General features: G+C 43.2%; 1 protein-coding gene and 1 long non-coding RNA gene across 2 annotated transcripts; one reads left to right on the forward strand and one right to left on the reverse strand.

The window, feature by feature from the left end:
• Positions 1-2,096: 2,096 nt before the first annotated feature.
• Positions 2,097-58,917, reverse strand: LOC123020578 (venom phosphodiesterase-like). Its single transcript, XM_044424488.1, has 25 exons — positions 58,772-58,917; positions 48,250-48,328; positions 44,780-44,908; positions 43,913-44,038; positions 43,518-43,578; positions 39,887-39,984; positions 38,871-38,950; positions 36,221-36,340; positions 34,661-34,770; positions 32,229-32,294; positions 29,191-29,263; positions 28,747-28,855; positions 28,519-28,647; positions 27,010-27,041; positions 25,523-25,656; positions 22,783-22,849; positions 21,121-21,208; positions 18,886-19,058; positions 18,745-18,796; positions 16,154-16,308; positions 10,926-11,064; positions 9,063-9,140; positions 7,585-7,717; positions 4,282-4,438; positions 2,097-3,542 (listed from the first exon to the last, which is right to left on the reverse strand). The coding sequence occupies exons 1-25, from the start codon at positions 58,892-58,894 to the stop codon at positions 3,369-3,371; spliced, it is 2,685 nt and encodes an 894-aa protein (XP_044280423.1). The 5' UTR covers positions 58,895-58,917; the 3' UTR covers positions 2,097-3,368.
• LOC123020584 lies at positions 22,239-31,780 on the forward strand. Its single transcript, XR_006414143.1, has 3 exons — positions 22,239-22,463; positions 27,916-28,102; positions 31,717-31,780. It is a non-coding gene; the product is annotated as an uncharacterized LOC123020584 (long non-coding RNA).
• Positions 58,918-60,948: the final 2,031 nt, after the last annotated feature.

Here is a 60,948-nt window from a genome sequence, read left to right on the forward strand (position 1 = left end):
AAAAACCATCACAGGCCCTATAAACCTCAGGGAGACCTGGCTCTCAATCCAAGTATAAATATGGCTATTTTTGAAGTGTTGCTTCACATCTCAGTTTGTTGAGAATGTCACTACTATTTGTGGCACCTTTAAAAAGTTTAATCTTTTTATTATGGCATAATTGTGCTACGGTATTTTGTGGACTACAGCCAGGTGCATGCAGTGTTATCCTATGACGACAGGTATGTCCACCTGTGGACAACCAATACATGCAGTGGTGTCAGGTGGAAGAAATTGTAAGCATTGATTAGCGGGAAATGCAAAAACGGCAAACTGAACAGAACATTAAATATTCCCACATGCTGCTGGTAACAATGTTGCTTCTTTGTTTAATTGATTTCTAGCCTGCTTTTCTGCCACTGCCACCCCAAAAAGTGGCACTCAAGGCAGCTTTCAATCATAAATATTTCACCCAGGCCACAAGTAGAATAAAAGGAATACATGGAAAAGTGAGCTGAAAAAACCATAGCAACAGAATAAAAACAGTCCCAAACCGAGCAGGTGAGCCAACATGACGATGGGCTGCTTTGACGTTAACAATGCTTCTAGCCTGCAAAACATTTTGGCTAAACGTTAGTCTTTAGAGAGCCACAACACTCTTGGTTGCTTATGAAGCTATACTTTGTGTCCACCTCCCTGGTCTTCTGAAGATGCCCTCTTATGAACCCTCCTCAGGGACATACGGCCAAGCTTCTTGGCTCTGCTCATCTGTCTCTGTATGTGAAATCCCTGGAGTCTGACACAGCCACTCCTTCATTCTAAGTAGCTGAATAGTCACCACTGATGAATCTTAAAAGCCTTTTAAACATGATTTTTATTTCCACTCTAATGTTTCCATAGTGTTTCCTTACTGCACTTTTGACTTCCATTCTAGATGAAAGGAGACAAAGCTGTAATAGCTGCATAAACAAACACAAAACTCTGGGAAGTCAGAGTCTATACCTGAGAGTAAACCCCAGGGAATTCAATAGGCCTTACTTCTAGGTAGAACCATATAGGTTTGTCACTGAAATCACACATCACTATGCCATTATGAGTCACTGCAAGTTAACTTACGTTGATACTACTGAGACATTCTGGATTATCAGGTGTTTGTGGGTAGATACTATTTGCAAAAGTAGTAATAAAAAGTATTATTTGTGAAATTAATTTTATGGCACAACATGTTTACTTCTTCAATCAAAACATACACACATGCATGTACAGACAAAATATTGGAGCCAAAGACTAGGCATATAACCCTAAGAGTTTTAAAACAGTTAAGGCCCCATCCTATACATACTTAGACAGAAAAGGACCTACATTTGCCAGCATACTGCAGCCAGCTATTCCTTTGTCAGATACAGCACCCGTGAGTAACTTCAGATTGAGTGGAAAGGTAGAATGGGGTTAGGCAGCTTAACTATTTCGTTTCCCATGATTCCTCTCAAAAATACATCCTTGCTTCCTTTCACACTTGCCAAAATAAAAAAGATGAGTGTCCCTGTATCCTTTTTTCCTGGGGGGGGGGGGGGTAACCGACGAAAGAAAGTATTTTAAGGAGATAAATGAATGGAAGAGAAATGGTTAAACTGATCCTCCACACTCTTGCCCTTCTCCCCTTCCCCTGCCAGCCAGTCTCTGAATCTGTGGCCATCTGCAGTTGTTTTACTTGAGAAAATAGAAGACTCCACTATAAGAGTCTGTCCTCAGAAGAATAAATTGTGCAGCAGTGGATTGTGCAGTTCAGCCTTCCCTAACCTGGTGCAGTCCAGATGCTTTTGACTGCTAGCAGATCGGACTAGACTAAATGGACTGCCAAAGCCAGTGTGGGGCAGTGTTTAAGAGCACAGAACTGGGACTCAGGAGATCCAGGTTCTAGTCCCCATTCAGCCAGAAAGCTCAGTGGGTGACTTTGGGCCAGTTACCGATGCTCTGATAAACCTATATCACAGGGTTGTTATGAGGATACAATAATGATGAGGATGAGGATTAGATAACCCACCTTAAGAACCTTGCAGGAAAAAAGGAAAGATATACAGAATGTACAAGAAATAATAAAATGTAGTCTGCTCAGGTTCATTAGGAATGTCTTTATTTTCCAACTTCCTGCTTTCCAAAGTCAAAACTAAATATGGACAGGCTCATTGAGGTGATAGTAGGTCCTCTGCAGTTGTCCCTTATCGAGAGGATGTCTTGAAGGAACGTTCACTGGTGAGAAAAGCTGGGAAAAGAAGCTCAAGAAACAAATCTATTAGACCTGTGGACAATCAACTGTTCGGATAGGGAAAGGTTACACTGTGCAGTGATCTGCCCATGTAGGCCTGAAAAGAAACTTACAGGGAGATTGGAATGATTGGAATGACTGTTGATGCAACCAGCTGGTAGCCAAGCAGCATTTAGCTGGGAAACCCCTTCTGAGCTGGTGGAATGCAAAGTAATAACAATTTTCCCTGCAGCCGAGTCTTGGTGTGGGAGATCACCATTCCTGTTCCCATCAACAATGCAGTTTGATGAGAATGCATAAGTCAATGTGCATTGCATCTTGTAAGGGTGCAGAACTGAGCTTGGAAAATATATTTAACATCAACCATGATCTGAATGAGCTGTGCAAGAGAACCCTAAGATAAGGTAAGGTCATGGAAGGAACGTTTCCTGATCTTTCCCACGGCAGGAGTCACATTCCAGGAAGGGCCCCTGGCATTCTGAAGAGGCATTTGGGTGCACCCACAGGGCATGTGAGACTTCCTTCCATGAAAAATCTTGAGTTAACTTATCTTAGGATAGAAGTCGATGGAGATGGTGACTGATGATAGCTGCCTGGAAGTATTGCAGTTTTCATAACTTCTGGCTGCTTTTTATTTTTCAGAGTGCTTTACAATCATTCTCTCATGCCATTTGTTTATACAGTATATTAAAATTGAAGCCTGAAGTCCTTGTATCATGAAAATGGGGGTGGTGGGGCAGGGAAAAGGATTGCAGCAAAGAGTGAAGCATATGCAATTTGGAGAAAATTGAGGGAGGGTTTTTCTTCTTGTTGTCTTAATGAAATGAAGGTCTGTAACTGAGTTATGCTTCCAGGGGGTCTTGCACAAAGAAGGAACTAATTTAGCTGCCTCATTCACAAGATTTTATGGGGTAGTCCAGACAACACTGTATTCAGTATGTAGCCCTCCTGTGTTTTCACAGTGATCTTCACTCCCCTTTTCTTTCCACAAAAGATCTGTTATGGAGGGAAATACTGAATCATTGAGCAATGTCTTTTGATTAGTAGTGCTAACATCCAGGATGTAGATTCCTTTATGCCTGACAGCATCCAGGATGTAAGTTTCCTAATAAATCACACACACTCAGTAAATAAGAGTTTCAAATGTTGGCAGAAATGTCTTCAGTTGCAGGATTTCTGGGAGAGGCTTGCCACTCCCCTGGTAAAAATCGAGACCCGTTAGAAGCTCCACATCACGGACACGTGCTGCATGAGCCTGTATTCTTTCTTCAGCCCAGAGGTATGCGGGAACATTTTCCTGGAAAAGTAAATCAGCATAAAGTTCAAGAATAAATAATTGGATTCAATGCCAATTGAATTTGTGTTAAGTGGCAGCAAAGGAGCTTGAAAGCAGAGTAAGGAATTTCAGTCTATCATAGCCTTTAATGATTTTTCTTTGCTAATTGCTGGAGCTTGCTCATGGAGCTTGTTTGCGTTTCTTCATATCTAATTGTCCTTGCTCTGAGCAGGATACTGAGCTATGGTGCTTAAGGACTAATAAACAAACTAAGCTCTTTTGGTCATCTCTAGCAAGACAGATGGGACAGCTGAAAGTCATTCCCCACTGATCAGAATGCCTCCTTCACCCCCTTCTTCATGGCAGCCAGCCAGGTCAGCTGTCAGGGTGGTCAAGGCATGCATTCCCAGCTTCAAGATCAGAAAGCAGGTTCCAACCTCAGACCTGTGAACTCAACCTATGCCATGCCCCTGACACTGTCTGGGGGCCACAGGCTTCTCCCTCAGCTTCTTATCCGGCTTCCATTTGCCTTTTTATTCCTCCTCTTTCAGAAAAGGGATGGGGATATTTCAGAAAACAACAAAAACAGAGGCGGCATCTTGTCTGATTACCGTGCCATGTGTTCCAAAGTATTTGCTGCCCAATGCCAGTCATCTGTAATTATCCATTAGGCTAGGTATTCCATTGGAAAAAAACTTGTGTAAGTCACATAACTAGTAACAAGAGCAGGGCTGTCTGAAGAGGATGGAGTTGTACTTACACCACAGCTCTCGGTGTTGTCAGGTCGATGAGGAAGAATAAAAGGCTGAACATCCAGTGAGCCTGAGCAATTCACTGGGGTTTGGGACCGGTTCTCACAGCTAGTCAGCACAATAAAGTAATGGGTTGGGATTGGAATATTTGTGTTGGCCACATACCTACAAAAGAACATCAGTCAAGGGCTGGTCACCAAAGTCTAGACTGAAGAGAACAAAATTGACACCACTCTGCTCAATGAAATTATGAATACCTTCTCCGCAACCTCAAATGTTCTCCAACATTTTGGATGACAACCTGCAGCATTTGCCACAACTGACCATGCTGGCTAGGGCTGATGGGAGTTGAAATCAAACCATCTGAAGGGCACTAAACTGGGGAAAGCTGACCTCCTTTGTGGCAATATTGCAAGGTATTGGCTTGGATAGTAAGTTCCTGTGGGTGATCCACTGGCTAGAAGGGAGATGGAGTAATTTCTAACGAACATGGTAGGTATTTCATGAGTGGAGCCACCTGGATCCAGAAGTCAGACTAGATGGCCCTGGAAGCCTCTTCCGAATTGCTCTGTTTCTGTGTTTCTAATTATGCTATCATCCCTGCAACTCCCTGCACCACACAAAAAACTGCTCTAAAAGGAGCTGCGGCCAGCCTGCCATGGTGAGCATGCAATCACATTGCTGAAACTTGCCCTTCTTCTTTCCCAACCCCATCCTTTTCTTTCCTTACTCTATGGTGGGCTTTGTGCTGGTCTCCAGTGCTCACGTTTCACTTCCCTCTCAAGCTTCTGTCCCCTGGAAAAACCAACTCCATATTTGGCAGTCGATGGGAAACAGTGTTATATAAGAAGATTGGACTCACCTAACCAGCAATTTTCAGTTCGAGTAACTGGCATTCAGTTGCGAATTAAAGACACCAAGTGTCAGGCCGAACTCTCCAAAAATAAGTATTTTAATTTCAGGTTTTTAATACCTGAAATTGAATTAATATTTTACAAGTATTTAAAAAATAGAGGAACCATGAGAGCTAAATTTGGATGCTCCTGGAATTAGGGTATCCCGCTGTTTTTTCCCCCTTAAAACTGTCACATACATCCAGTCAAATATTGCCCCTAATACAAATGTGTCCGCTCTCCATCCCATCAGTGGATCAGGTTATCTTACTGTGACTAATTTTGTTCAGATTTTGACATGTTTATGGAAGCTTGTAAACAGCATCATGTGGCTGACAGACATTAAAGCCCTTTGACTGGAAGGAAGCTCGAGTCTGTCATCTCAGCCCATCCTACACTGTGGCAGAAATTCTTTCCCTCAGCCCAAACCATCCTTGAAAACTGTGGCATCATGTCTAGCCTAGATGAGAGCAAATCTCAAAACACCAACACTACAGAACTCGAAGCACCTATTTGCATGGCCAAAAGGCCGCATATGAGTAAAGCTGGTATTTTGCTTCCTTGACTCCTTTTGTACCCCCTACAGATAATTCATCTCCCGCTGCTTCAGTCATCAGCATTCCCTTTTCCTTGCCAGCCCATCCTATGGCATTCGAAGCATATAATATGTTATCCATTTATTTCAATTAGACTAGACCACTACTCTAGAATTTTTTTCCTGCATCATTCATGTTCCCACTACATAAATATGTCTCCACAGTAGAGGCGTCCTGTCACAGCAGCCATGCATTTGATTCTCAAGTATTTACTGAATCCATTTTGATACCGTTTTTAGTAAATACATTCCATGAATTCAAAAAACAAGCTAACATTTCATAGATAATACTTTTGATTATATATTTTTTTCTCCTGAGACTGCTCAAGCTAAGATATTTATTCCATTAAATGCCCTAGGTTTCACACATACAAAAGCCTTGTAAAACACTCTGATTTTTTATTTATTAAAGAGCGCTATAGAGATATCTGTACATTATAATATGGGGTTGGATCCAGATTTAGTTCCAAGTAGAGGAGATCCATTAAAATCAGTGGAACTTAAAGTAAGATTGGCAGTTATGAGCAAGAGTTGGAAAACAATTATGAAAGAGAAGATTCTTCTGGGAAGCAATAAATTTGAGGGGTTGATGCAGTGGAAGTGGCTTCTTTGTACATCTCTCCATCACCACCACAGCCACCTGCTCCTCTGCAATGGCTCTGTAGCCAGGATCTCTGCTGTTCCCTCTCTTTTTCCCTCTCCTTCCTCATCTCTGTCTACCCAACATCACTCTGCTTGAGGCTTCTTTATCTGCATAAGGCATTTAACCTAGCCCTTACTGATGCCTCTTCCATTTTCCTTTTTGGAGCAAGAATGCATCCCTTACATGTGGCTTGTTTCCAGAGTTTTTCCTTTCCCCACCCTCCTATACATTCTGTTACTCAACAACGAGGTGCAGGGCCACTGTGGATTTACAAAAGAACTCATTATCCTTATTCTAAAAAAATAGCACAAAAATGGTTGCAAAATACAGGAGAAGCCCTGGAAGCCAACAGAGATGTCTACAGCCCTTGCAGTCTTAATACTAATTTTAAAAATCATGTGCTTACAATAAAAGCCTTATGCAGAAAACCATTTTGCACATCAAATGCTAGAGGATGTAACCTTCTGAGGAGAGGAGGGGAGGGGAGGGGAGGGGAGAGGATAGGGAAACATTCCAACTTCTTTCATCCTCCCATTTCCATTGTCATTGGTGAGCTCAAGCAACAGCACTGAGCAGAATGGAGGGAAGATCAGCATAACACATGAGCCAGACATAAATGCAGGATTCGTAACACCTCATTTTTACAGAAACCATTTTGAGTGGTTGAGGTTCACACTACCATCCAAGAAGCTACGAAGCTTAGAAATATGTATGCAATTTTAGATCGATACGAAGTCACCTGGCTAACACAGAAGCCCTTTTCATTTGTTTGGTGACACTCTACATATTTATTTATTTATTTTATTTATTTAAAACATTCCTATGCCGCCCCCATCACAGCAAAGCCTCGGGGCGGCTCACGTATGGGGAGGAAGAACCAGAACGAGGGCTAGCGACACTCTCCTCTGTCGCCATTGCTGTCATGCTATGCTCATGGAGGGTGGCTGTGTGCAGGGAAAGCCCTCTTTTATCCATAGAGGATCCCCCCAAGATCTAGCAGCCCAGTTTGCTAGTTGCCTGAATCCATCTGACTGCAAAAGCTGAGCATCTGGATCCGGGGGGTGCCTGGATGGGAGACTGTAAGACTCTCTGAAGAGTGTAGTACAGATGATATAAAATACGTTTTTAAACATTAAAGGCCATACTTTACCTTTGAACTGGTTATTTTTTCTTTACTTACTCTGTAATGATAGCAAGCGGATCAAAGTGTCCATCACTATTGTAATCAAAAATAGGCCCACTGATCACATTTAGTCCATTCCTCTCCTCAGCATATTTTGGAAGCAGAGTATCATGAACGTAATCCCATAATCCTGTATTTTGGAGACCAGCAAGACAGAGAGAATCAGCTATGGGGGAAACCATTTTCCTTCATTTTGGGTTGACAAGCTCCAGTTACTAAAATTCTGGTTCATGTTTAATTCAAAAGTAGGGCTTCTGAGATTCTTAGAAATGAACAAAACCAATTATTGGGTTTGCTTCCTTCTCCTAGGCATTGCAAACTTAGGAAATGTTTTATTCCCTGTTCATCAGCACCATAATGCTAGGACCATTTGTGTCATTTTTCCCTGATAGGCAGGGGAAAAAAATTGACATTGCTCAGCAATCCCCAGCCAGGATGCTTGGCTGAGGGATGCTGGAAGCTGCAGGCCTTTTCCTTCCAAACATGCATAGGATTGTATCCTAAGATATGGAAGGGGAGAAGGAAAGACTCGGCCAGTTTAGATTGGGAGCATAGACAGTTGCCTTCTTCCTCCTTAGTAAGCACTCTGAGAGCCAGAGGAAACTTCCTTGCCCTGGCTTGGGTTAACAAGAAGTGGTGACAGAGACAGTGAGAGACAGGCAGCTCACGGCCAGTGAGTTGTCCGACAAGGCCAATCCTGGCAGCCAGTATCCTTAGTAAACACCTTCGCTGTCCATTCAAGGCAGGCCCAATAACAAAAACCCTTTCAAAGTGTGTATACTCATGAAGCAAACAAGAGTAAAGGCTAGCTTCTTGGATATGGCTGGCTGCCAGGAAACTATCCCCAGGGTCAGCCCGAGAGTTAAATTTTTGCTGTCTGGGTAAAGGACAAGATGGCCACCCCCATTCCAAAGCAGAGTAGAGGGGCTGCTGAATCCTGTCAATGAAGATAGCATCGTCCAGAATGTCTGAAGGCAGCGGACTAGCAAAGGGGGATGCTTGGGGCAGGAAGCTCCCTCTTTCCATCCCTCACTACCTTCTGCATTTGCCACCTGGGGCAGCTGCCTCAACTTATCTAATGCTCAGGTTGGCATGATTATCCCCACTGTTTTGCTGGAACATGTGAATTCTTAAAGGAATTTCCCCATTACCTTGTGACATGGGAATTGCCCTTTGCTTTTTAAATCAGGGAAACCTCAGGGGACAGAATGTTCTCTCCTCATTCAAGTCCAGTCTGATGGTCTACACTGCACCATTGAGGGGGCATGGATGCTGTGTGCCTGTCCTGTCCAGGATAAATCAAGCCCATGGAATAATTAGAAGGATGAAGCAATGTGGCTTCCCCTCTCCCTTGGCCATACAGGTGAGAACATGAGAGTGCCAAACTGCCACGTATCTATATGGGATATGAAAACATGAATTCTCTTAGCAAAGTATGATGTGTCAAAATGTATTTCGATGCCATCAGAACTTACTTTTGAATTCTTTGTACATAGGAACAATGTTGCTGGTAACTAAAGCATCATATTGTTCGATACCAGATGAACTGATGTCTATAAAAGAAAATAGTATCTATTACTAAGTAGAACACAGTTTTGTTTACTTACATCTTTGCTTAATAAAATATTATGTCAATGTTTTTATTTAAGGCTCTTACATGCAAACATGGGATCAAAGGTGGAGGTAGGAGAGAGATACACTAAATGTTGCAGAAGGTTGTAGATGCAACTCTTTAGGGTTCCAGCCAATTAAATATCTCCACTCCCAGGATATCCCATCCCTGCCCAAGAGTCAGAATTCCATGGCAACCAAACATACTCAGTTCTCACTGGGTTGTCTTGGGTTTCTGTCCCCACCACAAAAAACTCTTTTGGGGGGGGGGGTAAAGATTTGTTGCCTTTCTCATAGCTTGCATTTCTGCCAGCTCTGCTGGTAAGTCCATTTTTCATGTAAGCCGCATGTCATTTTGGCTACATAAGAAACCACACTTGGAGACTGAGTTTGCTATGAATATATAGAATCTAACAAGAATCATGAACTTTTAAATCAGAGCTGTTAAGTTTCTCACTAAAAAAACTCCAAGGGGCTTGAGGATACTTTCTACCTGCATGTATCAAGTGATGACTTGCACATGTGGCACACCCACTCCTGGTCAAATATTACAGACCTTTGTTGGTCCTGGCTGGGTAGGCAAAACAATTGGAAGGTAGGTATCTGTATCGCCTAGACAGGGTTAGTGGCATAAACATCCAGAAACACACTCAATAAAATACATGGACACCTTGAGTTCATGCCCTGCAAATTTAGCAAGGTTGATTTATCCCATTTTGAAGTAAGCAAACCACATTGCTATGCAAAGAGATCCCATTACACCATCAAGTTCTGAGTCTAAAGTGTCTAACTACACCAATGGTGTGGGTAGGCCCAAAGGAATTCGAAGAAAGATGACAAACCCTTCTAATAGCTAAATATACTGGACACCAGGTTTCTATGTACCAAAATCTGTGTCTAGCAACCATGTCTTTTTCATTTTTATTCTACACAAGGCACAAGCATGGTGGTAGGGAAAATTTCAAATTCCTACTGAACCAACCGTAGAGTAGGAAAGTTGGAGAAATGATTCAGGCGAGGTTTGAATTGTTTGTTTATTTAACAAATCTGACCTGCAGATTCCATAGCAGACTGTTTTTCAAAGTCATGAGGACTCTGTAGACCTGTGGACCTGTTTTTTCACTTCTGGGAGGAGGAGAGAATTAGCACCAATTCACATTATAGCATTTGTATAAGTATGCACTAGGGGGCAATGTAAATTTGTTTAAGGAGAACAAAGCTCTGGGGATGGGAAACCAATTGTGTCACTGAGCAGATGACAGAAAGAAAAATGCCCGACAGTCCATGAAATACAGATGGGACGGATTCAATTAAATTTGTACATCTTCCTGTAGAGTAAAAATGGAAAGAAAGAAAGAAAAAAAAGCTGTAGCTGCTAGACACATATTTAAAGTAACGTCTGCTTTGTCCTTAAGTGGTAGCTTTCCTGCAGAACTTTCATATCGTCTTACTCAATGAAAATGTAAACTTCTGCAACAAAAATATTTGGCTATGGCCCCAAGGGCCTGGTGGTCTGGTGTTCCAAAATTCAGGGACTACTGTATAGCAAAGCCATTTGTCTTTCAGACAAGAAACACCACTGAAATCTTCTCTCATTTTCTATTTTGTTCCTGGATGCCACACTTATCCCAAGTGGGTTCTTTCAGTGCCATGTATATGTTTAAACACTCAGCCACATCCAGCTGATTAAAACGTTCTGTTTGTTCTATATAAAGAGCACTACTAACTGGGAGGATAGAGGAAACCGTGGGTGATATTCAGGTCTGGCTGGTAGCTGGAGCAGTTTTGGCTCTGAGATGCGGGGATTCGAACATCAGGCCGCAGACCGTCTGGAACGGGAGGAGAAGGGGAAGGTACATGTCCCGGCTGGAAGGGGAACAGGAGGGGAGAGAGAGAGAGAGCATTACACCCACAGTCGTGGCTAACCTAAGGTTTTGCAATTTCCTAGCTTTCATTGATTCTTTCCTTTCCTTTCCTATTTTTATAATGAATCATGACAGTACCAGAAATAGAAATGCTCCCCAGTCTGTTTATTCCTTGGTTCTCCAGCATTTGATAATGCATGGGTAGAAAACAGGCAAGAGGGAACAATGGACCAATACAAAGCCATGGCAGAAAGATGAAAGTAGTGGCACTTGGGATCATATATTTGCCTCCTGCAGCTTTCGTGAGAGCAAAATGCCTTTGGCGATAACAATTTAAAAATCATGACTTATATAGGGGTGTCAGAGAAATCTCCAATGGCTTCAGATGAATTTAGGTTTCTATGATTCTGTAATGATTACTGAAGATTCTGTAGTGAATCCATTTGCTTTTTCTACCCTGGACCCATTTGCACTAATGTGAATTGGCACTAGTACAACAAAATTCTGATTTACAAAAAAGTCAGTGCCATTGACATATAACAGAATGAAAGATGCCTGAAACACAGACAGAATGGCTGTAATAAAACCTGTACATTCCTAGATTCATGCAATTGGGATTAGTCATTTTTGCAGCAGGAAGCAGGAAATACATGCATAAAAGATGAATTCTGATGAATGGATGCTGAGTAATGATCCACATGGAATGAGTGCTCTTGCTATTACTACGGGATGGTAGAGTAATGGTGAGTACATTTTAGGTGCCATGGACACATTTGGAAATTTGACAAACTGCCCTGGATGCAACCATAAACAATCAAGAAAGCCGAACTACTCAGAGGCTTCAGGATAGCACCAGCTAGAAACTCCCAGTCCACTTAGAAGCAACCCCAGCTGCCAGTGAGAATAAGAATAATCCAGAGCAGTGGACTGTCTCCGCAGGCATGATGAAAGCTGTGTGGAGGCACACTGTTGCCTGCCCCACTCGTGCGAGCGGCCAGTGAAAGGCACCCCTGGAGTAGTAGCCTCCCTGGCCCATGGCGGGAAGCATTTCTGTTCTCTGCAGCCGGCCTCTGGCCACGTCCACCTTGTATGGACCTGATATGCCAGGAAATGCTTTCACCACTAGCCAGCAGACCATTGCTGCAAAACCTGAAGACCACAACATCACAAACAGCACACTGCCAGCAGTGCCAATGCACATGTACCAATGTAGCATCTCTAATGGTCCATAGTCTTTGTTACCTGTGGATCTGTTCCAATATCCATTTTGCATCAATTGCCATAGTTAGCGGATCACCGGTTTCCTTTTATTTTCTCAATGCCACCGTTCTGTTTTGTTGCAAGACCAATCTATGCTGAACCATTATTACATCATGTTTATACTCCATCTTCCTTCCTCTTGGAAGGAATGCAAGGCAGCTCACAAGGTTCTCCTCCCCCCCCCCATGTTATCCTCACAACATCCCTGTGATGTTGGCTGAGTCAAGCATTCATGTTTGGCCCGGTGAATTGTATGGCTGAGCGGGCACTAGAACCCAGATGTCCCAAGTCCCATTCCAGCAGGCTAATCACCACAATGATCCTCACTCAGATATATACCCATCACCAGGTTTCATTAAAAAATGTTGCACACTTTAAAAAATAGAAGTTGAAATTATCTGAGCATACAACACATGATATAAAGTCCTCAAGTAACAAATGAAGTGGGAAGAAAGGAAACCAACACTGGCAAAAATGAAGAAAAAAAAGCATCTGATCACTGAAATAACAGCTAAAAGAACTCGGATGGACAGAAGGTAGGAGGCTTCTAAATATTTGTGACTTCGACTCCCAGAAGCAGCTGCCAATATGGCTAATAGTTAAGAATGCTGGAAATTGAGATCTGAATCATCTGGAGATCTACTTGCTGCTCTCTCTGACTTAAGAAATAAAAAATTCAAGTGTCACACAAGGCCATTCTGGGTGGGCACAATACAGCCTGACCATGTGAAGAACACCAAGCTGAGGAATCTCTGTCCACCCACATAGGAGAAAGCTCTGTGGCATTCAGTGGAACTTATTTCTGAAAAGATATGTGTAAGAATGGACTCCCCGGGTGAAACTAGGAGCCAGTGTGGTGTAGTGGTTAAGAGCACGAGACTGGGACTCAGACGTTCTGGGTTCTAATCCCCACTCAGCCATGGTGCCAGCTGGGTGACTCTGGGCCAGCCACAGACTCTCAGCCCAGCCTACCTCACAGGGTTGTTCTTGCGGGGATAAGATTGAGAGCAGGAGGAGCAGCATGATGTAAGCCACCTCGAGTTCTTAAAAAAAAGTGGAATATAAATCTAATAAATTAGATGGTACCAGAGATATGGAACTCTTGCTGTTCCTTGTCTCTTTCCACCCTGTTCTTTCTAACATGGTGGTATTACACTGTGGATTTGCTTTGCCTCCCTCTCACATCTGATGGCCAATGACACCAGGCCGAGGTTCTGAGCCTGGCAAACAGAGCCACAACAACTCAGTGTCTCTTGTAATGTTTAGCTGAGGTTGCACAGTAGGTCGGGACTCAGAGGAAAAGGACAGTGCCTGCCTTCGGTAAAAAGAGCTTGCTTTAAAAGGGAGGCAGTAATCAACATGTCAAGGGGCATAATTTGTATTTTGTGGGACTTTAACTACAGCATTTAGAATCAGTTGCTGTGCTCTGCCAGGTCATTTCTCAGCCACTTCCAGGGTTGTTGTTCTTGTTTTTTGAGGACGTGATAAAAGTAAATAATATATATAAATGTGCCACAAAAAGGAAAGATCCCACAAACTCCTTGAACCAGAGCTGTGAATGCTATTAAGTTCAGAAGTTCCTCTAAAATTTCAATGCCCTTTTTGTCTCTATTCAGCAAAGACTCCACTAGCACAAGCCCAGATTCAAATGCAGAACTCAGGAGCATTTCATGAATGCGGCTATTAAATAATATGCTGAATTTGAGAATGACCCAACATGAATCAAGCTCCACAAATGGAGTTTCCACTTCCCCCAGCGCTGCACCAAATGCCACAGTTTCCAGTGGGGACCATTTCCACATTCAGTTGGATGTCATGATGGAGTGAGAGCGCAGGTCACGTGTCAGCACGTGTGGCAGAGGTTTTCATGGAGGTGTGAATAAGCCCCCAGGGCCTCCAGGCTCCAGCTGCTCTTGAGGAAATAAATGCCTGGATGCTCTGCAGTGCTGCCCAGGAGCTCCCAAGGGCACATGCTCCCTGCCTCACAGCAGCTTCCTGTTTACGCATAGGCAGGACTAGGGGGTGGGCCGTGCATGGAGAGCTACCTTTGCACATGAAGCACCCCATTTCAGAAAGATTCCAAATCTGAAAAAATTAGCAAATTCGGAGGAACAAACAAATTGCAAACATATGGAGAAATGCTGATGACATATTGCACTTGCGCTCACATTTTCTTTTCTCTTTTGTTAACAGAAAGCAGGTTCTGTGAAAACTGATTCAAGCTGAAAAAGCAGCAGAAGGAAGAGGAGGTTCTGGGATTCACCAGCCTTCTCCAGCTGATGTTTTAACTCGAGTTAGCTAATAGAAACATAGAAACAGAGTGAATCAGAAGGGGTCTCCCAGGCCACCTAGTCTGACCCCTGTCTCCAGCTGGCTTTACTCATGACATGCCCACCAGGTGCCTTTCCAGCTTATCCTTGAACTCCCTCACTGATGGGGCTTCAACCACCTCCTGTGGAAGCCCATTCCATGCCCTGGGGGTCCTAACTGTCAGGAAGTAATGATCTTTTTAAATTTGTTGTTTAAATTTTGTAGTAAATTTGTATGGTGGTGGTGGTGGTGGTGGTGGTGGTGGTGGTGGAGGAGGAGGAGGAGGAGGAGGAGGAGTGGGAGGAACTTTTGAGCCTGTGGAAGTAACAGCACAGATGTTGACATTCTTTTTAGTGGGGAAAGGGAAAAGCAGATTCTGTTTCTAGAAGTGTGTGGGATGCTCACTGTAACCAAATCCTTCCTTTCAAGGAAATGAGTGTTTTTCCTCTCAAAAGTCCCCCAACAGCCAAAGGTACAATCTTAGTGTTTCCTCTCTAAATTGTGGCTTGTTTGCGTCAGAAAATCTGACTACTGTCTCTGTTGGATGTCCTTTATGGTTTGTGAGACTGGCTCAGGATATTGCTGGCCTTATGAAAGACATGTTGGTCCTTTTTGAGCTGAACTTTTCATTCCATGTTGATAGTTTAGTGCCACAGCTGCTTAAAAGACCAACCTACTTGGCCAGTCATTTCTTGTAAGGATGGATAAATTTCTCCACTTCCATGTACAGGAGGAAAATATGGAGATGGAAACGGTCTGCAAAGTGACATAAGAACCTCTGTCTTGAGCAGCAGCTTTGGACCCAGGCCTTGGACCCAGACGAGAGGACGCCATCCAGATCTGCTGGACCAGCAGCAGAGATGCTGGAGCCTAACCTGAGCTTCCCAACCTTGCCCTTGGACCACAGGTGGCACCACAGCTTGTCAGCCAGACACCTGTATGCAACATCTCTAGAATCAGCAATCCTGCACCTGCAGCATCCTCACAAAGGCCCAAGGAAGGAGCAAATTTGCACATGCAATTTTCATATACAGATGCAAATTCAGAAATAATTATTATGATTTAAACAGAAATGCATTCCCCCTCACACAGGTCCCTGTCTGTCTAGCCTCCGGCATAGGTGTCCACTGTGGATGGACCACAGTCTTTCAGTTCTTTATCCTTAAAGCAGAACTGGCCTGAACATCGCTTTCCACAAAGGACAGCTTTCAGCAGCAGGTCTTTGAGGCTCTTGGGCAAGACACCTTCAACAGTTCCCTGTACGGTAGCAACTGTGCTCCATACTTGAAGCTAAGTCCAAGTGGTTGGTGTGTTTACTGTTCTGGATGTGCATGTGCTCCTGGCAGGAGGAAATCCTTATTTATAGGAAACACATGCAGATGCATGCGCCCTGCACGGGATGCTGGAAACAATGACTCTGCTGGATCTTGCAGCAAAAATCAACTTTGCTAGAAATTGTTGCCCTATTTCCATACAGCATTTCATTTTACAAGAAAAGGTAAATAAATTTGAGCACTCACTGTTTGACTGACAGAATATGAACTCCATAGTGGCATCAAGATGTTTGTACTGTATCCACTCACATATTTATCCTGGTAAAGGAGGTAATATGTACTCCCTTGTTGTAGAACCTGGGGCCTGCCATAAGGCAGATGATGAGCTTTGGCTTCCATTACTAGAACAGAAATCATAATTACTGAGTTCCACATTCTTTTGATCACTTGATGGAAGAGCAGGAAAATGGGATTTTGTAACATTTCCAGGGCTGTTTCCAGAGTTACTCTTAAATGTATTGACTTATTCAGCTTTCCCACCCTTTGATACATTGGACGTACTAGAAAATTTCTAGACAAAACCTGCCATCTAAAAACTGGGTCTTAGTTCTTCCTGGCATATCCATATAAACAACAATGACGACGATGACAAAACCCTTCTTTGGCTTCTGGTTTGACATTTGGGGCAAAACTAGATATGATGTTGAACGCATCACTTGAGGTTAGTGCACATTGCTAAAATTCATAGAATCATAGAATAGTAGAGCTGGAAGGGGCCATGAAGGCCATCGAGTCCAACCTCCTGCTGTTGCAGGACCCCACGTCACACCGTCCCACTCAGATGGCTGTCCAGACTCACCTTGAACATCTCTAGTATGAGAGAGCCCTCCACCTCTCCAGGCAGCTGGTCCCATTCCTCCTCTCCCTCCCCCTCCCCCTCCTCCTTCTTGCTTCTCTAAAAAGGCATCCTCTCCAAACTGAGGATGCCTTTGGCACAAAGCCATCTTAGGTCCAGGCCCTTCCTGTGTGTAGCCCCCAACCTGTCTACTAAGGACCAATGCTGTAAATATAGAAGAGTAATAATAGGCCAGAAGACTTTGACCTTGTTTCCATTTCTGGCAACATACTCTGTTCAACTTTCCTGGCTAGACACCTGGAGCAGGTACAAAATCTCCTTCACCCTGCCAGGAAAGGAGTAGGACATACTTGGAAAAGGGAGGGGGGGTGTTTGGCAAAATGAATGAAGCCTCCAAAGGAGGACAGGTCTACCAGATCCAAGATTGCTTCTTTGTTCTTATGCCCACTGTCTCCCCTGTGCTGCTCATGGGCCCAAATGTGCCTGTAAAATGTCCCTTGGTGCTCAAGAGTCTCTATTCTTATTTAATTTCTTAATTTAATTTCTTTATTTTTGAATTTCTCAATTTTATTTCTTTTTTTTTAATTAAACAAGCAATCTAGGAGGCTGGCATGAAGCAAAGTGAAGAGCTGCCCTCTAGCTACACATATTGGGACTGAAAAGTATGACTTTGTGTTTTCTGCTTGATATTTAGGAACCTTTATTTTAGTCTCCCCAGCTTGCCTTGTGGGAGAGGAGTGCCTTATGACTGGCCATACCCACCCTGTCAGGCTCTTTTATGAACACACATGCCTCCCTCATGGCAGCCATTTTGTGACAGCACTCACAACACTCTCAAAATCCCAGTCGTGTCCATGGATTTTATTCAGGTTGCCTGCGAGCTACTCCTGCCTTCTCCAACTTGGTGCCTTCCAGATGTGTTAGGTGGGCTGTAACTCCCATCATTCCCAGCCAGCATGGGCTTTGCCTACCTTCTTCTGTCCTTTCTCCAGCTCACAAAAGTGGAGAATTACATACTCCCTTTGCCCACAAGCCCACCTGTTGCCTTGCCTGAGCTGCCGCTGGGTTGCTTGGAACAGCACTATGCTCAAACGCCCATGCCTCATCTGCGTCTCTCATCCTGACCTCACCTGCACTCGGCCTATCTTGAGCAAAGGTGTAGTGGAGGGGGCCCTTGGAGGTTGGAGCACCCCCACTTATCTTGGAGGGTACCTTGGGGGGTTCACTGGATCCCCAAAGCCAGGGTCACAGTCCCTCCCCCACTACCTCTCCAGTGACTTAATTTTGCTGGTTCATGGCTGGCAGCTGCCACCTCACTGGAGTCCTGAATCTAACAGGTTAAGAAGAGGGGTACAAATGTAATAAAAAATTATTCATTCTTAATAAATAAGGTAATAAGAAATAACTTCTAGAAGCAGTCATTGTTTCATCTCTAAAAGAGATACCCTCATCTTGCATACATCACTCAGCAGAAATTCAAACAGAGCGACAAAGCTGATTTTGATCATATAATCATAGGCTGCACCACCTTGGAAATAGGCGTGGCTTTGATGGGGTGTGGCTTGGAGTGTGGCTCTGCCTATCATGGAGGGACCCCCCCACACACACACACACACTCTTAAATGTGCTGCTTCAACACGAATAGCCTCAAGTTTCAAAGTGCCGAAGCGGCTCAAGAAAGTTTACTGTTCAGCTTTAGCATAAGCTGTCATTGCAAGAAAACCATTTACCCCACAATAATCAGTGAATTTACACAGAGAAAACCTAGAAACAGATTTGTTAAATAAAAAAGAAATGCAATAGGAATTATTGCTTTGTATCTTTTTGTGTGAAAGTGTGAATTTGTAAAAATTTAAAATGTAACAGTTCATGCTATGTGTATTGGCTGTGTCACATACCATGGACATTTCTATCATTTGTTTTCAAAGAATGCATATTTTGAATTTATAGTTGTAATATTTAAAAAAACAACTAAACTTACTTGCTTTATCGGTGAGGTTTAATCTTTGATTCACAGCATTTAAATCTGTTATCTGCAAACAAAAAAGAACCAGGAGAGTTCATTTAAAAATACCTTAAATACCTGAAAAGCAAAAAGGGGAAAAAATCTGTTAGGACTTACTGAGTCGAGGTTGCAACCCGATGACACATTGGAAGATGGAGAGGGACTAACAGGATAGGAAGATGGAGGGGACTCCTCTTTTGCAGGTGATGGAGTGTAGAAAGGAACTTTCAGAAGATGGTTCAAGCTTCCGTGTGTTCCATTGTTTGGGGCTGGCTGAATTTTAAGCAGATCTGTGAAGGGTGGGGAATCATTATTGTTCATTATGCATGAGATTTATCATGCGCAGGCCTATCCAAGCCTTGGCTGGAACCAGAGCTCAGTCCCAGACCATGCAAATCTGGCTATTAGTAAAAAAAAAAAAAGAACAGGCACAAGCATTTCTTGCTGAAGAAGGACCACTTCAAACCCTGCAATATCATTTTTCCAGAGAGAGCTGCTTGGATTCTTTACTGGTACACACAGGGCCATTCCATTCAATTTGTTTATGGTCTGATCGATAGCCTACTGCTGTGGTGTGTTTGCCCCTTCTCTGTGGTTGGGTCTTTAATCTCACCAGGGCAGCATTCAGTGGAAAGTAGCCCTGGAGGGTGCTTGGGCCACTGGTGTGGATCTGTCCCATGGGAGCTGCCCGTGCCATGGAGATTCCTTCAGCAAACAATGCAAATGTGCCGGCTGGGGTTAAGTTATGGGTTAGTAGCAATGGAACTGCACTAATAAGGAATGCATTGGACCTTGTCATGCAAGCTGGGATCCTTGAGAAGAAAGTCATAGCAAAAAGCAACATTCGCACTGTTGTTTGAGTGCATAATTTGAAAGTATGTGCTGCTGAACGTCCACTTGGTGTTCATGAACATCAAGTGGAAATTCTACTCCCAGTATTCAATTCTCAGGCATTTAAAGGGCTTTTGAATATAGTAGTTGAATTGTATGAGGTTGTCACTAATGTTGCAGTTGTTTTATGGAACTGTGCATTTTATTGATAATTAGTGTTAGCTTTAAACAATAAATTTCTTTTTTCTTTTTCTGATTCTTTTTTCTGAAAGGTATCTTAGAATTATCTTGATTAATGTATGCTATTTAATTATAATATGTAATAAGTAAATAATAAAAATACAGTGCTGTTGTTATTATTTCTCAAAACACGACCCACCATCTCATAAATTAGGTAGAACTAGTCTTTCCAGATATAAAAACTGAAGAAAAAAGACCCTGTAAGCATTTACATAAAGCTTTCTCCTAATGATAAACACAGTCATTGTAAGCTTTTCTACAAGAAGCAATTCATCGCAGTCTCAATATACTTCCAAATTTATCACAGAATTGAAATATAAGTGCAACACAAAGAACTTTCCCCTTTCTGCCTTTCTGCTACATCACCTCTGGGTGTTGATGCACTGCAGCAGAATGTTGCAGTTACTAAAGTAGAAAAATACCCTTTTCTTTTGCTTTCAGAAATAATATCCTATTTTCCTCATTCTAAAAGAAATTCTAGAAAAACAGAATTGAAACTGTAGGATCAGAATCTAAAGAATGGAGAAATAACCACAAATAAGGAATCATGTGCCACAATTAGTGCCTCATGGAGAAAGACTTTCCCATATGTAGGGGAGGAATGACCATACATCTCAGTGTGTTGGGGGACTCCTTGCAGATTTCCAAATCTGGAAGGCAGCGCAGTACAGATGACCCTTTTCAAAGTGCAGCGCCGTCCTAGGACACGTGATGCTGACTCTTTGCTGAAGCTAAAGCGGTCTGGGCTTGAATGGCTAAGTGTCTAAGGACACGATGCATGCTGCCCTGGGTTCCACCATGCAAGAACAGCAGCTGGTGGCTGTTGTTGTTATTGATATCCTGCCCTTTTTATCTCTTGTGAGGAACCCAGGGTTGCTCACATGGTTCCATTTTATCCTCACACCAACAACCCAGTGAGGTAGGTCAGGCTGAGAGTGAGTGACTGCCCAAAGTTGCCCAGTGAACTTCATGACTGAGTGGGGATTAGAACCTGGGTCTTCCAGGGCCCCCAGTCCAACACTCAAACCACCTTGGTGCATAGCTCTAAATGGATATAAAAGTACTACGTGAATCATAAATACAGCACTGTCCAATAGGAAAAACAGCTGCTCACCTATGCCACTACTATGGAAAGAGGAGGATTATGGGACCAAGGTAACGATATCATATATGTTTGCATTATATCCTGAAGCAGGACATTATATTTTGGGCCACTGTCTTATGTTTCTCTGCTCATTGGATTTTGTTTTTCCTGCTGCAGAGAGTCTAGTTTTTACTTACCACACATTAAGTTGTAAACCTCAATGTTTTCAAAAGGTTTCACTTCAATTTTTTCTTTAAATCCTGGCCCATGTGCTACAAAGATGGCCTAGATAGTCATAAGAAAAATGATCTCACTAAACAGATATCAGCTGAATGTTTAATAAATATGTAATAGACTTAGCAACCTTTTAACACAAGCCATCTATGGGGAAAAACATAACTGGTGGGGGGGGGGGTTTCTTTTCTTTTCTTTTCTTTTCTTTTCTTTTCTTTTCTTTTCTTTTCTTTTCTTTTTGAGACAGTAACTTATTCCAGGAAAAACCAACAACATGATTTACAAATAGTCCAGGGAGGCTGACCAAGGCTGAGTCAGGGGCCTCCATGTGTGAACCATGTGCTCTGTCCTTAAGCTGAAGCTCCTGTCCAAGGCACCCAGCTTACCATCCCCTCCAAAGAGATCTTCTCAGCTCTCCTAAAAAGATGCTCCAGGAACAGGGGTCAGGGGAGATACACCAGAGGGCAATAACCAACAGAGTGCTGTGCTCAAGTTGATTCTACTCTGCATGTGAGACCCATTCCTTCCACAGTGGAGATTTAATGCTTCTAGGAGTAACTGGAAATGAATGGAAATGCTTACATGCAGAGTGAGGCAGGTGAGCAAAACTCACCTAAGGGAGTGGTCCTAAGCCAGAAATTAGCATTGCTGTTCATTTTGAGACTTCGAATAGGAAGCACTACATGTCTGTTGCAGGAACTGTGGGCCTCATTTGAGCAATGGAATCAGCTGGACTTGCATGACAGCCCTATCTGAAACTTCCCGGAAAGGTCTGAGGCAAAGAAAGCTATAGAAGAGAATGTCAGCCAGTACTGGGTGCCAAACTTTTATACACAGGTAGTTCCCAGATTATAAATGTCCAAGTTACGAACAATCTGTATTTATGAACATGTGTTCCGCCGTAAAGCCTACATGCATATCTCTAGAGAAAAACTGTGACTATCTCTGTGACACATTTGGCGACATGTCATCTGTGGCCACTTGGAAATATTCACGGTTTTTCTTAGAGTTACTCACAGTTATCTCTAGGGAACTACCTGTGATGTGTTTGGCAACAAGTCTCTCAGTGGCCTCATAGAGATATGGTGTTCATGGCTTTTTGTTCCATGGTGTTTGCCCAAACCAATGAGTTTCAGGGCACATGTAGGGCACATAATTTCCCTTTGGTTTTTCTTATGTATTTGCCCTTGTAATCATGCCTCCAAAGTGCAAATCTGATTCAGATGCAAGTGCAAGTGATGCAATGAAGAAAAAGAAAACAATCCTGATGGAACTAAAGTGGAAATAATAATGTAAGCAGAAAAAGGTGAGATGCCTTCCTGTTATTTTATTATTACTGTATCACTATCATTATTACAATGCTGTATTGTGTTTTAGTGAACATGGAGGTGTTCCTTACGTGTTTTTATGCAAAATATATGTATATACTAAGACAAATGTGCAAATACATGCATATACCAAGGCAAACATTTGGCTTATTCATGTGATCTGACTTACATACAAATCCAATGGTATTCCTTAGGCTGTAGATTAAGGGGTTGAGCACAGGGGGTAGCTATTGCATAAAAATCTGACACCATCTTATTAAAGTTGATAGAGGAGGCAACTTTAGTTTAAAAAATTACCTCCATACTTTTGAATTCATTGTCATATCCATGGTTACCACCGCCACAATATCTTGTATTTGCAGGCCTAAAATCAGAAAAAGGAGACATAGATTAAATTAACATGCTAACACTCTGCCAATAATTCTCCAAATTAAGGCTGAGTCCACAGAGAGTTTACGTTTGCAATCAATGACTGGGTTCAGGCAGAACCATAACCCAAGGGTTGAGCATGGGTAGAGTGTGGGCTGTCCTGGAAGCATAAGTTGCTACTGTCATTGTTAAAATGTGGGTTGTTGTGCTGCCTTCTATATGTTACATCATATAACCACTAGGTGGCAATGCAATACAGCAGAACTGAGAAAATACACAAGCACTTCCTTCCACCCTCTCTAGATAATACCACACTTTAGTGTGAACTCCATTCGGGGTGCCAGTTGCAGGCCCTTAACCTTATCTCTACATGAATAGGGCTGCACCTTTACCTTTCTTGAAACACATCCTTTAAAAATGACTAAGCTGTTCATTTGTATATTTTAGAACTGAGTGCTTTTCCCAAAAGACATGTTTAGTCCTTGAGACAAAGATATTTCATAATAATGTGACAAACAATAAATGGAATTGCCTGGCAATCTAATCTCACTCACAGCTGCAATGTGTTTAAAGCACACAGATGGAAGAATGATTATAGTCACATGTAACCATGGGGGTTTTTGGAATTTTATTTTTTTATCTTGATCTATCCAACTTTCTGAGATCACTGTTTGGAGATTAGATGAGTAACCCCCATATTGAACTTTTCTTCTTTGTTTCAAAACAGCAAATGCTTTCGACAGTTTGGAATTTTTCCTTACAAGAATGACAAAAAAGACACAGTGATGTGTTCAAGTCCTTTCCTCCAAGTCAGGTCTCAAGTCTTTATTGTCAGTTCCCAGTCAAATCTCAAGTTATTGCAATTTTTATTTGAGTCAAGCCTCAAGTCTCTTCTCAAGTGTCAAGGGCCAACTTTAACAAAAGAGGGGGAGTGGTGGTGTGTTGTGGGGGGGAGAGTTGCAACCTCCCCCCCCATTGATCCCACCCTAACCCTTGCCTTGCCTGCTCCCTATTGCAACTCCCTCCTCCTATCCTGCTCTGGTCCCCTTGAAGCTCCCTCCCTCCCACTGCATGTTCGTTCCAGACTGTTGACTTGATGACCTTACAGGCCCCTTCCAATTCTATGATTCAGGAGCCATGATCCAGGAACATTGATGAAACAAGACTACAAATAGGTTTACTTCTTCTGCTACGCTCTCTTGACAGCTGTCAAAAGGCAAGCTGTCCAGGGAAAGCAAAGTCACCAGTGAACTTTGGTTGACATTAGAGCACTCCCTTTGCAATGAGATCCTCCCAGTTTGGGGTTTGTGCTCCCACCCACCACCACCCTCAGTTTGACCTGACTCTTCTCAATATTCTCACACTTTTATGCCTTATCTTGAGACTACAGGTGACAGAAAGATGAAAGGTATAATCCTCACATTTACAAAAGCAGAGAGATGTCAAAATCCAGGCTTCCCTTTAAACCAGAGTTTGTGACAGGGCTATTCAGGAATGAGAGACTGACAGGTACATATTTGTTAAATAAAAAGGATTATGACAATAATGCAAATTTTGGGCACTGCTTGGATACTTTGGAGAGATTGTCAGTGGCGGTCACTTTAGGGATTGCAAGAAGTTAAAGGAATCCCCGGAAAAAAGTGTGTGTGTGTGGGGGGGGGGGCGGTAATCTGTGGCAAGCACAAAATGGATTCTGGCCTGCAAGGGAGAGACCAAACCAGGGACAGTCATCCCAAAGTGCCACTATCACAAGCAGTGGCCCAAGAGCAAGTGCACAAACAAGTTTAGCAAGAGCCACAAGGGTTGCCGCTGCGCTTGCAGAGTGGCTGGCTCACCAGTTTCCTAGACCCACAATGAGCCTGGTCATCTATATTTAGATGACATGACAATTCGTCATGGCTCCAACAACCCTATTTCAAGCCATGGCTTATCAGAATCTTTTTTGTCCACAGACAAGACACCCTGACAGTGGTCTGGGTTTGCATGGTCTGGGTTTGCATAACATGGCAACCCCACATGACTCGTTACCTGTGATGGATGGCTGGGTAAACCCAGTCACTGGGTCTTTTAAAAAGCAAATTCCTAATATTAGTAATGAAGTAGGCCAGGATTACACTAACGTCTAAGATTCTAGAGAGGAAAATATGCACACTTACATTCACACAAAGACACACTTATGCACACACAATGTTTCTGCTAGGCAATGTTTTAATTGTCCGAAGTTGTGTGTGTTCTAAATAGCCTTTCCCATTCTTGTGCCTTCCAGACATGTTTGGAATGCAACATCCAGAATTCCCAGTCAATGGCCCTCCTGAATGGGAATTCTGGGAATTGCAGTCCAATTGTCTCTGAAAGCCACCCAGCTGGGGAAGCATGTTCTAAATGAACACTACTGGTGAAAATCCACTGATGCAGATTTACTAAAAACAAATAGAAATCTGAAGAATATAGATTATTTCCAGATTTACTCATACTAAGTAACTTGACTTGGCTAATATAGATCCAATTTATTTCAGTGGGTCTAAACTTCCTCCATGGGGAATTCCCATTCTTTTTAAGCTGTGAAGAATATTTGAGCTATATGGGACATAAAGTGACCTAATAAATTAATGCATAATCAAACCATACACATTTCAACAGTATCTGAAAATCTGTGCCAACACTCTACCTAGCTTTTACAGCCAACCATTGCCGATCCACCATGAGATTAACTTTGTCAATACGAATGTTGTTAGCATAATGCAAACGCTTCGGTAAGTTCCGAGTCATGTAGGCTTTGAAGTGTTGTTGCGGCTTGCGGCACTGAAAATGGCAAAGCAAACTTGTAAGATTTATACAAAGTGCAGAGTACAAATATAGTGATGGATGTAAACATGCCATGTGGGCCTCTGTAAGATATTTGTGGCATCAGAGATTGAGGTTTGAGTCTTAAGAACGTAAGAAAAGTCATGCTGGATCAGACCAAAGGTCCATCTAGTGCAGTACTCCATACACATGGCAGCAAACCAACTGCCCGCGGGATCACTCAAGCGGGATGGGTGCAAGACCTCCACCTGCCTGAGTTCCTCAGCAATTGCCACCACTGATAAAGGAAGCAGAACACAGCCAGCAATACTACAGCCACTAATAGCCTAGTCCTCCAAAACAGCTGGAGGGACACAAGTTGCCCAGCCTTTATAGAGAATGTTATCAAAGATGCAGAGAATCCGATTTTTAAAAAACTGTTGAAGCAGTTAAACAATAAATAGTTTAAATGTTTCATTAAGAAGAGCTTATGTGAACATTTGGCTGGATCTCTCCATCTATCACATTTGTGACCAGTTCATCTTTTAAAGGCTTATGATGACCAACTTGGTGTTTCCATACTGTGTCCATACAACAGCTATGTGAGACAGCTCAGGCTTTGAGATCACCACTGGCAAAACTTAGCAGGGATCTGAATGTCCTTTTCTGTGGTCAGAGTATTGACTGCACTTGCTTTCCCCAACCACCAGATATTTTCATTACAATTCTCTGGATTCCTAAGCATTGGCCCTGCCAACTGTGGCTGGTGGGAGTTGAAGACCATAACATCTAGGAGCACCAGCTTGTGGGAGGTAGCACCACATATGCTGGTTCTTCCATAAAGCAGATTACTTAATTCAGCAAAATTGATTCAAGGCTTCCCTAAGATCACTTCCAGCCATATAGGCAAGAGTATCCATCACCCATCCTGAGACAAGAAGGCATAAAACCAGTGTGGTGTACTGGTTACAAGTGTGGATCTCTGTCTCACGAGATCTGAGTTGCTCAGCCATGGATCCAACTTGGTGTCTTTGGGTCATTCCTGGACTCTCAGCCCAGCCTGCGTCATAGGTAGGGGATAAGACTGAAAGCAGGAGGAAGAAAGTGATGCAAGCTACCATGCGTTCTTGTAAGGAAAAAGGCAAGGTATGCATCTAATAATAGTAATAGCAGTAGTAACAATACTACTAATACCAATAGATTAGTGACCCATGCATGTGGTTCAACAAAGCATAAGGTACTAAAGGGGAAGAGTGAGGGAATAGCCATGAAGTAAATTTCCTTAATTCCAACAGAATCTCAAAGATACGCTTTTCACTTACATACTTTGAGTTTTGCTAAAGGGAGAAAGTGATAGCATTGTTTACTCACTGTAAGATTTTTGACAATTCCTTCTGAGTCAACTGTTTGGAAGAAAATAAAAATCAATTATATTTAATATACCATGTGACCTCATTCCTGGCATCCCATTTACTTTGACTCCTACTAGACTGCACAATGCTATTATGATCGCATCTTACCATTTAACACTTAACTAAAGCAGTAAAATGCCATAAAGTCTCTATCTCAGAGACTCTTTCATGCAATAACATAAAATATATGTGTCATTCATATGTTCTTTTCATGATTATAACATTATCGCTTCAGTAGAAAACATCACAATTATCCCAAACAGGACAAGACAATTAGGCACAAGCATTTGTGTAAAATGTATATCCCACTTGACTCCAGAAAATATTACTAGGATGCAATCGAATACCTGCTTTCCAGGGAGTGAGCCATATTGAGGGCTTACTTCCAAGGAGACATGCATATGATTGCACAGTAAGAGGTTTGGTCTTGTGTATAAAGCTTGACTCCAAGTTTAAGTTCCAACTTAACTCCAAGTTTGAAGCTCATGAAATGTTTGCAGCATGTGTTTGAAGACAAGACAAATATATGAAAGCAAGACAGAATATGGAAGATGAGATAAATTGTACTGTTGTCAGGAGTTAGTCTACCAATGGGAACTTGAATCCTGATAGAGGGAGAGGGGTCTGCTGAGTCAGGATGATCAAGAAGCAAAGATCAGTGCCCCAACATTGCGAATTATTCCAGCAACCAGAGAATTGCCAGAAGTGCTAGGATCTCTGGTTCTTGTTCTTGACTAAAGAACATCAGTTCTTGACTGAAAGAAGCTCTTGGTAAGGAACTTGCTCCAACAAGGTCTGAGGTCAGATTGAAGCCTTTTAAGTTTCAACCAAGAAATCCCTGATCAGACTCCATCCCTTCTCACAGAATGAGATCAATGCTGAGGGCATCACTGGCTCCATGGACTGTGGAACGTTGGAAGATGAAGGAGCTTTCTGGTGCTGGACTCAAGATCATGTCACTCAGAGATGGAACTTGAGACAACCAAGGGGCTAAAACATTCTGCCCTGCTCCCCAAAGTCTCACGTCCCACTGAGCCCACTTGTTACTTCAGGTAATGTATCCAACAAGGTGTGGCAGCATTTCAGGTACCAGAGTAGAGGGCCACCCCCTAAGGCTTTCCCTTCCTCAGCAAGGGAACAAATCCTGCAAGGGAAGTCAAAACAAGACCAGCCCAAAGAGCTGTCACATAGAAAAGGCAAAGACTTGTACTCTGCTTTCCCAGAGGCAAGACAATATCTGATGGCCTTAGGCAAACGGAGGAGAGGTTTTGGTTTATGATGAAAAGAAACTGAATGATAAAAGCAATTCCACCATGGAGATTGCTGGGCTGTGGCAGTCTGGAGAGAGGCATTGTGGGTGCTGTAGCCCTGCATTTCCCACACTAGGCAGAGAGTCAGACTAGGGTTAGGCTGAAGCGTCCAGTGCCCCCCGGTTCTTATGAGTCTATGTATCTATGGTTCTTCTCACATGTAAAGAAGTCTAATGGAACTTTTCCTGATCGGATTCGTGGCGCCGGACCTTCATACATATAAAAATTAATGTTATCAAGATAATCTGCCATGAATTCTATCTTGTCGCAGAATGTTTTATCCATGCCTAAAGAAGAGAGAAGAGAATATTAAAGAGTTTAACAAATATTGAAATGGCTAAATCGGCAAGTTTTTACTGAGATAGAAAAGAGCGAAACAGTCATACCGTGATCAGCCAGGAGTATAAGATTGACACACTTGTGCAGGTTTCTTTGTTTAAGGCCTTCCATTAACATTCCCAGGGTCTGATCTGCCAATTGTAAGGCCTTAATTGTCTGCACAGAAGGACAAAGAGGTCACCAGCATTTTTTCATACTTGTTGCATACAAGACCACAACTAAGCTGATCACGAGGCAATGAAATAAAACATGCCATAAGGGTGCAATTTTATGCATGTTTAGATGGGGGAGGGGCCTGCACTGAGGCTTCTTTTCCTTTCCCAGTCAGGCAAACACAGATATTGTTTTATTACTGGGAAAATGAGATTCAGCTCTGCTTCTCTTTTGCCAGGAAGCATTATCCTCTTTGCCATCAGTGAATACACTATCTGAGTGGGAGCACCTACTGGAACTTAGCTGAAGACATTTTTGAAAAGGAAGACGTAGCTTACCCCTCCGCTAAGCGGTCCATATGAGTGTCCAGAAGAGTCAGGTTCCTCAATGTACAATGTATAGAAATCTGGCCTAGGGTTTAAGAGGGAAGAGCATTGAGACTGTTGAAAAGGGATCTCAGCCAGCCTTTGCTCAAACAAAGCTGCCAATATGTTCATTATTAAAAAACATGCGATATTTATAGTCCATTTTACTTAATGTTATACAAGCTGAATGTCTCAAAGTCCGATCCATGCTAAGGGACATGTATTTATCTTGTTGATGGAGACCTCCCTATCTTTTAGAACTCCCTAATTCCCATATAATGCGGAGGCTATTTACCCATAATCTTCATATGACATTTGTATTTCTCCATCTGCATAAATACTTCCAAATGCAAAAGCCTATCCTCAAGACAGTCTATCCAAAAGTAAGCCTCACTGAGTTCAATGCATCTTAATATTCTCAGGGAATCAGAGCTTAAGCATGCAATCCTACCCCTATTTTGACAGGAAAAGGGGCCTACAGCTCCCAGCATGGCCAGCACATTAGTCAGCCCTCTTTCTGTCTACATCTGATTATTCATATCTCCAGTCTTGATCTCAACACTACACAAACTGTAGCTTTCCAATCCAAACATAGCCCAGTAGCCACAGATGGTGGCCCATCCCATTAGCTCTCATGCCACTGATTTTCCCAAGCCTGACTAGCAACAAAATTTTTTCCTAAATGGTTCTGCCGAATGATAGACTAACTTAAGTCCCATTCCTTTCAATGTGTCTAAGAGCAACCAACTAGCATTGGATCCAGGCTAAAGTTACTGCTGACAGGAGTGAATAAAAACACCACCTGAGAGTCTGTTGGGGGTACACACTAGGGAAAAAATGTGTATTCGGACATACAGGAAATAAATGCAGCATACAGGCAGCCCCCAAAGGGACCACACAGATGGTGTCTGTACAAGATACTTTTACAACCTATCACAGTTTGGAGGAGGGGTTGGGGATCACACAGACAGTTTGCTAAAGTCATGTGAGAATAAAACAAAAGGGTTGAGTGAGGCTAGGGCAGTACAATACAGAAAGAACTTTCAGGAAGACAGAAATTAGCGTGTTTAAGGTACACCCCAAAGAACAGGTCTTTCAGGACAGGGAATCCCATCTTAAGCCTAAAGCTGATCTCACAGTTTCAGGCTTTTAGCAGTTGTATTATGGCAAAGCTCTTCCTCATTTTGTCCTGACCCTGCCCTACCAATGTCTCCACCTCTCCAGAAAACAGTGCCAAACCCATTTAGAAGGCATGTACTACAACCAGTGCAACAGCACACTGTGGCCAATTGCATTGGAAAGTCTTGGTGCCACTCGGCATCCAGGCCTTCTACAAGAGCTGCTAGGTCACACTCAAATTAAGGGGAGACGAAGTAAGATAGAGCAGTGCACAGGTCTGCTGCCTCCCACCCAGTTTTCCTTGTGGGGCTCTGCTGCTTCTCACAGTGTTTTCTCTGTCTGGAAATCAGGCAGGGAGGAGAAAAAGCCCTGACAGCATGGCAAGTTGAAGGGGAGTGGGGCAATGTTCCACTCCCCTCCTCTTCATGCAAAACGGGTGGGGAACACATTGCTTGGGGCCACATGCAATCCCCTGTCCTCTTCGTGGTTTTGTTGCTGCCTTGAAATTTGCAATATTTCACAAATTTCTCAAAATTTGCGATAGCAAAAACACAGCTGCTTGCCATTGAATTCCAGCAGCAAAGTACCAGAATTCAATGGCACTAGCCACTAGCCTTTAAAAGTATACATTCAGCTTGAAAACAAGCCCAATGTCTTTTTATAAGGTTCTGCAGCAGTTTGCCAGCAAAATTTGGTAGCAAACCACCAATATTTTTGCCATTTTTACAGTGCAGTGATAACAGGAGTGCAGTATGTGGGAGGATCCAGGGGGAGGCAAGTAGCTAAAATGCCCCAAAATTGTGCTTTCTTGTGTAACAAACAAACCCTTACTCCCCATGTGGTAATAGGGCTGGAGTAAGATATTTTGTGGCCTGAGATGGAACATCAGTTGGGCACACAAACACACGTACGCACACACAGAGTCAAAGGGTACAATCCCCAAGGCCAAGCATGTTATTTTGACACTTGAGGTAGAAAATCTCAAGCACCCACCCATCTCAGAGAATAAAAATGGCAATGGATTGGATGGACTGGCCTCAGTCATTCTCTATGGTGTACAGCTTAGGGGAGGTTAGAAAAGGAAAAGCTGGAGTAATTGTTCAAGAAGCAACGTTGGCAGAACTCAAAGCAGAGTTTTTCAAAGAGAGTAATTGGAGGGCTCAAGCATGGAGACACTGAAGAAAATTATAGCCATGGCTCCTCTCCATAAGAAGTAATGCTGCCTTCCCCAGCCAGATGCCATTCATTTATATTATAACTACCATTATTCCCATGTTGACTGGGGACCATGGGAACTGGAGCTGAACACATTAGGAGAGTGTCAGGGTAGGAGAGGGTCACATGCAATGCCTGCTGTCGTGCATTTCCCTTTTCCTGCAGAGTGATGTGAAGACCAAGCAACACCATGCAGCATGTACTAATACTGCTCCATGCGCTACAGAGGCCTGCCACCCAGCAGCTGTCCTGAATTTCTCTAAAGACCTTCTGCAATTTCTAACCTTCCAGATGGCCTACAACTCCCATTAGTCCTAGTGAGGAATAACAAGAACCGTAGGCCAACAAATCTGTAGGCACACAGGTCTGGAATATGTCTGAAACACAAAGGATTATGCTTGAAATGCAAAGGAAGAACTGATCAAAAGGAAAGGAAGATCAAAGATTCAACATGGAAAGGCCGGGAACAAAAGCAGTGAAGCAATGCAGTAAAGGGAACAAGTATGTTATTAAAGGAAGGCAGGAAAATGAGAAGACCAGGTTTAGAGATAAAGGAGATAGAATAATGGGCAGAAAACCGAGAAAAGCACGCTTCTTAACATTTAATGTACACGCAGACATCCACAAGACATAAGAAGTGCTTGGAGTCTGATATTTTAAGCTTCTTTGGCTATTACCTTTCAGATTTGGGAAGCTCTAGCCACTGCAACAATTCTGTAACTCTTTTTTCATATGTAATTGATCTACAAGGAAGAAAAATATATTTAAACACTGAATGTGCATTGTCCTGTAATAAAACAATGGCATAGACATGGTCCCTGGCTTTCATGGATAAATTAACAAGCAAATTCACCTCTGTAACAGCCAGCATTATGCAGATCATTTCGTGGCAGCTTGCTTAAATGTTTTCCTGAGAGGTATCTCATTCTCCAGAGATTTACTTATCATGCAGGTAAATTAAGGCTACAATCTGATGCACATCTGCCTGAGAGGCCCATTGATTGTAATGATTTACTTCTAAGCAAACATGCATAGGAGAGATCTGTAAGTCCCATCACTGGCCAAAAGTATTTTCAATCCATAAACTGAGATCTCTGTGTCCTTTGGGTCTGAACGATAAGGTGAATCTGGCTGGTGTTTTGAAAACACTTTCATATAAATAATTATCTTACATCAAGTCCAATTATCTTTGGACTTGAAATCAATGAGTGTATCTCAATTTCAATATCAAATGGAAGCCCTCTTTTCTCTTAATGAGATACTTTATTTTATTGTTGCAACCAGTTATCATCTGTTCTGAAAAACTGTACTGTTCTTTAAATACTTCTAAGTGTGATGCAGCTGATCTTCCTCTCATGTTCTCTCTTTCTATCAGAGAACATTTTCATTGGAACAACCAGATATGTAATATAAGCAGTCATGAATTACAAGAGGTTGATGTGTTACTTGGCTATTACTTCAGAAAAAGAAGTATCATTTCACTGGAACTTTTTTGACAAGTAGATAAATTAAAGTACTTTCTGTGCTCTCAGGCAATAGAGAATAGCAGAAGTACTTTTTGTAATAGTTTAGTTTACAGTGGAAAAGCTGATTCTTTATTGCCTTTATAAGTTGTGTTTACATTTTGTTTGTGGAGCAGAGTATGTTAATAAGGAGAAACACATTTCACTGATATCTGCTGCAAATTATAGTCTTGTTCTTCAGAAAAGGAATGGATGTCAAATGGCTTACATTCGGGAGTTTCCATCATGTCTAAATGTTTGGTACAGCTTGTCACTACATCTGACATCATTGACCATACCAATAGAGACTGTTGCTGCAGTGTTTGTAACAACACACCCTGCCACACCATGGCTAGCACTGCTGAGAAGCTGTCTAGAAACCTTCTTCAAAGACCTGCTGCATAGATCACATTTCACTGATTGCTGAAGAGAGACTTGGTGCCCTATAGTTATGCACTATATTTCTTGCATACGGCCTGTAATATGTAGGTTTGTGTACAATATATTTATTTGAAGAAAAGGTTTTTGCTACTTGTAAATCTGGTAAACAGAAATGCAGTTGGTACATTTTGTATAGTTTATAGCAACAGCCCTTTTTTGGTATTTTCTGCCTGAAATTTTGCAACCCTCTAGCATTGTATATATACCTATATGAGGGTGTATGCCACATGACCCATTTACATTAAGTAAAGGAGCAACTGTAGGCAAGCTTAGACAGGACAAAAGCCCACCCATATTCTCTACTCAGCTATGCTGGAGGGGCCACACTGGGGGGGGGGGGGGGTAGGTCATTTAAGCATCCAGCAATTGTGCTTGCATCTTGTTCTTGAGTAACATCTCCATACTGTTGGTCCATTGATTTGACCTCTCTGTGCATCTATTTGCAGAGCCTCTTCCTTCGGTGTACTCTCACCATGATGACATAGTGAACCTGTATCTTTCCTACAATATTTCAGTTATTTATTCCTTCTGGTAAAATTGTATGCATCTTTTCCTTTTCAATAAAGATGTGTAATTTAAAAAGAAAAAGCAGAATATAATATTTTAATACCAAGCATGACATGGCATTTTTGAGCTGATAGGCTTATACCAAATGCACGGACTGAGGGAGATTTCTGCATGTGAAATAGATGCTTATCGGGGTGGAGGGGGTTAACAGTTTGCCCCATCCCTATTGCACTGTGATGTTTGCAGTTACTGCTTCAGTATATTTCCCAGCCTAGGCCATATTTCAGTAAACTGTGAATCCATAAATCCATTGCACTTTAATATGCATCCGTTTGTGCAGCCCCGCAAGCCACCATCAAGCATTGCACATGGCCCTTGTGGTCACAGAGGTGGCACACTCCTGCATTAAAGGCCATATAGATTATTTAGGGCCAGAATGTGGCAGCCTGCCAGAGATGTGGCAAGCAGTGGCCCAGCAATTATAAAATGAATAAAACTCTAGTTCAGTGGCAGCTTTACAGAAATGCATTATATACAACTGTCATAAATACGTTTGTACAATGTCTGTACGTCAGGTACACTGTTCCTAAAAATTTAGACATCTGTATAAAATTATGTAATCTAGCATGCACTCGTTTGCAAAGGCATTTTCAACTTACTTGTTGTACAACTTGTATATATTAGGGAAACTTCCATTGATTTTTACATCAGATCCAGGCCAGAAGTAAGTGCCGGCTTTCAATCCTTGATACATTGCTGTATGCCAAATCTGCAAGGAGTGAATGCAAGGAAGTGTATATTTGAAGATACTCATTTTTGAGGAACAGAACTGTATAAGCTTTCCCATAATCGAAGCCTTGTTGGAGGCTAAATTCAAGCTAATGACTACAAAGAATAGGACCACTGTAGTGGTGGCATCTTTGTTGGAAATTCCTGTCATTAAAGGCTCATTAAGTCGGCTCCATCTATTATTTGGAGTTCGGTTGGGAACGTTTTTCCTACATGGACTGGAGGGGGTTAGGTATCTGACTGCCTTAAATCCTGTTGTGACTGTGTGGAGCTTTGAGACACTTTGTGCTGTTGTGCCATTCTTTGAGTTCTGCTTTTATCTGAGTGGTTTGAATTTATTTGGGTGGCATGTATTATGTCATAAATAAACGTATCATAAATGATACATTTGATAAATCCAACCAAAGGCCTAACCAGTCCAGCGCTCTGTTCGCACAGTGGTAGACCAGCTGCCTGTGAGATCCAAAAGTAGGATGTGAATACAATAATACTATGCCAGGTGTGTACTGGAAATGGGTGCATAGAGCCATACGGCCTCTGAAACAGGAAATAATGTGCAGCCATCATGTCTAGCAGGCATTGACTGTCCTTTCTTCAGGTCAAATTGTGCGTGTGGCAGGGATAAGGTGATGGCATAGAAAGTTAGAGAAGACTATCACACTTTGGAGAACTGACTCATTCAACTATTTGAGGGTTCTGACTTAGCAGAGACTGATCAAGAAAAGGCTTTTGTGTGGGGGGGGGGCGGGGGGCACAGACAGCTCAATGAAAATGTCAATGCAATGTGTAGCTGCTGTGAAAATGGCAAACTCCAAGTTAGGCATAATTAGGAAAGGAACTGAAAATAGCCTAATAGCCAGGCTCATACTCCCCTTATGCAAATCATCCTTGGTGCACCCACATTTATTGTGTGTACAGTTCCAATTGCCACACATTATTGAATTGGAAAAAGTTCAGAGAAGAGCAACTAAAACGATCAAGGCAAGAAAGGGGAGACATGACAGAGGTGTTTAAAATTATGCATAGTGTGGGGAAGGAAACATTCGTCTCCCTCTCCCCTAAAACTGGAAACCTGGGCCATGCCATGAATCTGATGGATGGGATACTCAGGACAGATAAAAGGAAGCACTGCTTCACACAGTGCATTGTCAAACTAGGCAATTCACTGCCAGAAGCAGTGAGAGCCACCAGTCTGGATGGCTCCAAAAGAGGAGTGGACAAATGCTTGGTGGAGGAGGCAATCGATGAGCACTAGCCTTGTGCCACTCCATTACCGGAGGCAGCGTGCCTGCATGCACCGGTTGCTGGGGAGCTTGTACAGGCCAAACTCCTGCAGCCTCCTGCTTGAGGGATCCTGTGGGCAGCTGGAGACAAGGGAGACCCCATTTGTGACGCATCTAGAGCAAGGAGCACATGCAGAGACTACTTACAGGCTGCCCGCTCCACCAGACAGGGTTCGACTTTTCACTTCCAGAAAGGGAGAAGCTCTTGTTCAGATGGACGTCATACATATTGTTGTCAATGATGCCGTGGGATTCTGCATACAGACCCTGAGAAAAAAACACCCACATCGCACTGAGTTAAAACAGGAAGGAAACATGACCCCCACAACCTACTGGGTCATGTTCAATGCTGTGCTGGGTTGGGTTGTTTCACTGCAGATGTTAATGCTGCTGAAAATTTAAGGCAGCAAACCTGAATTTCTGTGCCCATCCCTGTTCCTAGTTCCCTTTTATTATATTTTATTATATATATCAACAGAAAACTCAGAGCTTTGAGTGCCAGTCCATAGGTAGCCAGATGAGTACTATCCACACAGAAGTAGTATCAGAATGCCTTGGGGAAGCTGACAATAGCACCCCCCCCCAAAAAAGTAGTGTGGGGGGAGAATGCAAAAGAATACCAGTAAGATTTCCTCATTCTGTGTGTTCAGCACAGAATGCTGTCTTATTCTTGTGAGTGGGAAAAACAAGGAGCAGGGAAAGGAATGGTGTAAGCTGAACAAGGAGTGTGACTGACTTACAGGCACCCTGAAAAGGAGGACTCCATGCTGGACTTTTTGCTGCAAACCCCTCTTGTTTTAGTGATATTTTCAGCTAACTTGTAAGTGCACAGTTTTGTCCCCCCTACCTTGTCTTCAGTGTGATTTTGCAGGTGCTAAGGGTATGTACACGGAAGTCTGAAAAGCCTCTTGAATTGAGATCAAAGGATGTTATCCTAAGGCTACAGACATACAGTTGGGTCCCCCCCCCCTCCAAACAAGGAGATTGTGGTAGGCATTGCCGGCACTGGCACAAACTCTCCAGACCCATATGATGAAAAGCCCATGCTCCACTACAGACTGCCGTTGCCACTGCCTCCTCCCTTCCCCTCTCCTGCCTCCGCTGTCCCTGCCTCCTCACGCCTCAGGGCCACCACTTCAGCCATACTCTCCGAAGGGCCACGTTGGCCAGAAAAGGGAAACGGCCAAGCCCAAATGCCTGCGTCAAGTCCTCCTTCCTTACAGCCAGGCATATTGTGTGTAGTGTTTACTCAGAGCCAGGTGTTTGTGTGCAGCCGTTCTGAAGAGCAGTAAGTCATGGCGTGAATCAGCTAACATTACTGATGCCAAAAACTAAAAAGGAGCCAGTCTTGCGTCAGGCTGTGAAGCAGGTCAGGTTGCAAACAATGGCTGTGCAAGTCATGCTGCGTTAACACCGAAGTAGTCCATGGAAAGGAAGTTCACACCAGACTGATGGGAAGGAAGCTTTCCTTCAGGTTAGTCATGCTGACCACACCTGCTCTTTGGGTAGATCCTTGATGGGGGAAATCTCTGGAGAGTGAAACTCGTGCCAGGTTGCTCGCTTAGACTGTTCCTGCTGCTTCACATGACTCCTAACTCTGGGCTCTGTAACCTCTAGTCCTTACTTCTACTGCATCTCTTCCTTTGGTATTTTCATTCCCAACATTCCAGAATTACTATGCTGCCTTTATCGCCCACCTTTTTTTCATCTTGTGAGGAACCCAAGGCAGCCTCCATAGCGCCATTTTATCCTCACAACAGCAACCCAGTGAAAGTAAGCAATGGGCCCAAAGTCACCCAGTGAGTCTCATGCCCAAGTGGGCACCAGATCCCGCAGCTCTCAGGCCCCTGGACCAGGTCTCCCACCACTGCACCATACCTGCTCTGAGGAGCATTCAGGGCTATCTGAAACGTGCCCACTTAGGCCCACGTGCTGTGGCTTGGACACTTCCACCCCCTCAGCCTCCTCCCCCCACTCCTATCTGAGCGGGGATCAAATCCTGTCCCTTCTCTTCTTGGAGTGCTTCATCAAACAGAGTAGGCTTGACCCTTACATGCAGTGGGGAGGTGTTGGTGCAGGCCGTCCTGGGGGGTAGAGTGCCCGATTCCCCACTCTCCCAGGTGGGGGATTCTGCCCACTTCACAGGAGTGGTTTATGTGTATATTATGCCCCATAATATACACATAAACACATATTGTGTGTCACATGTACTGAGCAAATACTTCTTGGGATGGGTTTTGCTTGCTGGGGGAGGTGAATTTCAGTGACATTTTAGGAAGATGGTTTGGCACTTTCCCTTTCTTAATTGCTTTACGAGGTGCTGAGAGTTTTAATTTCTTGTTTTTACGATTATTAAAAAAATGGAAAAGAAACCTAGGCTAGGTACTCTGCAACCTCCTGGCCACCAGTCAGACTTCCAGGAATAATGATGGAAAAGAGAAATGGTTCTCCCTGCCTCTTTCACAGATTTTAGAAATAAAATAGAATCCTAGCAAGGCTCAAGCAGCCCATGGTTGTCCTTTCTTCTAACATGAACCAAATCAGCTTTCCTTAGATGGATCTTTAAGGAATGAAGAAGCTGGTGGGTCATCATGTTATGGTTTGCTGTTGCTTGAACTTCTTGAACAATGAATGTTAGATTTGAGGGAATCCTATAGTGTTTTTCTTTGCTTGCTGTTACCAAGGTGAGATACGCAGGTTTTGAATCATTAAATAAAGCCTTTCTAAGATAGCAGAAGGAAAGGTGATAGTCATACTGAGGATAATAGAGTCGATTAATGGCAAAACAGCTACTTACTGTAACTATCGAATAGTGGTTTGTGAAAGTTTTGGTTGGATAAACAGCTCTCATGTACTTTGAATGTGTTCCACAGTTTTCTGCAACAGAATGTGCTTGGTGATTATAAAATTACAGCTATGACAATCTTATATGCTAAAAATGAAAACAGGCAATGCCACTTTAAAGAGGTCCCTTGCAAATATTTTCCACAGGTCATTTTCTCTCTTAGTGGCACTGCAGAAACATTAGGCACAAAAAGAAGGAAGAAATGGAGAACTTGGCAGCTATTCCTAGTCCCAACTCCAGAAAGTCAAGCTGGATTCTCAAGTTGGACTTGAAAAAAGGAATGGCCATGCTTTCATAGTGCGGCTGTGTGTCATCCTTTTTAGAGGACAGTCCTCTGTTTGAAGGGCTGCCAGAGATCTGTCCTCTGTTTTGAAGATATCTGCTATTTGAAGGGCTCTCAAGTTCAAGTTTGGTATGAATATCCGTCAGACAGAAGGGCTGGGCAGTGAAGCTGCCCATCAACGGGGCCCAGACAAGAGACTGAGCAAAGCACACAGGACTCCCAATCACAACTTTCCTTACTACAGTAAGCTTGACTGTATTTCTATTTGAATTATAACAATTATGTCTCATTCGGCCCTCTGTACATATAAATTGGCCCATGCAAGTTCTGTGCAACTGGTGTTTCTCCCTGCCTTTGGGGATGGCAGCTGATTTAGAAGGGACCATCCTAATGGGTGGACTTTCAGCTTTTGCAGTGTGGCATTTCTGTTCCAGACGCCACTTCAGAGTTCAAGTGAGAGCAGAAAGATGCAGCAGCTGCCCCAGAGCCACCTCCTTTGAACTGGGAAAGCATGGCTGGAGGAAAGGAAGGAGGATAAAGGGCTCTGCTATTCTTCTTCCACTCCACTAATTGTTTCAAGAATAACCTGTTGCAACAGCTTTTTGTAAATAATCTCAACAGTCCTGATTACTGGTTAAAGGAAATGATTTTTCATCCTAAACCTGATAGGAATGAGGTTACTCACTGAGTTTTGCAATATTTGGCAGTAAAGCACTCCATGTTTCCAAGTATTCCGCTCGAAAGCCATCCATTGAAAACAGAATAAGTGGGGACCTATCAAACCTGCCAGTAAACATCACATGGTCAATATGTTAGAAGAACCAGGAGGTGCAGCTCATTGTTGCTTTCCATTCCTATAAAAATCTAGCTTAACAGGGTCCATTTTTAAAAAAAATATAGAATCTATTTTATGTTGCCAACGTACCTGAAAGGAAGCCCGGTAATTATCAAAGGAAAGGCACCTTCCTGTTACTGCCACATCAGCACTTCAAGCTAGCATACAGAAGGAAGTTGTGCCATGAGCTAGCCTATATAAGAAGGAGTGGAGAAATCTTTGAACTGTCACCTTTCCATGTGTAAGCGGCTACCACAGGCCAGAGCAAAGGGCTTGTCCAGATCACCCAGTATTGTCCATTCTGACTGACAGCAACTCTCCAGGGCCTCCACTTTTCAACTAGTGGCGTGACTCCATCATTGCACATTCTGCTCTTATGGCTCCCCCACCCTTCAGGTGACATGGGGAATCACTTCAGTCATGAGGCGCTCACCTGACATTTCTCTTCTCCACCTCACCGCCCTGCCACGCTTTCCCAACTGCCTGATAGATCATTTAGAATAGGAACCACCAAACTGTTTGCCAATCCAGATTTTAAAATAGCAATACACTGAGCATCAGCAACGTTGCACTTTAAGCTTCACTTAAATCATAGCATTGTCATAATTGTGGAAATAAGATGACGCTGGCTTCTGCTGCTCTCTGGGTGCTTGTCTGGGATCCTCTGGGCCTTGGCCTTTGGCCCCAGGATTCATCCTAGCTGCACCACTGTTTCCAAATGAGCGTTCCTTGACCATTTTTGTGAAACTTGAGATGCTGTGGATGAAACCTGGTGCTTCCTGCCTGCCAGGTTTCTGCTCTACCATTGAGCTAAGGCTCCCCTTTTCTGTTCCCTGTGAAGAGAGTGAACAAGCAGGATTGCTTGTCCTATGCTGCTGTCCGAAACCCCTTTGGAGGCCCCACCTCAGAGCCACAATACTGTCGGAAATCCCTGCCAAAGGTCCTCACAAGCAATCTTGCCACATGCAGTAGTGGCAGCAAAGACTAAGACAATGTGAGCAGCTTGTGGTATGGCCTATGTGGAATTCTGGGAGTTGTAGGCAAATTGTACAAATTGCTCATTCCTGATCTAAGGATGGGAGAGTGGAGCTTTTAGAGCTTTTGTCAGGCATAATTACTTTTTTTTTTCTAAACCCATGTATTTCATGCATGCTAATTTGCTCTTGTTGTTGGCAGTTGTATCAAACAAAGCAGGATAGATATCACCAGGTAGGCAATCTGCCTGAGGCACAAGGGGAAAGGAAAACCCAAGGGGAGGTTGCAAATCAAGGTGCTTCAGCTATAAAATCATCGTAATAACTACTCTGCTATCTACAGAAGTTTATTGGGCCACAACTCACTTACCTGCCTTCCCTGACAACTTGTAGCTGCTCTAAGTTTATAAAATACTGGCTGTGAAAAACAGGCCCAAGGCCTGGAACAGATGAACAGGTTCTGTCATCAGTGATAACCATCTGCTAAAGTTCATGGGTAGAGCCTATAAAAATCCCATGAGATTTATGGAAAGGATCCTTTCGGATACCTTAAATCAGTGCAATGTGACAGGTGGGAAATTTGCTGTACGGGTTATTTTTCACTGTTCCATAGAGATCAGTGCATCGTGTTCTGTCAGCTGATGTAAGACTTCAGGACAAACTGCACTTTACATGCATTCGCTTCGGCGAATGGGGCGGCATAAAAATGTTTTAATAAATAATAAATAAATAATAAATGCCCATAAGCCAACTCTGCACACCCCTTAGCCACGTTCCCTCAAGAGTTCCCAAGCAAGCAAGCTAGCAAGCGCATATTTTCTAAAAGATGGCATGGAGTGTTGACATAGTTCCTGGGAATTACATCTGTCCTTGCAAATACAATTGATCATTTAGGACATGGGTCCTCAAACTACGGCCCGTGGGACAGATCTGGCCCACCATGGCCATCCATCCGGCCCGCGTCGCCGTTCGCTGCCCGCGCAGGGAGGTGGTGGCTTGCTTGCTTGCTCAGAGATGGTCTCCAAGGGAGCAAGCCACCGCTGCCACCTGCCTCCCCTACATGTGCGTTCGCTGCTGCCTCGCCATGTGGGGAGGTGGTGGCTCATTCGATCAGAGATGGTGTCTGAGCGAGCAAGCCACTGCCGCACGCGCCCGATGGCACCCCCACCTCACCGACCCGTGTGTGTAGCCACTGCCTTTCAACTGGTCCCCTATTGAAAAAGTTGAGGACCCCTGATTTAGGATGTCACCAATTCCAGAAGAGCTTTCAAACATTACAAATATGGTTATTCATTACATTTCCATATCATCTATTAGCCAAAGAATTCTGGGTAGTTTACAACAGCACATAAAACACAAAATGCTATACAAAATATAGATAACCATTAACAGTACCATAAAAAATCCAATATAATATTTAATAGCTAAATATAAACAGGTGGCACAAGACCTCTCCCTCCAATCGCCACCACCTGGCTTTTACCTCCCTGTTTGATTTGTTGGCCAAGGGGGGCCAAAGATCCAGTGCAGACAAGGTCACATGAACCTGTCCGAGCACGTACTCAGCATCCTCCAGCTGCACTGACTGGAACTCATCCAGGAAAAATTGATCAGAGCATGCTCTAGATATCTGCCTGATTCCTCTGTGCCTAAGTCCGGAGGATGCAAGAGGGTTTCTCCTGGAAGAGCCTAGCAAGAATAGTGCAGCTGGCCTTTAAGATGTCCATGGGGCAAGCATGTAATAGGTTCCAGATGACCCTAGAGAGCTCTGTGGGGTGGCAGACAGAGGACTGGTTAGAGGCAGTGAGATATGGTTTCTTTGCCACTGTCTCTGCCTCCAAGTAAACTCATCTATTGGCACATACCAAAGCTCAATGGCATCCACTAAGAGTTTTCCTGAGGCTGTCTCCTGCTTTGTTTCATCACTCTTGGCTCCTGGATATACCATGGAACCATGCAAGCTGTTACAGAAAGGACACTCAGGATCTCTGTGTTCCAGAGATCAACCAGGGATTTGACATGGCCACCACCACAGAAGTTTAAAAAGAAGCAATTTAGCTTGAAAAGCAATGCAAAGGGGATCTAAAGGTGGAAAGTGGCCCTCAGATTCTCCAGAGTTGCCCACCCTTCCCTGTGGAAGGAAAGGAGAAATTGATAACTTCCCAGTTTGCCCACTATTTGGGAAACATGAAAGGTGGGGGGATCCAGAGTTGAAATGCACCCGGTTGTTATGGGAGCAGAGCAGGAATAGTCACCAAGCAGAAGAAAGGAAGTGCTCCTAGGAAACGGCAGTGCCCTTCCTTGCGAAGGCATCGCAATTATTTAATGGCCAGAAGCACCTGCGTAATCTGGCCTGTATCTCCTAAATATCTGCCAGCTTGGAATGCTGTTTCTTCAAAAAGGAAGCATTTCTTTGCATGCCTCTGTACAAAGCAAAACAATACAAATTTGCAAGGAGACTTGTTTTCTAACATGCATACTAAGCTGGCCAAGTAAGTTATTCTTACCCTGTTGGACACTGAGGAGTGTTAAAAGAGGTACATGCATCTTTCAGCCAGGATATTTCTCCTAAAAAAGTGTAGAAAAGGAAAAAAATTAAATGGGGGGAACCAACCACAGAGCCAGTTCTTGGCTTTTCCAGTTTAATCCTCATAATCTGGGGGAGGCTGGGGGCTTCTTTGTCGATGGGGCTCCTCCTCCATAGCAGCTTTTCTTCTGAAATTTATAGGAGCTATCCATGGTGCTCCATGATGGTGAACCTATTTTGAGGATGGAGTCCTGAACCACAGGTACCACGGTTGGAAGATCTGGATGCTCAAACGTCAAAAAAACCATATGGTCCCACAGAGGCCATAAGACCATTCCCTTATTCATATGTGACAACAGTTGCTTTCAGCTTCACCTTTGCAAACACTGTTGTAATTCGTGCAGCAGTCCTTTTTCTGCAAGCAGTCTTCAGAGCAAGAACACAAACTGTTGGCCATCCGTGCCTCATCACAGCGCACTTTACTGCAGGTCCAACTCTGAGCTGGAAAAACATAGGCATCGCTATATTAAGCATGACTGAAAATATACATCTGAAGAGTTTTCCTGAAATTGCAACTTTTATCCTGGTCCCAAGCCATTCATATACTGTATTATATACCCAATCCAGAAAATGAAATGTGAAACTGTGACTTGACTGAGGACTTCCACATTGCATTCAGAAACAGAAAGATGGGAGGAGGAAAGTGGCTGTATGTGTGATTAAGCAGATTGCTCATATCTTACATTAAGGCAATGTAATATTCTCTGAACTGGGTCAATGAGTACTTGCAATCATTATTGCAAAGGTGGAGATCACACGCTGCAGAAAAGCTGTGTTGACTGTAATTCTGCAGCCTCTAAGTCTTCCTGCAGAATGCCATGTGGAAGCCATTGGGCCAGATCCGGTCTGCATCGAAGGTCTGCAATGCAACAGTGGTTCTGAATTGCAATTTTGTTTGCCTGAGAAGGATAGCTTCTGGAGAACTTCACGCTACAGTTCTCTTTGGAAACGCCATGTAAGCATTTTTCCCATCCATTTGATGCAACTGATGAGAAAGCGTCAAGGCTGTTCAGCCCCTTTGGCCAACCAAGACACGCATGGCCTTGCACTACAAAAGGCAAGGATCCACTTTCTGCTCCGTTGACCAATACTACCCATTGCTCTTGCACAGGGCGCCCACCTTATGCTTTTGCGAACTGTGGTTCGGTCTAGAAGGAAGATAGACAGAAAGATGAAACTTACTTGGTACAACACAGGTACTGTAATAATCCCAGCAGCAAGTGCCACGTTCTGAACATTTGTCGTCACAACTGCAGCCTGCGTCCTCTATCTCTTTACTGAACGTCTCATTGCATCTGCGCCTGCAACTCACTGGAAGAAGAACCAGAGATAACTAAGTAGGAATTAAGAGTGCAAGAAGAGTCGTGCCAGATCCATCCAGGCCAAGGATCCATCCAGTCCAGCATTCTGTTCACACAGTGGCCATGCCCCAAAGAGGGCATGAGTGCAACACCCAAACTCCTCAGCAGCTAGTGTCTGCAGGCACACTGCCTTTGATACAGGAGGCAGCATACAGCCAGCAGAACCAGTAGCCACTGATAGCCTGATCTTTCACAGATTTGTTCAACCCGCCTTTTAAGGTTAACCCAATTGGTGGTCATTATGTGGACTCTGTACAGATATTTCTGCATTTTCAAGGACTATGCAACAAAAAAGCCAAGGGTATAGGACAGTTTCCACCAAGCTGAGAATTCTGCAGTGTTGAGAATTCCTCTCCTTGCCTCCTGCCCAATGGGGTTTGCAGGCCAGACTTTGGGGCTTGGGAAGGGGAGCTCAAAGCTTGGCAGGCCAGAGGAACTCTGACTTTCCCCAGTAAGCTACACCTATGAACCACAAAGGCAACTGCAGACATTCAGAGACATAACATATCAGTGTCTTTGTTCATGTGCATCACCTATATGATGGGAGACAGCAGTTCCACCTGTTTATGGACCTCATATACTTTGCACGTAGCACTAGGGACACAGAAAGATGGTGTGCCAGTTACATCTATCCCCTGCCCCTGGGTGTTCATGACACAAACTTAGATAATGCTTATTAATCCTAAGCATGGCTGTCAAAATGGTTATCTCAGAAAACAGCTGTCAATCTGAACGTTGTGTTTTTCAGGGAGAAACATAATTACAGCGGGGTGGAGAGCTGCAGCGAAGGGAAAGGGTTCAACAGGATAGACGCTCAACCAGTGCCTGATGAGCCAAGTGCCACCTGGGTACTTGTGGGGGTGAGCAACAGCGGTGATGGCCTGACAAGAGTGGCAAGGGGGTTGTTGTCAGGTCCTGGATCATCAGGTGTCTTGCTACCTGTGAACAGGTGACCCTGAGGGAGTTGGTCCAGGTTCATTTGGTTCAAGTTCTTATCATCCACAATAGGTTGTTCTGGCATTTGAACCCAGTCATTGACCGTGGCTCACAGTGGACACTCAGCTGGGGCCTACCACAGGTCTATCATTATGGACAACAAGTATTTATTTATTTAAAACTTTTATATGCCGTCACCACATGCCTCGGCATCTCGAGATGGCTTACAAATGTACGATTAAAACCAATAAAACAATAACATTTCCATAAAATTATATAAAAACAAAAACAAAAAGCGACGGTTAATGATAAAATATTAATTTTTAAAATAGCAATTAAATAAAAAAATGAATATAAACTCAGTGCCAGGCACACCTCTCCAGGAAGCGCATTCCATCATTTAGGTGCCACCGCAGAGAAGGCCCTGCTCTGGGTAGTTGTTCTTTTTATCTCCTTTAAAGAGGGCTCCCAGAGCAAAGCCTCTCCCACAGAGCTTAAGGGACATGAGGGCATGTGAGGGAAGAGGTGCTCCTTCAGGTACGTGAAGCACGTGATCATCTGTAACAGGCGTTCAGGGTTCTAGCCCACCACTCTGTTGTGCCCTACAACAGGCATGGCGCTCCCCTCACCAGTCATTTCCGACTTTCCTCTTTCAAGTGACACGCCAAATCCCCCAACTCCTGAGAATGCTCAGTCTCTTTCAAAGAGTTGCCTTCTTAGGTTGTTTTTGATTTGTTTTTTTTTTTTCATTTACTTCTGCAAATCTCTGGACATCCTGATACCTTCCACTGGTTTCTCAGTGTCCCTTTTTTGGATCCAGTTCTGTCAGCACATGAGGGAATCATGTATTCTACTTTTAGGGGGAATAATGTGAATGTTAATTTCCAAGAGATATCTTCAAGGATGTTAAAAGGTCTTTTAAGATCAGCCTGGGAGACTGAGAATTTGGAGCTGTTATCTTTAGATCGGAAGGACAACCCGTCATGCATGAATTATACAATGATCTTAGTCGTCATACTTTTTGCACTGGCCTTTCAAGGATGATTTAATTTCACCTGCACATTTACCCTGGCATAATGCTTTATGAACATAACATTCTATAATCATTTTGTGTGGACCTCCTTTTACTTTAAAGTCATTTGTTGTATTGCTGTTGACATTGGGTAGAAATTTAGAACTGCACACAAATTCACTGCATTATTTGTGGGCAAATAAACTGAGAGGACAATTTCACTATATATCCTATTCACCTTTTTTCTTAGGGTTTTGTTGTTTTGGTGCTACCACTCTAACAGTGCGATCCTGTGACCACTAAACAGTATTTAGAAAGCCACTGGACTTTTTGGAAACCCAGCTATGAGGTTGTAAAATGGTTCCAACCTCTCAGCACAGTCCCCAGGGCCAGGGCAGAAATGAATCATGCAGGTTGCAAGAATGACTTCTCTGTTGTGAGCTGAGTTCTCCCTCCCAGCAGTAACAGACTCACCAGCGCTTCTTGCCAAACATCTTTATTTTACTTGTAAGTCTCTGAGCATACACAAAGCAAAACGTGGAACCCTTTAACATTCCAGATTGTTCTGAGCTCTCGGTATCTACTACTCAGTGCTGCTGCTACGATACATCCCATAACTGAACCTGCCACAATCCAATGAGTAAACAAGTGCAGAGTCATACACTGGCTGTGATAAGAAATAATGGTCCAAGCCCTCTTTGAAGTGTAATATGCCCGGCATTCTTCACCATTGCACTATGTCTAAATATAAAATGCAATCCATAGCAGGTTAGGTATGCCTGGATCTAATGGTAAGAGTCCCTTCTTACACCCCCAGCCTTCTTAATGAACTCAATGCCCGAGAATTCATCTGTGTGAGCCCCTGTTGGAAGGATGGCCATGTGTCCTCCAAGAGAAAGACCTTTTTCTCTTTAAAGAGATCCTCTCCTCGTGGGCTGCCCAGTCCAAGCCCAGCATAACAATATCAAGGACCAGCTGAGGGTAGAACACATTCCTTGAACAGGTCCATCAGCAGTCAGCATGTGGACATCAGACTGAGCAGGGCAGGTCACTCAGTCTAGACTTTCTCATGGAGGAAACAGGATGCATTTCTGTTTAAATTGCAGTAATTGTTTCTAGATTTGCAATAATACATAAAATTAGCATGTGCAGATTTTATATAAATGTGTGTAAATTGAGGTTGCCTTTCTTCCTTTCTGGAGAAGTTAAGTAGCCACCAGAAAGCACTGATCTCCAAAGTGCTCCCTCCCAGGCACTAGTTACCCTCTCAGTGACAACAAGCCTAAGACATACTTCTTCCTCCTTTTGGCATTCTGACCACTTTATAAAAAGTATAAACCTACCTTGTGGTTGCACTGTTTTCCTCAGTCCGAGTCCTAAACCAAGTCCAAGAGCTACAACCACCAAAGAAACTACAAGAACCTGTTACAACAACAAGAGAGATGCCCAAAGGTTAAAATGGCACAGTGCACATTGTTTGCCAACAAATGGTCCATACTCAGCCCTTTGAATAGAAAGGCTTCACTCTCTAAGGTGGGAGCTGCCACAACAGCACTGGAATTGAGATTTTGGTATCAAATAGCACTGCAATCTATACCTATTTAGCTGTAATTAGCTCCCATATGTATTCAGCTTAACTCTTTGTTACATAATTTGTGGGGGGTGTCCCTCTTTACCACAAAACCTCAGAAAACTATTTTCTGTTTAAAGAAAGTGGATTTAGCACTCCAAATCTTGTATTATACTGCTGAGGCCTATTTGCTCACCTGTACAACTCATGGTCTTTTCAGTTTAGATTAGATTTTTCACCATGGCTTGGTTTGGAATCCTCCATTGGAGTGGTTAGCATGAGGCTTCTGGCATATTAGAATGGATAAAGTTCCTCCTGCTCATAGAATAATTGGAGACATGTGGCAAACCATATTACATCAATTACAGTTGTGCTAAATTGACCTCATGGCAAAATCCCTATTTAAGGATTGGGGGACAAAATGTCTTGAATGAACAAGCTGAGGAAAGATCTTAAGTTCTTACTATTTCCAGATTTGACTACCAAATACAATTTGCCTGCAGCAGACCCATGGCAATTTTTACAACTGCAACATTTGATAGAATCCAGATTTGTTTTATTCAACAAAATATTGTGTTTTGTGTCTACTGGATAGTACAATGTCTTATTAATAAGATTTTGTCTAACTGCTGGAGGTGGAATACTGTTATTGCTACCTTTAATCATAGGTTTTGGCAATGTCCAGCACTTGTCTCTTTCTGGGTTGAAGTTATAATATGGATACATTTTCTATTAGAATATTTTAATACTTCCTGATATACATGTGCTTTTATATGGTCTTCCTGTTTCTCATAAGCTGAAGCTTGATTGATTTAAATGGATTTTGTGTGTCCTTCTGTCAGCTAAAAAAGAAAGATAAAAACTTGCTTCCTATAATGCAATGGATTGAAGACTAAACAACACTTTCAACCTGAGTGGACAACACAGAGATGGCATCCATTATTTCAGCTCTTGCCTTGTTCACCAACTGCAGTTTAACAAATCACAGCTCTCTGAGTTTAGACGTAATGAGGAACTGTGGTTTGTTAAAAAAAAAAAAAACAGATGAGCTCATTGCGGCTACAAAAGGAAAGGCTGGAATCATGTGAGCTAAAGGCTTGCTGTACCTTAGTCATGTAGTATGAAAACATGATGTCCTGAATTGAGTTTCACTCTGAACAAACATACCAAATATAATGCAGAAATGTCACTTATTTCAGAGTAGAATCATATCTTACAAGAGTGTCCCCTCAAGCGAAAGCAGTAAACTTTGTGTACTGTATAATAGAACTATTTATCTAGGCAATTTCATTATGACAACATACGCTTAAGGCAACTCAATGATTAATATTTGCTGCATAAAGAAAAAGATTAAAAAGTATCCAATCTCTTATTATTTTCAAGTGTTGCTTGGTAAGTTGTATCCCTCCCAAACTTTTCCAGCATACCAAGGATGGTGTGTGCAAGAACTCAGTGAAAAGAACATTTGAAGGTGATTGAGCTTTGGACTTCGAAAAGCCAGCTGTAGCTTAAGATGTGGCTTTTTTCATGGAGACCCTAAATGGATTCTTGGCAGCTAGTTGGAGTGTTCAAGCCAAACCTCCACATATGCTCAATCTGTATATTTGTAACAATACAGAGCTCCATAAGCTTCCTATCACCTCCCTCTGTAAAAGGGCAGAAAATTTGTTGGCCTCCCAGATGTTTTGACTTACAACTTCCATTAGCTCTAATCAGGACAGCCGACACTGAAGACTTGATGAATGTTGTGGCCAACACCTCTGGAAGGCCACAAGTTGCCAACCCCTGTTGGCAACCAAACTCAGAAAGGTGCTACATTCATGGAACCTCCCACTGTTTGGAGCATCATAGTGCTCATCATACAGATCATAACTGTATGATCCAAACCTTTGATTCATGCCCCCTCCCCTATTTTAACTCTCCCCTCTACTGTTGTTCTGAATATTACTTTATTGGAATCATTCAAAATTGTAATAATACTTCAATTAGGGAGAAAAAACAGAAAGGGGCACACTTCCATCTCATGTTGCATATTTATGCCAAAGCATCAGTTTGGTCTCAATTGCAATCCTATCACATTTGCTTGGAAATGAATCCTATTGAATTCTCTTGAGTAAATATGGAAAGTTTATACTGCTAAAGCTACCATGCCTTGAGTTTACAAGAGCTGAGCAGGGCTGTGAAGGGTGGGACATTCTGGAAGGTGTTCATAGGGTCAGCCTAAGTTGGAAGCAACTTGATGGACCATAACAATGAAATCCCACTGAATTCAGTGGGGCATTCCCACAAAGGTGTCCAGTGAGAGTCTCACCTCTTTCTGTGAACTATACACACATTAATTTCCTTCTAACCAGGAGAAAGCTAAAGTGCTTTGCTCTGAGTACACAAATGCCAAGGATGCAAAAAGTGTGGGTGGCTGCTTCCAGGCAAGGACCACTTTCCTACGCTTGGGATCTCTTCTTTCACAGTGATGGATGACTCAGAGCCTGCTGCCTGACTCAGCAGAGGCAGGGGCCATGCCACCCACAAGTGTGACCCCATTTTCCCCAACAGGCTACATTAAGCTCTCATCCTCAGGGCAGAAAGGTGAGAAGAACATGAGAACACCAGTTATCCTGATTTCTGGTTCTAGGGAGTCCCCATGACTGTTCTGGCCATAAGCTACGAAACATCTTGAAGAATCGTAAAGGATAAACAGAATTATTATAGCATAAGATTTTGTGAATTAGGATCCATCCATTTGATGAAATTATATCCTTCATTGGTAAGCATGTACACACACTCATCTGGTCTGTAGCAGCAAGAAATACAATCAACCCTCCTATGAATAAGGCGAAGACTTTGTAAAAGCCAAACCTCACCAATTTCCCCTAAAGTTTATTTACTACTTGCCAATAACATGTATAGAGCAAACAGTGGAAATATACCAAATGAGCATTTGTGTATTTGGGTGGCTGTGATATAGAAACAGTAAACCAATCTATGGACACCTTTACACAAACAAAATTGCCCACCAGAAAGCATATTTCAGAGATGTTCCCATTGGTTATTGCAAAACTAGTTAGCTGGGAGTAGGTCCCATCAGGCTCAATGAGATTTACTTCTGGGTTGATGTACTCAGGATTGTACAATGTTCTCTCCAAGGAGATTCGCCTGGCGCCTTCCCTATATTATTTTCAGTGCCAGGTAAAGACCTCCTTTTTTAAAAAAAAAATTAATACTTAATAGTTAACTTGACCTTTGTTTTGTATTTTTCTCCATATTTTATGAACATTGTATTTTATTGGGTTTTATTTTATGACTGTGAGCCACCCTGAATTGCTATGGCACAATTGGGTGGCATACAAATTTTTACATACATACATACATACATACATATCCAAAAAGCAAAGAGCAGCATTATCTTCTCAAAATACTTGCAGGATGGACTTGCTTTGAATTGGTTTCCAAATTATCTTTTGGAGCCACTTTGGTACAACTCTGCCATGGAAGTGATCCCTTTCCTGTCTTCGCCTCGCAGCCTTACCTTGCACTGCATTGCCCCAGCACAGCTGTTGATCCTGCTCAGCAGGGTCTTCCTTTCCCCAGCTTGGTCAGGAATGTATGGAAGGGGTATCACTGCTAGGCGTCCCTTTCCCAGAGGAATTAGAAGACACTTGCACAAATGCAGGCTACTTTTGGAAGTGGCTGTAGTACTTCTGCTGATGTGCTCAGTGGATCTGGCTCCTCCCAACTCTCCTCCTCTGCTCACTTACCTGGAAACAATTCCCTTTGGACTGGTGGGACCCATTACCATTACATAGCCGTGTAGAGTGTTGCACTGCCAGTTTTTCTTCCTTACACTTCCATAGCCAGAGATCAACTTTTTTAAAAGCACTTCCCAAAATTGCTTTTGTTTACCAGCATGCCCTCTTCCAACCACTTTTTTTCTGCTTTAACATTTATTAAATAGATTTCTATAAGTTCATCCTTTCTTGTCCATAAAATCAAGGCGGGAGCCTATGATCACAGAAAGCTGGGTTTAACCGCTGATCTCACCACTCAATGACAAAGAGAAAGGTGACTGCAGTCCTTTTTGAGGTGCTCTGTTAATACAAACCACCACAAACTAGTACTGTACAAATGTTTTGTGCTGTTTAGGTACCGGTGCTCATGGGTGTGTGTACTGTTCCAATCTTGGTTTATACCTCTCTCTCTTTCTCTCTCACAAATGTTGTCAAACCTTTACTAAAGTCTAGTGCCACAAATTCAGTTTTTTGTGCCACAATCAAAAATCATATACTTATCGGTGGAAACTGATGAATGCTAAAAATTGATATTTTTACATTACTTCCAACACCATGGCAAAGTTTTGTGTTAGTTTTATACCACAAATTCTGGGTTTTGTTCCCTCACACATAAATGTGTGCTGACGCATCACATTTCTGAGGCAAACAGTCCCAGATATTGTAACTTTTCCTTATAGGGGAGTTGTGCAGTGCCATGATCATTTTAGTTGCCCTTTACTGCACTTTTCCATATTGGCATCATTCTTCCACCTTGCCTATTACACCCCTATCTTTGCTCTGCCACCTTGCCAAGAAAGGAAGCTTAGGCACTGGCCTACAGTAGTTCATATTGTCTAGGTTTCTTCAGGAGCTGTCAGATTAGGAACTCAAAAGAAGCAAGAACCACTCTCTTTTGGGACCAGACAGACATCTCCTTCTCCTGGTCAGGTCATTATTCTCCTGTGCAACAGGGAAACATAGAGTATGTTCTGATTCATGTGCTAGACCAACTATAACTTGGGGCAGCCTTATGCTTGTCATGGTGGCCATGAAGTCCTGGCCTGTCCCTGGCAAGGTTGTCCTAGCACAGATGTTAAAGAGCCCCAGAAAATATCCCTGAGTATCACCAGGATCCCATTTGTGACAACCTTTATGGGCTCCAGCAGGGAAGCTGCTGGGCAATAGAGAGACCGGTACACCAGCAGAATCTGCCCTGCCTGCCCAGCACAAGCGGAAGCAGAAGCACTCCAAGTCTGTACTCATCCAGACAACAGGCCTGAAGAGGTACGCAGAACTCCTGCGGGTTATAGCAACTCTCCATCTCCCAGCCTTTCCTTGTAACTGCACTAAATATCCAGGCAAGGATAGTTTGAAGAAATCCACTCTTCTCAACTCCAAAGGCTCCCAGCACTAGGCCATCTGCTACCTATCTGTTGCTCAGCACTCCACCCCCTTGCAAATGTGAGGGGCTTCCTCAAAACTCATGCTGATCCTACACAGATTCACCAAGCTGTTCATGTTAGCAAGTCTCAGTGATTTGGTAGGAAATGCCTGAGGGATAGCAACACAGTGTGAAATACACTTTGTCCTCCCTAAATGGAATGCTTGAAATTATGAAATAGTAAATAATTGTGCCGCTCCTTCAACATATCTAATGTCCCCGATTCTTCCTGTTACTTTGGTGTGGTTTGTGTGCAATCATAATCTACCACTGAGAATGCATGAAAAGAATGAGTCTGCAAAAGAGTCATGTTTGTATTCTCCTTTTCCATTATTCAGCAAACATTAACAGTTTGTTTGGCTTACACTTATTCCAGGGGTGTCCAAACTTTTTGCAAGGAGGACCAGATTTGGTGAGGTGCAAATGTGTGGGGGCCGACTATTCAGCCTGACATTCTTTGAACCATTAACATTAAATGCAAATGAACTATTTTATGAAAGACTAAACAAATAACTGCACTAATGGGAAGGGTGATACTGAGATCTCGACTGCATCATATAGGCCAGGTCTGGCTCAAAAACAGTGCTTTTGATGCGCAAGATGTCACGCAGGTGAAAGTCACTTAGTCCCGTCCTCACGCGGTTCTTGTTAACGTTCATTACCGAGAATTGCTTCTCGCACAAGTATGTCGAACCAAACAAGCTCAGCATTTTCTTAGCAAATGTTCGAATCTCTTGGAACCTGTCTGTATCCAGCTGGCAGTAAAAGTTGACAAGAGGGAGCTGTTGGTGCCGACTGCGACACTCGGCGTCACACTGCAGCTCAATGAGCTCCAGCTGCAGGTGGTCTGGAGCGTCATCAGGGTCCACAGAGAAAGGAGATGAAAAAAGCGTGATCTCCTTTTCGATAGCTGCAAAATCCCGAAAGCGCTGTTGAAACTCCTCAGCCAGAGATGAGATGTCTGCTTCATACCTCCTTATTTGTGCACTCATATTGTTCTGTGGAAAACTGGTAATTATTTCCTGCAGCGATGGGAAATGTGTGGTATTGGGCTGCGTTTGTGACAGGTGCCTTTGGAAAAGTAGCAGCTTGGTCCCAAAGGCTTTGATATGTGAATACAGTTGGCTTACCACTGCATTTTGCCCCTGAAGGCTCGTGTTCAGCACATTCAGATGTCGTGTTATGTCAACTAAAAAATCAGCCAGTCAAACAGGATCAGATAGCTCTGACATTGGTTGTCCCTTTTTTGCCAAGAATTGTCCGATTTCCACAGGGCTTTGGAACGAATATAATTAATAGCCTTCATCACCAGTTTCATAACATGACCATATTTCAGGTGTTTGGCACAGAGAACTTGTTGGTGAATAATACAGTGGAGTTTTATAGCTTTGCCTCCTTCTTTGCTGACTTTGTTACAGACTAGGGTTGATAATCCACTTCGCTCGCCAGCCATGGCAGGTGCGCCATCCGTAAAAATTCCAGTGACTTTATTCCACAGTAGTTTCATGTCATCTACGGTGGAACAAACAGAAAAAAATAAATCTGTTCTTCTTGTTTGGTCCTTAAGGCTCTGGAGGTCAAATAGCTCTTCACTCACGTTCATGTCATTGTCCACTCCACTCAAAAAAAATCAATAGCTGAGCGGTGTCAGATGCATCCGTGCTTTCGTCGCAGGCTAACGAAAAAAATCAAACTCCACTCCTTTTGCCTCTAACTGTCTCTTAATATCAGATGAAACATCTTCAGTTCTCCGTACCACAGAGTTACTAGCCAGGCAAACATTGGAAAACTCTTGCTTCTTCTCAGGACAAATTTTCTCTACCATTTTCATCACGCAGTCTTTAATAAATTCACCCTCAGTAAAAGTTTGCAGTGCTTGTCAATCAGCATTGCCACCTCGTAGCTTGCCTTTGTGGCATTTTCTCTGTCAACTTTCCTTTTTTTAGTTACAGTCGCCAGTTTAGAAATGGGCACACAAGCCTTGTGTCACAAGGGTCACTCGGCGAGAGTGTTGACTCAGGTCTACTGCCATCTTCTGGTGAAATATAACCACCAGCCTTGAAGGAGCAGGAGGCAGCAGGGGACAGCTGCGGGAACCGCTGTGCGGGGAAGGGAAAAACGCTGGCCGGTGGGGATGAGTGAGTCTGCAGGCCACTCGAAATTTGAAAACAGGCCGCAATTGGCCCCCGGGCCGGACTTTGGACTTGCCTGGCTTATTCTGTCTTAAGAGTACAGAGTTCCCTTTTGCCTGAGCTAAGATCCCTGTGTGGCATAATTTTCCTCTGTAGAAATAGGTGCTCTCCGCATCCTGTGGCATTGTCATGCCCCTGCTGAAGAGCAGCTTGACTGAGGAGGGACTGGAGATGCCAGAGGTGGATGCCACTGAACCATCCATGCCAGAAGACCTTGGCTGAGGTAGATGCAAGTCCACCCCTGCCAGGAGGAGAGGACTAACCCGCAGAGGCTGAGTGTCCTCACTCAGTAGAGCTCCCATGAGGGGCATTCTCTTCTAGACAAGGGCTCCTCAAGAGAAAGTGACTCTGCAGCAGCAAGGCTTTCACCAGGGCACCCCTATATACTGCGTCTGAGATCCAGGTGAGGATCTGGTGCTAAAGCCCTTTGCTATCTGACCAGCTAGTGCGGTTTTCCTTTAGCTTTGGTGCCTTCTGCCAGTGACCTAGACCTTGCCTGGGTGGCTGATGCACCGCTCTATTGACCTTTGGGCTCATGCTTAACTTGACTTGCGGACTGCGTAACATATTGCAATGGTTAACTGTGATTTGATCTCTGCTTGTACTTTGACCACACCTGCCTGCTTGGCTCCTTACAGACCCTAAACCTTAGTGCTTGATCATTTACCTGTGCTCATCTTGCTTTTTGGATTGCCCTGTAGTTCACTGTCTGCTTCAGTCAAGGCACGATAACATGCAGAATGAAACTAAACCTTCCCATAGGTGATTTTGCTAGTTTCCTGCACCTTCCTTTGGGGTGGGTCTCCAAGATACACCCCCAGAATGAATGCCCACTCACTTTGATCTCAGAGGGCAGATAATGGCAGGGATGTGGGTAGCAGGGGACCTAGCTGGCTCCGTGAACACATTGCTCCCTGCAGCCACAGAGATGGCACACATTGCAGGAAGCTAGAGATGTGCTTGTGCCGTGCCTTCCCACCTTGGAGAGCACATTCCGCAGGCAAAGCATCCCAGCTTGGACTGCAGTGGCTTAGCCTGCACCGTGCCTTCCCCCAGAAGGGAGGTCGCAGTGCCTGTGAAGCAGGTCCTTGGCTGAAATAGCTGCTGGGGAGCAGACCTGAAGCCACACAGCCTGGTTCCATCTAGCCTGCAAAAGGCTGGAGAGTGGATTCATTGACTCCTTGCCTCTAAAATATTTACCATATTTTAGACAGATCTTGTATATTGGCAGAAACTGACAAAACCTGAGATCTCTGTGTGCATGTGTAGAAATCCGAGCAGGATGTTGTGCAATAAATCCATTTGTTGGGAATCGACACAGCCAAGCTTGTTTAGAAATTCAGCACTTCTCAGCACAGAAAACACTTCACCTGCACTCCAGTAAAGGAAGCCAACCTCACCCCACAGAAGGAGGTGGCAAACGCGGCATCTCCAAAGATTTCTCCTAGGAAAGAGGTTGTTATAGGCTAGTACTTATAAAGGGCTTTATGGACAGGTTTCAGTGCTGTTCAATCTTTGCTGCCTCGAGTTAAAATAAGAAAGCAAGTGATGTGGCATCCTCTGCCTGAAGCCCTGGCAAGTCCCCAGAGAAAGTAGGAAATGTGGTTAATTCATATTGGGTATTTTCCTGTGTGCTACGGCCACATTTACACATACATGGCAGCTGGTGTTGGCTTCAGTAGTGCTGATCACTTGTCCAGTGAGTGGTGAGGAATTCCCTTCCACTAATATCCTTCTGGAAAAGGTAGGGATGCCGTTTACAGACACGCAGGGAATGAGGTAACCATCTATTCAATCCCCTGTTTCAGATGCTGTTTTTTCAGAAATCCCCGGATCCCTGCTGCTTAGGGGCTATAAAGTAACCACAGCACTCTGAGAAATCACTCCATCAGTCCTTCCCAACCTGGTGCCCTCCAGACTGTTAGCCAGGAATGATGGGAGCTGCGGTCCAACACATCTGGTTGGAAAGGACTGCCCTCCATTATGTCAGTTGCCAATAGGATTTTGAGGCCTTGGTCTTCATTGCGGTCATCTCCTCCCTACTGCTGACATCTGAATGATGATCCTGGAGGAAACCCTCTCATGAAGCAGTGTATTTCTGAAATGGAGCTATTAAGAATGTAGAGCTGCCTTACCTATTAACAAAAGTTTAAATTCAGCAATTTACTGACACAGATCCAAGATGAACACCACATCCTCCTTCCTGCCATCACACATCCTGCCACTTGCAACTGAATTGGCGAACCGTGGCTTGCACTTGCCCTGCAGACCGAAATTGCCACAAGGAAGCTTGAAAGAATAAGTCTAAACTTCTAGTTGGGCAGGCAAGTCCAACCACTGTTTTCCAGTTGGGATGTAACGAAGAAGCAGTGGTTTGCCAAAGAAGAGGAAGCAGAAGCGCATGGCAGTAGTGGGCAAAGGAAGCATTTGGACCCAGATCTTATTCCAAACAACAGTATGTTTTTATGTATAAATTCACTTCCTTTTTATTGCTTTCTACACCCATCATACTCTGGCTGAGTTAGATTGGGAACTCTTAGAAGACAGGGTCATAAAATAGTCATTTACTTGTTGTTTTCGAAGAACCAGTGAAAGATGCCTACTTCAGTGCCTACGGATTGGTGCAGGCAGGCGATAAGGATGCCTGCAACTTTCTTCGACTCTGGAAGTTTCAAGTGTCCCTATCAGTCATTTAGCCCTGCCAGCTGCAACGATGAGCAATTGTTGTTGCTCTAGCATCCATGCTTGTCATGCTCTCCAAACCTGCCAGGAAATTTCCAAATGATCAGTGGAAAATACTAAGTAACTTTATACTGTTAAACTTAACAAACTCTCTGCAAATCAGGCATTAAACATAATGCTGGCATTAAAAAGGATACAAAGAATAATACTTACAGCACAGAGTATCTGATATTTCTTTAGAGTGCTCCGGTTAACCATTTTCTCTGTTTGTAAATCCATTAGGTCCATCGTGCTTAATTCTTTCTCATGAAAAACTGTTTCTGTTTTCCCAGGCATGTTATACTTTGCTCTCTTCTTCTCCGCCTTCTGCCCTTTCAGCTGTGCTGCAGCTCAGCACGAACTGAGTGATTATCACTGAAGCCTCGGCATATAAATGAGAGCATAGTCTTCGAGGGTTGGGCATCAGAAAATCCAACAATTCAGTCAACTTCAAAGGGTAGGAAACACTTTGGAACATCATTTCTAGTAAACAATTGCTGAAGGATTCTTGCTTCTAAGGCTGAAATTTATGGGAAAAACCAAAGAACTGGCTTGTTCTTCAGAAGAAAAACATGGAAACAAGCCTTTCTGAATAATGCCAAGTTTTAATAAAACCCAAACGAGGAAGTCAGATTTGTTCATCATTTTCAAGGTACTGGCATAAAAAAAACACCACCCTGCTTTCTTTATGCACAGTGTTCCAACTTTTTTTTCTGTTATAGGGAATAGGTAAATCCTATTATGGGGCAACCAACTGAAATGTTTCTAGATGTTTCCTCCTTTCTACTTTACTTGAAACTTTTCTGCCCAAAGACTTCCAAAACAACAGGCTTTCAAAAACAATAAAATAAAAAATACATGATAAAGTGTTTATAACAGCAGCTTATACAATAAAAGATTAAGAATAACTGTACAAAGAATAGCAACAAACAGACCACCAAAGGATGTAATTGTCTGTGCTGGTTTTTTAAAAGATGGTAACTATGAGACTTCAATTATTACTAACCTTAGCCCCATTGATTCCCATGGGTCTAGTTTAACGATGGCCAAATCTGGATTCAGCCAATGATTTAAAAGGATTACATTTTTACTTATTTTTGTAAGCTGCCTTGAGGCTGCGGCAAAGGACAGCATATAAATGTTTTAATTAATAAATAAAATAAATATCCTTACCCCTTACTCTGAGGAGCTTGGGCAGCTTACATAAGTCCCACTTCATTTTAGCCTCACAATAACTCTTTGAGGTAGGTTAGGTTGAGAGAAGGTAACAATCCCATAATCAGGCTTCATGACTGAAGGGTAATTTTAAATTGGGCCTCTCCAGTCCTAACTGGGCAGGAGATTTTGCTTCTGTTGTAATTTACTCTGTTCCATTAATATTGAGAACTGGTGATAAAGCCATAAATTAATATTAGCATACTTTCCTTGATTCTTTTAATTTGCAGAGGCTGGAAAAGGTTACAGATCAATTAGAATAGACTATATTTGCTGTTCTTATGGCTGCACTTTCCATCTTCTTCTAAGGCAAACGCTGTACTTGTAGAAGTAATTGAATAGTCCTTGAAAGAGATCAAGAGGGTGACTACGTGAAGGAGGGCCTTCTATTTGGTGGCGCCCCGACTGTGGAATACAGTCTATTTCTATTTTTAGAATAAATTTATTGTAAACTGTCCCAAGATGTCTCAGTATGGGATGGTACAGAACAGTTTTAAATAAAATAATGAATAAATACCAGTATGTTGTAGCTGTTGCAAAAGCGGTGCCAAAGAATAGGACTTCCCTCAGAGGAAATGAATTCTGGCCGTAGGGCTACTGCTGGGCTACCTGGGTTACACCAGCTTAATTAGCATGGTCCAGGCTTTGCCTGCTGTGCAGTTTTTGGAGGCTCAGCATTTTACCCCTTTTGCTGTCATCATGAGGGCTGCTCAACAGAAGGAAAGAAAGCCAAGCTTTAGCCCGATCGTGAGCATAATTGCTTTCTTCCTTCACTCTCAGATGAAGCTGCAGCAAAAGTGGACTAACTAGGGATGCAGCAGGCTTAAATTGCCAGCCTGAGCTTTGCCCCCAGCAGTGACATTCAGTTACACCAGGACAGCAGTAAAGTAGCCCCTTTCCAAACCTGCTTGGATCTGGCCAACTTGAGATCCTGCTTTGAAGCAGATTACATAGGAAAAAGCCATAACCTGGTGGCACACCATGTATCTTGCACAGAAGAAGGTTCAATCCATGATATCTCCAAATTGGCCTGGAAATGCATCTACCTGAAACCTCAGCAAGTTGCCACCTTAAACAAGCAAGTTGTTTAAACCAGGGCTGGGCAGAAGGTAGGTCTCCAGATTTTTAAGACGTCA

Source organism: Varanus komodoensis, unplaced genomic scaffold (assembly GCF_004798865.1).
Source record: "Varanus komodoensis strain SLA01 unplaced genomic scaffold, ASM479886v1 scaffold1, whole genome shotgun sequence".
Taxonomy (NCBI): Eukaryota; Metazoa; Chordata; class Lepidosauria; order Squamata; family Varanidae; genus Varanus; species Varanus komodoensis.

Bases quoted from the DNA above. Each gene is read 5' to 3' on its own strand.
- LOC123020578 (XM_044424488.1), bottom strand. From the start codon at position 58,894: ATGCCTGGGAAAACAGAAACAGTTTTTCATGAGAAAGAATTAAGCACG. The intron at 36,341-38,870 runs GTAAGTAGCTGT...TTTTTTTCTCAG, and splicing joins ACCACTATTCGATAGTTACA to GGTCTGTATGCAGAATCCCA. The intron at 19,059-21,120 runs GTAAGTAAAAAC...CACCCTTCACAG, and splicing joins GGTTTACAACTTAATGTGTG to ATCTGCTTAAAATTCAGCCA.